This window comes from Coloeus monedula (genome assembly GCF_965178545.1).
Source record: "Coloeus monedula genome assembly, chromosome: 22".
NCBI classification, from domain to species: Eukaryota; Metazoa; Chordata; class Aves; order Passeriformes; family Corvidae; genus Coloeus; species Coloeus monedula.
Window position 1 is genome coordinate 729,780 of NC_138802.1, and position 60,909 is coordinate 790,688.

Consider the following 60,909-nt stretch of genomic DNA (forward strand, 5'->3'; position numbering starts at 1 on the left):
GTGTCACGCTCAGTGACGGGCTCGGTGCCAGGTTCGGTGCCAGGTTCGGTGCCCGCCGCCCGCCGCTCGCCAGAGTCCGTCTCGGCCATGGTCCCGAGCTCCGCTCGCCCCAGCCCCGTGGGCCCTTTTAAACCCTCTCCCCGCCGCCCGGCCCGGCCCGGTCTCGTCAGTTCGGGGTCGCAGCCGGGTCAGGACGGCGCCTTGGCTTCGCAGCCGCCAGTCCCGGCGACAGGAGCGGGGCGGAACCGGCGCGGGCTGCGGGCACGGCTCGCAGCCCCGGCAAAGCTCATCGCGGGGCAGCGCCAGGGAGAAGGTCCTGCAGCCAAACCCGGTGGAATCCCCATCGTTTCTCGCCGTTCCCGTACAGGGGCAGACCCAGCCGGCACTTGTGTCCCCACCCAACGCCCCCAGCCCCAGGGCAGGGCCGCTCGCAGGTCCCTGCAGGTACCGGGAGGATGATGGAGAAGCTGCTCCGCTGCAGCAACGTGGATTCTACCAGTGTCACATCCGTGCAAGCACCGCAAGTCACTAAATCCTTCAAAATACACCTGTAGGTACAGAATTATTAGTGGGCTGTTGCCAGTCATTTAATTAAAATACATCCTCCTTTAAGAACTGTTGATTTGATCAGCTTATGCCACCTGCCCCCTAATTTACATTACAAAATAAAAACGTAAATTAAAGACTGTACAATAATACATAAACACTCTCAGTCATGATTTCACAAAGAAAAAAACCCCTTAAGTGCCAAATGAACACAAAAGTACAGTGTGCATATAACAGGACCACTCACACTAAGGTGAAAACTTATCCGGTTTTATTTTTTAAAGAAAAATATTCCTCTTTAAACACAAAGCATGAACTAAAAACCTCAGAGGAACAGCTTCTCCTTCCTTGGAGCACGTTTGACTAAACTGTACAGTGATAGAGCTCCCCAAAGAAGTACACACACATAACATACAGTCTTTCACAGGAAATAAGGTTTAGGACTTGAAATTGTCCTCCTCACCCTCTCTAGATACCCATTCAATCCAAAAATACTCTGTACCTTACTCCCACCCCAGAACACAGTGATGATAATTTCTGGATGCAACATATATTAAAAAAAAAAAAAGTATTGGCCAAATTGGCCCATTCTAGCCTTTTAACAAATGTCTGTGAGAGAGGTTAAGACCATCGTTATTTCCAGGAATGGTGCTTGGAAGAAAAAACAGCAGCATCCACAGGCAACACAAGCCCTTCAGTCCAGCTGCCCTGTTACAAGGAACCCAGCCAGTTCAGCAGTGTTTTACAGACGTTCCCAGCACCCAGGGAGTGGGAATCAAACATTCACAGGCCAAATATGTTGCTTGAACAAATAGCCTAAAATTCAGTGAATCTGGCCTACATATGCCAGCAATGAGGTTTTTTTTCCCCCAGTGACCAATTTAATGTCTAAGATTTTATGTAAAAAGGTATGATAAACTTCAGAAACCATCAACTTGTTCTACCCATTCCCTCTATCCCATCAAATATATATGTGCATAATATTTGTCACATCTGCCAAACTCCCCAGACTGCAGAATTGGAACCAGACTCCAAAATACAAATTCTTTCTAATTCAGAACAGCAAAATCATCTAAAGTATCTGCAAGGTCTCAGAACATGCCTAACAAGCCCATATCCAAAGAAAAGTACCTGGACATTTTCAATGGAAAGTAGGAAATGGAAAAGGTCTGGAAATAAAGCTAATTTATACTCCACCTGATCATTAATTGTTGGTATCATTAAGTCATGTTCAAATCTTTATCAGGCCATTTTGCAAAGATCTTTTCCACTCCATACACTCCAACAGTTTTTACAGTAGGAAAAGTATTAGAAAAATAAAATCTCCCCCCTGAATGACACTGTATGAAGATCAACATCATCAGTCACAGAGATTTTTACAGGGGGACCAGATAAACTTCTGTTTCCTCCAAACCAGCTTTGTACAGAAAAGAGCAGCAAGATAGACACAGTATCTATGAGCTAGATTAAGGCCAACAATATAAAGACAAACATGGGCTCAGATCTTCTGAAATGAAGAAACCTTCCAAATGTTTTTATACATCTGCACACACACACACACACACATAAACACACACACACACTCGTGTATTCCTCAAGCAAAGGCTTCACAACTGTGAGAGCACCACGGGAGAGAGTTCTAGCACCAGAATGAAAAACTTCCCTCTTCAGTAATAAAATCCAAAGTCTCTCTATTGCTTTGGACAAGGTCACCAAACTCCCTTCCAGGAACAGTTTCGGTGAGCAGCCGCAGAGGTGCAGTGACAGGTTACAGCGTTCCTGCTCTGGAATGGGGGTGGGAAGAGGCATGTGGAGATGCTGCAGCTCCTGGGTTGCTGGAGAGGAGGAGAAGGGTGGTATTGCAATCTGGTCGAGACCGGGATCCAGGTGAGGGCGGTGGTAAAACTCAGCGCAGGCTGGGAGGTGAAAGTGAGAGATTTGCATACACGAAGTCACAGTGTACATCTGCTGGGTGACAAAGACAAGCAAAGCCACGGTATTTTCTGGCAGCTTGTCTCTGTATAGGAGGCCTCTAAGTAGGACAAGGATCCGTGAATGGGATGTCACACACTGCACCAGAACATCATGAAACCCAGCGAGCAGAGGTTTAAAGAGAAGCTTGGCAGTCGCTCTGCCATCATCCTGCCCGTACACGTGCTCGAGTGAGTGTGCAAAGTCTATAAAAGGGACAAAAATCTCTTTACAACAAGGTTATGGGTCCAGTTTGGCTACAAGGAACAATTCATGCAAGTTACAATAGAATTAATCATCAATCTACAGCACATCATTGTGCTGCAGGTCTCTCCTGGCTCTAGGCCTTAGTCCAGGAGGTGCTGGCTGTGCAGCCTTCAGCAGCTCTCTGAGGAGGCCGAGAGAGATGCAGAGTCAGGAGTGACCTTTCCTCAGCCCCTCGGATCAGCACGTGTGGGTGCAGCTCTGGCCTCCCCTGCGAGGCACAGCAGGGCCAGTCTCACCCACAGGGAGGGTGGGAGCAGCAGCTGGAAGTGGGAAGCTAAAACTATGCAGGGAGGCTTGGAAAACACAAAGAGACAACTGGTTTTTCAGTGCTTGAACCAGCAGCAGTAAAGCCCCATTTAAGCTATCACATCCCTGCTGATTAGAGTCTGGCTATGGCTCCCCTGATCTACCAAGTGAGGCTGTGGAAGGAACTCAATTAAAGCACGCAAGAAAATGAAGTGAAAGGAAAGGGTGATCATCACTGCGAGGTGTGACTCTCAGGTTCAGAGCAGAGAATGGTCAGCAGCAGATACACTTCCTTCTGTGCACATGCAAGAGCACAAGAGAGGGAACAGCAGCAAACTGAAAGGGAGGGAAAGACACAGTAAGCACCAATTTAGGATGCAAACACAGGACAGTGGGGTGGGGGAGTGAAATTTGAGGTAAAGGAGCCCAAAGGAAGATACAACAGAAAAACTCTTAATAGATCAGAGTCCCACTTCAGGAAATACACAGCTAATACCAGTCAACTCTCTTCTCACCAGGTATTCTTGACACACTGGTGAATCTTCTCTCTGCACTTGGGTTTTAGGAACCAAAACATCAAGATCAGGATTTCTTTTTTTTTCCCCTAAGATGCACTAAATGATTTTGAGTGTTCAGCACAATACTCTAAATGGGCCCTGAATTCTAAGCAATGCTGAAGACTCACCCAGAAGCAGAAATACCCAAATTACGAGCTGCTTCTGAAAATCTACTACTTCCCTTGGGCTAGAAAAGAAGAATCTATCCAGAAGGCTGAATTGTCCAGAAGCAGGTTTAGCATTTCTCACTGAGAGCACCTGGGCATTTTACCAAGTAAGAAGTATCTTAAACAGTTACTTAGCAAATCCCAACATCAGACTGAGGTGCCAGGTTTCTGGACAGATGTATACAATCAGACAGCTCCTCACCTACCTCTAACAGAACAGATTTGTGCGATTTACAGCAAGAACAGGCTCTGCCACTCACTGCTTCAGTGAAAACTCCAGCAGAGCTGTGAGCTGAAGCCCTTTGCCTATGGTGCAAATCACACCAACATCCTTTCTTTTTACCCACTTCAGAGTAACAGAATTAATGCCTCCTGGGCAAAGCAAAGCAAAGCATGGGCTTCCTGGTTCTGATGCAGCCAGCACAGGGTGTCTGTCTGGGAACACACAGAGCTGGCTGGACACAGGGACACACAGTGGGGCTGAGAACCAGCATGGCCAGAATGGAACTGGTGAAAGTGGCCTCAGGGCCAGGGCCAGGTGGAAGCACGAGGACATCTAAGATGCAAGAACATGACAGAGCAGCCAAGGTCACCCATGTGCTTAGGCAAGCTTAAGGCAACTAAAGAAAGTTCACTGACAATTTAGAGGAGAGTGCCAAAGAGATGAGAAGAGAACCACTGAGCAGAGGCTGGGGATGCTGTCACAGTAGCCACAGCCCAGCACCAGCTACTAAGCCATCCCCCTTCTACAGCTCATTTGTTCTAATTCTCCTCATTTTACCAGCACCATCAGCACGAGGTCAATATGTCAGAAAGACGAGCTGAGGGTAGGTTCCTAAAAACGCAGCTCACGCATTTTCAGGCTTGTGTCTCAGGTCAGCTCTTTTGAAAGAAAGAGTGTGGGCCAATGGACTGGCCTCCTGCTTTGAACTGGAGCTGGGAATTCTGCCTGCCATCTCTAGGGACAATCCTGGGATATGTTCTACCTGGAAGTGATGGCAGCAGCTGCCCAGGTTCCTTTTCATGACAGTTGAGTGTACAGTAGTTTTTTAGAAAACAGCATGCAGCGGTGGCACGGCCATTAGACATGAAACCATGGTTGAACTCTTCTTGTCTCCTCAGGACCAGGTGGAACCAGAGGAAAGGGAGTGTTGGCACAAATCAGCGCAGGCTCCTGTAGACATAGGCTGATGTGAAGACAGCATTGAGAGTCAGGCTCACGGCGAGCAGGCCCCGGAGAGCAGAGACACCAAAGCGACCTTGAAGAGGAGAACACAGAGAAAAAAAGGGAATAGTACAAAGAGATATTAAAGAACTGGTAAATAAAAATGAGCATATGTTGTACTATTTCTCTCTGCCCAGTGTTTTCAGCACAAGCAGAAATTGCTGAAGCACTTCTCCTGTCAGGACAGGCTCCTCTGCTCTCTTTTGGCTCTATCTTCATCTCGTCTCATGCTCTCGACACCTGCATCCTCACCCCTCTTCTTCTGTCTTGGTTTAGCCCTTTGTCAGTGTTCTTCAGACAGTCCAAAGAACAGGAACAGCTTTGTTAAGATCTTAGAATAGCAAGAAGGTCCATTTGGCAACTACTTATTTATTTGATTTCCAGGAAAGATCTGTTACACTTGCAGAAATGCTCACACATGCATGAAGCACTCACACGACTTGCACTCACCTCTCCAGCCTGCCAAATCTTCCCCTTTGGTAGTTGTGTCTACCACACAGGTAGACGAGTGTGATGACTGATCCTCCTTTTTGATGGAATTATCACTGCAAATACTCCCCCCTTCCACAGCAGATCTCATATCTGCAAGGAGAAAAAGATAAGAAAATTCACCACCTGGGTTTCTCCTGAAGGTTTCCCGTCTATTGTGGCTTAGATGTTGCAGGGCTGTGCTTGCAAACCAACTCCTTCCCACAAATGCCCTGCCAGGAGCGCAGCACCGGCAGCGTACCAGGCACTCCCCGCTCCACGAGGTTCTTCCTGGGAAAGCCGGGCAGCTCGGGGGCAAAGATGTTGCTGTCGGAGTGGGTGTGCTCCTCGGAGCCGCTCGGGGTGAGCAGGGCCTCGTTCTGCGACGGGAAGAGCAGCAGCTTCTGTCCCTTGAGGTTGAGGCGAGCGGGGCTGATGAGGGGCCGGCGGAAGCGCAGGGACCCCGAGCTGGAGGTGACGGAGCCGGCGACCGACGGCGCCGGGGATGGGATGCGGGAGGGGACACCGCTGCCGGACAGCGGGGAGAAGGGCTCTGCAGCGGGAACACCACCAGACAAAACCAGCCGGTTAGCATCCCTGTACAACAGGCACAGAGCTCTGTAACAGTTCCACAAGAAAAAGGAGTGGGAGTTGCAAATGTCCACCAATACATCTTGTACTAGAATTCCTTCTTTCTTTGAGTCCCTGTCAGAGACTGAAATGGTATAGTTTATGACTTAAACATTTTCTTAAAGGGCTTTTAAAACTATTACAAAAGCTGCAAAGAAGACTACCACACCCTGAATGGGGCCCTGAGTGAGGCCTGACACTGCTCGCTGATGAAGATAAGATAAAGTAACAGCTCAGGGCTGGGGACATTCACTGAGCACAGGCTTAACACCTCCAAGGTGGAGACCACAGCCTCAGGGCTATCAGCTGCCAGGCTTGCACAGACCCTCCACCAAAGGGTGAGGGGAGGAGAGGCTTTGAGTGTGTGCTGGAAATGCCTCTGGTCAGAAGCTTATCCACAGCAAAAGGGGGTGACATGGCCCATCACAGGGCCCCCCTCAAAGGGGCCCCCAGACCCTGCACCAGAGCACCAGAGATGATGCCACAGACCCTCAGTGTTGCAAGGGACAGCGTCAAGCCGGCCCCTGCAAGAGAGGCACGTGGGCGTTCCCAGCTGGCCCAAAGTGTGCATTAACCCACGGAATTCTGCACCCTTCGGCTGGGGCAGCGTGTGGCGGCGTGGCCACGGCGCCCACGGGGGACCCTCACCACCGGCAGGGCGGATGGAGGGGAGCAACGAGACGTCGTTGGCACCCTCAGATGGGTGATGGGCTTCCACCTAACCCGTATCACCGCTCCCTGTTCCCCACATACACTTCTTTTTTTCATTTTTCTCTCTTTCTTTTCTCTTCCCTTCTCTTTTACTATTAAATAAAATGCATCCATTTTTTGGGATCAACATCTAACCTCGTTTGATTTTAATCTCGTTTCTGGGAATATTTTGAACCTTCTAAGTTCTTTCCAGTTTATGCACAGAGACTTAGCTTGCTTTGCTTTTCTGGGTTTGAACCGGATCGCAACAGTCGCCTCACTGCAAAACACGGAGAAATTCCATGTGTACTTTGCACTGGGATGCAGGAGGTTTGCACCGGCCCAGGCTGTGACTGCCTTGGCAGCAGCACAGACAGCCCAGGGACCCATCTGGGCCAGAAGGGCAACAGACAGGTCACGGAGGACACGGGAGCAGAAGGGCAGAGCAGCCAGGGCAGCCAAATTACCAACTGTTGGACTCTGCTGGGAAAGCTACAAAAGAGCTGCCCTAGGAACAGCTGAAGTCTCCTATCCAAGCAGGCTCAACTCAGCTCTAATTAGCAAAGGGCTCCTTGTTTTGTCTCACTGATGGCCCCATGAGCTCTCTCAGGGAGAACATCCAACACACACAGCACCTCATTTTAATGCAAATCCACTCTTAGCTGGGACTCTCCCTGCAGCATTTCTAACAGCAAAATGGACATTTTCACTGGAATGCGAGCAGGGAGGAAAGAATTCAACCAGACCATGTGTTTCAACCCACTCAGTGCAAATCCTGCGAAGACAGTTGCTCTGGAAGGCCTAGAGCAGTACCTGATGTGGGGGAGTCCTTGGACTGGGATGACTGGGAGGCCGGTCGGCTTCCACTGAACAAGTAGCCAGAATCTAAAAGCAAAAATGAAACAATTTGAACCCAGCTGGCTCAGCTACTGCCAAACCCCAAACTCCTACTGTTAGATACTCCTCTGTGTCACAGGAGCAGCCAGCCCTGAACAGGACAGTAACGTGTGGATCCCTCCCAGCCCATTTCCTTCTGAAGCACTGCACCATTCCAGTGCCATTCCCACTGGGACAGGCCCCTGCACACTCACCTGCCCTGGCCAGGGAGGGGATGGTGCCCAGCGAGAGCGCCCTGTTGAGACGGCCGGGAAGAGAGGAGGAGGAAGTTCTGCGTGGGGACCTGAAGAGCTGCTGGTTTGTCAGGTGCAGGATACTGGGCGGTGTTGGGACAAACAGAGACGTAGCAGGTGAAGGGAAGGCTGTGCCAGGGCTGCTGGGAAAGACAGTAATCGAGTCCCCAGAGAGATACCTGCAAAGGACATGCATGACAGACACTTAGCAACGAGAAATCCCAGCAACTGCCTCGCTCATTGTGCTTGCAGGAACACTTGGTTTTGTTACCAGGTCTGGACTAACTTTTCAGTGCAGGAGTGCTGAAGAGTTTATGAGAATGTTCCTACACCTTGGGAAAAGAAGAACTGCTCAACTGTACTTAAATTATTGTGCACCAACCTGTCCCACAATACAGGGTGGACAAGAGGGTGGAACAGTTTAGGAACTCCAGTGCAAATACCTTGGATGAGAAAATTACCCAGAGAATGCTTTATGAAGTCCAGCTGTTGAAAATACAGGATCTTTGTATTATTTTTAACAACCGAATGAAAATACATGGAAGAAAATCTATAATATGAATCGGAATCTCTCAATGATCTCCTGTAAGATTTTTTAGTTAGAAACAGGTAATAGAATTGTCAAATAAAGCATGATGAAGAACTGAGTATGAAATGTTTGTTTTTAAATGGAGATACCTGACTTTGCAGATACAGTATTTGGAGGCTTAATCTCACTTCTGATGGAAACAGAGACAGATGAGAGCAGCAATATGGTTACATGGCTTTTCTCCCATCAGAGAAAAGCCAGGAGTAAATCAGAGTGTGAAGAAAATCTCAGCCTTGCACTGTGGGGTGATTTATGCACGTGTCATTCTCTCCTGGAGATTGAAGAGGTGGTGCAGCAATATTATGCCGTGCTAACTCTAGAGTTAAGATTACAATTTAAAGCATCTTATAAACTACTTATCTGCTAGTAGGAGGCAGCCATCACCAATCCTGACCAGCTTAATGAGGCTGAACACGTGAGCCAAGCAGGGTCCTGGTGCAGGAATGCCTCTAACAGCAGCCAGGGATGTGCTGGTCTTGCAGCCCCAGGGGCCCAACCTCTCCAGGTTCCAGAGGACCTGCAAAGGGCGTCCTGCTCTGCATCCATGGGGATTCCTTTAGTGACCCCACACACATCTGCCCCACCACACACACAGATGGATGTGCCAGCTCACCTTTGTAAGAGGAAATGAACGGGAAAGGGAATTAGAAGTGCAGCTCAGGACTGATATGAATCATAGGAGAAAGAGTGATACCTACCCCTCACTGTGGCAGGGCTGTGGAGGGCCAAATCAGAGCAGCACCTGTGAGCAACAAGGCTCTTTTGTCCTAACTTTGCACCTTCTGTGTCTTTGGACTAAAGGACCCAACTTTACACAGCTCCTCGCAGCAGCAGAAAACAGCTTAACGGGTTTATTGGCTTTTGGAAGTCTTTTATTTAAAGGGCTGGATGATATTACACTCATTTATCACTCATAACCACAATCCTGGGATTGTAACTGTTTTGGACAAGGCTTCCAATGGCTCTGCTGCTCATCAGCCCCACTTCTCAATCTCACCAAGTTAGTGCAGCCAGATCCTCAGGGTAGTGAAGAATCATTTGACTTGCACCATCCAGAAAAGGAATTTTTCTCATTAGCAAAGAGGAGCTGAAGAATTTTATGTATAGCTTATTAACGCCTTAGGACTGAATGCTGACCAAAGTATGTCTTAAATATTGATCTGTTCTGAACAAATTCCTCCTAAGTGTGCAAAACCCCATTCCTGTTGTCTGCACTCTTTAGTGTTTGTCACTGCCATGTCAAGAGGGCTCGATGCTGCTAAAAGCTCTCATGGGAATGTGCTTCATGCCTGAGAATGGGCAGCTGAACTAAAACTTCTTCCAGAAGCAGATGAAAAAAAGTGAGGAGATTAAGAGGATCATAAGGCAGGAAGTAACCACATCACAGCCCTGGGATGGAGCACTGCAACTGTGTCTTGGCTTCAAGCCATTTATCACATGGTAAGAGTGGCTCTGGCAACAGTAAAAAAAGTAACATAAAAAAAAAAAAAGAAGGAAAAAAAAAGGCTCTGGAGTCAGATAGCTTGTGGAAATAGTCAAGGCCTGGAAGCCGTTTATTTCAGAACTTGATATTGTGAACATCAAAAATTGGGTATCTTAATTAGTGTTTACAATGATCACAATGTTACTAGACAGTTTGGGCACAACTCTGCTACACAGATACTTTAAAAATAAATAAATAGAAGGTTAAAGTAGAGTATTACACGGTATGGGACTGTACACGGTCCTGAAGAAACACCTCCTGCCAGGAGAGCCTCCCCTCCTCTGTCCCAACAGCTCCCTGTTATCCACAGACACCACCATACGTGTGTGCCTCTGTAATGCACATTCTCCCAGAGATGCTGCATCAGCCCTGGGACAGAGGGAGACATGGGAGAGCACGGGGCAGGCCAGGCTGCAGAGGGACCCACTGCTCTATCAGATAATTCAGCCCATGAAGTAAGAAGGTAAGATGCAGTCACAGGCAGGCAGCTTGGGGGATGTGCCCAGGTTCGTCTGATCTGCCCAGGGCAGTCAGGGGCAATGTGTCAGTCAGGGGGTGAAATGTTTCCTCTGGCCTTAATGTCTCCTCAGAACTGAGCTGGGGGCTACCCACGGACAGCAGCCCCTCTCCCCAGGCAGTGGGTGCAGAACAGGTCCCTGTCACCCCAGGAACAGGGTTACTGGCTGGGGAGCAGCACACTGTGTGCCCTGACACTGCTCTGCCCTGCTGCACCTCCTCACTCAGGGCCACAGCCTGTGCCTCCAGCCAAATTCACAGAACCAGGGGTAAAGAGCATTACAGGAATAAAAAACAGGCACGAGGACAAGGGAGAATAATGCTAAAATGGGCACAGGTCTCAGACACATTAATATTTTGATATGTGACTTAAGAAACTTCAGCTGCCAAGAGTAAGAATTCTTGTCTCCTGCCTGGTGTCCTGCTTTGGACTAAAAGGAGGGTTGAATTAGAGCTGCCATGTCCTGCACTAACATCTTCTGGAGTACAGATGTTCAGCATCAATTGTGCCTTTCCCCCTAGCCGGTGGCACAAAGTGGGGAGGTGTGTGTGTGTGTATATGCACATCCTTTGTCTACACAAATCCAGACTTGCTGGCATGCCAAAAATGTTCAGGGAACCTCTTCCTGCCTGTGCACTCAAGAGCTTTGGTCCCAAACAAGGCTTTACAGGGGATGACTTCAGGACTGAGTACTGTCCCTTTCACTGGAGAGCACCTGCCATGGCTCCGAGAGCCAAGTGTACCTGCAGGTGACAGCACACCTGGAAGGAACTGGCAGGTTCTATGTGACAGCACACAATTTCAAAAGCATCTCTGAAAACCAAAGCAAAGCCATATAGCACAGCCCCCTTCAGCTTTCATGAGTGCAGTCAGTCTGGAGCAATTATCTGGCTATTAATTATATTAATTTTTATAAGAGCATAAATACTTTGTCCACATTACATCAATACATACTTCCCATAGTATCTAAGCATAATTATTAGCTTCACATAATTTCAGCGCACTTGATAAATATCCATAAAGTCAAAATAAAAAGCCACTACACCGTTTTTATAGCCCCACATGTTCTCACCCTTTGACACACCCAGGCTCACCAGAACATGCAAAGCATGGATGTAGGAAAGGAGGAGTTAAGAGAAAAGAAAGAACTGGATATAAATACAGTGTATTTAGAATGGTAAAGGGCCACAAAGGCGTCAGTTTGCACGCACTGAGGGCTTCAGGAAGAAGAGAAGCAGCAGCAGCAGCAGAGATGCTGACTTGGTTGCTACCTCTGGGTTCTCCCTCACCCCCCTGTGGAGTTGCTCAGAAATTTTAGCTCCTCTTGTGCCCTGCCACACTCAGTGGGGGCACAGGAAGGACAAAAGCACTGGCCTGGCAGACACATGGGCAGTGCTGTGCCGTGCTGCAGCCATGGTTCCACCAAAGCAAAGCAACACAGTGTTGTCCCAGATCTTGTCCAGGGAAAGGCACTTAATGAACCCACACTAGCCCCTTTATAAATCTGGTTCTGCTGGGCAGGGTACAAGATTTTGAGTTGGGAGATCAGCCACAACCACTGAGGGCCAGAGTCAGGCACTTGGGGATGGAGCAGATGTGATTTCAAGTGACACACAAACCCACTAACAATCCCTCAGCACCTCAGCTCTATTCTGCTGTACCATCCCCTGGTCCAGACACATGGTCCGTGTGAAAAAGCAGCACCTCGAATTAGGGGCTTTTGGGCTAAAACCCGCTAATATTGTTAAGATGTTTGCATGCTCTGGCCTGCATGGCTGCGAAAATCCTCAGGCAACAAAACTGCATCTGGAGACCACAGGTTACCACGTGTTCCTCTGTGGCCTGAAGTAAGAGCCCAGCTCAGGGAGAACAAGAAGCTCAAAGCACTGACCGAGTGGTTCTGGATGATTTTGTGTCAGCTGTGGTTGTTAGTTACCAAGCCTTTGTCAGCTCTTATCCCACCCAGCAGAAGGAAATGTGTCACACAAAATAGCACCTCAGCTGCACAGGACAGGAGCACTGTGCACCAAAACACACATTTTCTCCTGCTGGACTCGCTGTGGGACAAGCAATCATGCAGTTAGATGATGTACCTAAGATATCTACACCTCGATGACATAGATGGTATCTAACTGCTGAGTGAAAAAGGCAAAGCACCTTCCATACAGAACCTATGGCACGGCAGTGTCTAGAACAGCCTATTTGGCTTTGAAATCAGGTGTGGCAAGAACAGTCTCAGTAAAGGCAGCAGTGGTTTGACTATTTTTTTTTTTCCACAGTCAATGGTAGAATACTGCTAATTTATGACTCATCTGCAGGGCTTGTTGTCTGAGACACAACTGGTACAGATTGAATGCTACATTTTATAAATCAGAACACCTCTGGACAAAAACCACCCTTCTCCTCCTTTCTTCCCTTACCCCAAAAGATCCATCATCCCCCACCATCAGCAACAGCATGTGAGGCAAGCAGAAAGAGAGGAGACTGTCAGCATCAGAGTCTCTAAATACCAAAAATTCAATTGCTGCAAGTTTGGTTTTGAGGCTCTGAGGTTTTTGTTGTTTTTAGAAGCAGCAGCACAGACATGCTGAGGCATGAGAAGTGGGGGAAATAAGCTGACACCTGAGCAAAAACAAAAGCTTCTTTGGCATTAAAATTGAACCCCACTTCAATATGTATTGTGTTATTTTGTTTCACCTTTGAAATTTTCCCAATTACAAGCAGAAAAGTTCTTCAACTGTAAGTTGTGAACGAAGCACCACAGACATCAGTTGTACAGCTTGGTTGTAAAACAAAGTAGGTTTCTGATGTTCGGACATATAAATCAGTGCAACTGCTAAATACACTTCATTTATATTAATCTGCATAAAGCGAAGACAAACTGATTTCTTGCTTCTATGTCACTGGCAGTTAACATATCTCCCAGATTAAAGGACTTTAAACTCAGTACAGATTTGCCCTTGCTGTGCAAACAGAGCTAAAATATTCCTCAACAGGATTATTCAGGCTTCACAGTGTAAATCCTCTCCTTCCCACAGTTCTACCAACTGCCTGCTCCCAATATTTAGTGTGCATCCTCCCCATCCCATCCCAGCACTGCACAGGGAAAAAGAGAAGAGAATAAGAGAAAAGAACAGGCATGGTAAACAAATATAACATTTAAGAGCAAAACATCACAAAAGGCGCCTGACTCCAGGGAGCTCGAAGATGAGCCAAGTTTAAATTGAAAGAAAAAACCAAAGTGCTCCTAAAAAGAGGGGAGGAAAACAGCTACTGAGAGGAGATAGGAGGCAATATGAAACAGGACACAGTGAAGCTTAACACAGCCTTGACTTTCAGCTCCTGAAAATAAAACATCTGAAGAGGCTGCCAGCCATCTTTAGAAGCTGCCACTGAGAGTTTCCTTACTACTGGGCAAGAAACTTTGGACAGATTCATTTCATTCTTATTAATAAAAGGATATTGCTGGCAGAAATCAGGCATGACATTACCATCAGCTGCTCACACCCCTCGTTTCAGCCTTCTCAAAATATCCTTCAAACATGAGACTCCTCCCATCACTTGGACACATCTCACAGGAGAACAGCAAGAGGAACTTTCAATCCAAATTGTACAGGTAAGTGCAGAAAACAATCACAGCTAAACAGAAACATCAGTCTTTTCTTACATGTACTTTATAAGGAAAATTTGGAAGTCCTGAAGCAGGAAGAAGGAAGGAATTAAAAAAAGAGTCTGGATGCCTTATTTCACTTAATGGCCATAATAGCTCAAGGTTTCCTGTGCCTGTGGGCTGGAAGACAAATGTTTTGGGTCAGCATTGACAAGTGATGGGAACATGGAAGATGGAACCAGACTTCGCAGGTGCTGGATTCCTTTTGTGGGTAAGTAAGTAAACAACCCTCAGCATCTTTCACAAGCACCAGAATGGAGCCAGGTTCTGTAAGCTTGAAGCTGGATATTGCAGCTCTCTGAAGGCACCAGAAAAAGGTTCCAAAGGAGAGCCCAGGTGGGCAGCAGGTCTGTGTGGCCATTCCCTTGCCAAGTTACAGGCACACAGCCAGGAGCTGCACCTTCCCATGACTCAGCCTGGCTTATTGGTAATGAATTTCAGAGCTTTTGGCAGTGCTGCCTTTGTGCTTTCACAATGAACACCGGTTCGAGAAACAGTGAGTACAAACAGCTAGGAGACAGTTTTTGTTTCCTTTAAAAAAGCTCCTCTAATTTCACCAGCATCTGCAGCACCCAGTAGTGTCTGCATTTCTCAGTAGGAGTTGCAGATACTTCACAGTGAGAGCTCCATTCTGATTATTAATAGTTTATACACGGGAAGATCACGACACCCAATTATCTTGTATCAGACTATTAGGGTGGTGAGTTCCACTGTGCTATTCTGAACAGAAGAAAATAGCAGGCATTCTTTAAAAGTGCTATTTCCTCTTGAAAGACCAAAATCCATATGAGAAGCTCAGCGGAGTGCCTTTCAAACAACTGTGCAGGATAATCAGACTGCTTATCCTAAGAGGCCCCAACAAGTTAATCCTAAAAAACCCAAACAGCTGGAAGTTCCTTTCTCCCCACACAGTAATACCCAGCCACCTCAGCTTTCAGCAGAGGACTGCCAGGCACTCAACTCCAAGTCACAATTTCCAGACACCTTTTTTCAGCAGTATTAGCACAATGCCAGACTACAAAAAGAAGCCCTGCAAGGAACCCAAAAAATACATCTGTGTTGCCATGCAGTCCCCCAGCAGAGCTCCCACCCCTTCCTACAGCACACCCTTCCCATCTGTGTTCTCAGCAATAAACACTGACTGAGTAGTGATGTACAATGAAAGCTGAGCAGATATCACAGCATAAGGTTGTCAGTCCCATATTTTTTCTCTTTCTAATGCTATAGGAGTGGAGGAACAAATGCATTTTTATCCACTTGTGCTTGTACACACATGTTGCTCGGGGAGCAGGTGGGTAAAAAACCCAAAGAAAGCTGGCATTGAAAGCAACAACCACTGGTAAATCTGAAAATTTAACCTCAAACAGCTGAATACTTCCAGGTATTAAGACACCCTGAGCTACATGACTTTTTAAAGCACCTTTTTGAATAAATTAATGAAGTTCCAGTCAAAAGCACTTAAGGACACTTCTCCACTTAAAACAGGAGCCAGGAGAAGGGCAGAGCGAGACAGGATGCAGGTAAGTGATGCTACACAGTGGAAGGCAAGAAGAACCAGGTTATGGGCTCTGTGTGGTCCCCTCCTCACGTGCCTGGGCACCACAGCACGCGTTAACGAGGACTCCAAATCCAGAGGCAAGTTCCCATCAGTTCCAAATTAAAATGAACAGCACCATTAGGAAAGTGAAGGTGGCCTGGGGCCCATGGTGGATCAGGGCAGAGGGTTCCTCTGTGAGTGGCTAAGGATGGAGAGGCAGTGAGAAGAACCAGGAGGACAGGAGGAGCCAGAATCTCTCTTTGGCTGGAGGAGCAGAAGGGGGAGGAGGCTGCATTTATGGAGCAGTTTGTGAGGCAGCTGCTGGAAGAACTGACTTTGGGGAAGCTGGATATTTGTGCTGCTGATGTAGAATGCAGGAGGAAGGGAGAATGGAGGCAGCACGAGTAGCTTCCATGGCTAGCAGTGGAAATGCTCCGAGCAGCTAGCACAGTGGTAAGCAAGGATGGGGAAAAAATTATATATATATATGTATCTACACACACATATATATACATCTGTGTAGATATATATATATATATGTATATAAAAAAAGGAAGACTAGATCTTCACTGCTTATCTATTCTTAAAAAAGAGAAACAGAGGAAGGGAAAATAACAAGAGGAGAGAGAAGCACCAGTCACAAAGAGTTCACAAGGCTTTTTTCCTCCTTCCCCCAGCGTCACTGCTCTGGCTCTGACCTTCGGGGCCGGAATCTCCGCTGGCCCGTTGACTTCCGCGTGGCCACGGCTGCGGTGAAGCCCACCAGGCAGCACAGGGACGTGGTGCCAAACTTGGCTGTGTCCAGCCAGCTGGGCGTGTCCACCTTCAGGTACCTCTCAGCCAAGTGCAGACTCATCACTACGAACCACAGGACTGAGGCAAACGCATCGATTCGCCGGAGCCTGCGACGGGAAAAGAAACCAAACAAGGGTTTCAACACCACTGAACCAACTCGGTCCTGAGGAAAGAGAGGGAAGGTGGAGAGGGTAGCCAGACTGAGCAGGCTCTGTACTGCCTCCGACTACAGCACATCATGTGCAGCCCTGCCTGCTACTGGGCAAGTGTCTGAGTAGATCAGTTCCACTTTCTACCAGAGCTGCACAGGCAATTTTTCATTCACAGTAATTCAAGCTTAAATTGAATCAATCAAGGCATGCAGTACTACGCGTCCCATTCTGGAAAATGTTTACCCCTGGATCACCGAGGCAACACAGGACTAGACAGCTCCCAGTAGAGCAGTTTGAAGTGAGACAGAAGCTGAGCACACCCACCTGATGCGCCCAGCCAGGAACATGGCCAGCAGGCAGGTGAAGAGCCCCAGCACGGCCACTGCCATCTGGTGATTCTTGCCGTAGGCCCACGCCGCGCTCAGGTTCTCCACCACGCGCTCCGGGAGCAGGCGCAGCAGCTCCCGCCAGCCCCTCACCGAGCCCTCGCTGCCCCCGCCTGCACGGGGGCTCGTGCCAGTCCTGTTGTGCACAGGGCCAGAGGGGACAGCAGCAGGGACGGCTGTGCTGAGGGAGAAGGGGTCGCCCGACCCGTACAAGGCCATCAGAACCAGGAACGTACAGCTGAGGAAGGCCAGGAACCGCAGAAGTATCACCTGAGCTGGTGTGGTGATGGAAGTGGAAGAGGAGGATGAACACAAATTCTGCAGAGGGAGACAGAAACACCTTGTCAGAAGCTGAATGAACTGCAGCAAGGTTTTGAAACGGTGCTGTAGGAAACACTTCCAGACTGTATGGTTTACTGGACTGTTCTGCTCAAGTCCTTCTAAGTCTCTGTACTGGGCCGACACCACATGGGATTATTGTAGACTAGCAAGGAGAAACAGCAGAGATATGAGCAAAAACCACGGTCAGGCAGGGCAGTGAAACAACGAGAAGGTCATAATTCAATTCCCATTGTCCTTTTTTTCTTTCTTCCCCTTGTACTCTGTAATTTCCTGCACTGCACTCAAACTGGCTTCCCTACCTCCCCTTCTCTGCCTGTCCCATTATTTTCCTTCCACTCTGTTATTACATTAGACTTACCTTCTGGCAACTGCACTGAATGACACCAGCAAGGGGAAAACCTCAAACTAAGGAGCATCTGTGGCAACACTCCTGTGCTCTTCTAAACTGCCGCCACACACCCAAGCTCCCAGGGCTAGAGAGCCCCAGGGCTGCTGCCTCCCTTTCCCAGCTGCAGACCCAGGTGCAGCGGTACAAAGCTCTCTGTCCCTGCCCCTGAAGTCCCTCAGGTGTCCCCACGTACCTGGCTGTAGCTCTTGTCCGTCTCCCGGCGCCTGAAGTGGTGGCTGAGCAGCAGCGCCCGCAGCTGCCGGTTCTGGTGTTTGATGTAATACTCCACAGCAGCCTGGCACGGGCGGCACAGCTTGTAGGTCTGCTCCAGGTGGTGCTTGTACACCTCAATCTCCTCGTCGTACTTGCCCTGGTGAGAGAGCGGGAGGGGGAAAGTAGGTGAGAAGTGCAGGTCCCTCACCAGTTGTCATGTTTGCTATCGACAGGTGGACAAAGCATGACTCCAGTCTCACAGGGACAGCTCCCTGAAACCAGACCTGGGCAGCAACCAAGCTGCAGGCCAGGCATACAACCAGCTTCACACAGAGCTGACCCAGCCTCCATGTCCCAGAAGGGATGGCAAAAAAGAGCCTTGGAGGAGGCAGCTGTGGCCCAGTATCAGCATGCTGAATTTCTGTGCCCGATTTTGCTGTCTTTTTTGAGATCTTATGAACTCCACATAGGTGACACAAGTAACTAGAATTACTCTTCCTCTCCTCAAATGAAGGGACACAAAATACCTGTTGCTCCTTCACTCCAGGCTCATCCCTCCCTGGAACAGCCAGCCCTGCTGTGCAAGGCCTCTGCTGTCACACTGACACCTTTATCCAAGCACACTTGTGGATAACACAGTCCCAGGTTTCTCAGCTGGCACAGGCACTGCAGTTCACTGAATGCCAAAAAAGGGGCCAAAGGCTGGCAGTACTTGAGCAACTGGATAGGTCTGGCAAGAGGCAGGAACTAGAAATAAAGCTGAGAAAGGGCATCAGACAAAGATATTTTCATTTATCATGATCAAATTTCAATCTGTTCTCTGGGAGTCATTCTTATTAAACCCATTACAATTACACAAAGCAGACTGGATTAGGCAAACCAGAGGACGGACACATCACACTACAGCTCAGTGTAACCCCAAGGCTTGACCACAGCTGAAGGCTAAGGAGTGCAGCACAAAATTCTCTGCATGAAACTTTAGGGAGCCATAAAACTGTGAAGGAGAAACCCCACTATCCCATCCTCCATGTATATCAAGTAATGAGAAGGCCAAGAAGTTGCTCAGCAGGAAACCCTGTTGCTGTAACTGCAAAATCCCTTTGCCCTCCTAGGCACAGATGCCTAACCAGGGAAATGATGTGGCTGCAGAGGATTCCTCTCCTACTTCACTAGTAAATGCAGAGCAGAACAGCCAGGGCCTCAGGAAAACAAAATCTATTAAGGCTTCTATAGTGGGCTGTTGTGCCTCTCAGATCCCATAAACTCAGTCATGGGAAGTACCAGAGTTGTAAGATGATCTCAGAAATGTTTTGGGCTCGAGCTTCAATTTCCAGTGCTCATCTAGAACAGGGGAACATTCCAGCTTTGAAGTAGAATTAGGTAAATTTGGAACACTAATCAGTGAACTTCTCTGCACTGGAGTGCCACACAGTGCTTCTGAAGACTGTTGGAGCATCATTCCACAGCACACTGAGAAACTGCTCTCTCTCCTGCTTACTGGGCTGCAGCATGGAATGAACAGAGCAGGAGCAGCAGATACACGGATGGGAATGCCTTGGACAAACATTTTCCAGTGACTGGCAGTCCCTAACGAACACTTACCTCCTCCCTTGGTGAGAATGAAGCCAGCTGTTTGATCTTCATGGTTTGATGGTTGTTGCATTTCTTGCAGAGCAGAATTTGGCTGCTCACCCACTGCTGCGGTTTGGCAGGGTCACAGAAAGTCGGACTGCCCGACACAACGTGGTTAAGGTGTTCCATGTACTGGGCAGGGATGGGCTTGTTGTAGTCTCCATTCTGACAAAAAGCAGGGGGGAAAGCAAACATTCCATCATAAAATCAAAGCTAGGTTGACTGTAAGATTCCCTAAGCTCTGTCAGCAGCTCTACATTTCATTAGCATTCACCTATGTAACAAAATAAGTAAGTAAAAAAAGAGACAAAATGCTTCAAATCTTCGCCCCATCTCCAGTGTCCTGCACACCTATCACAAGTAGCTGGTGGTGCTGGATTTCAGCTTAAGACAGACCTTGCTATTTAACGGGATACAAAACCACAGAGGAATTGTTCCATATAGTAAAAAGAGTATTCTTAAGAGATACGTCAAGGCCACTTTTGCCCTTTAAAGCAAGAGAGGAAAATTTGCCTTGGTCTCTCTAGCCAGCACACCCCAGTGCAGTGGATTCTTTCCCCAAGTTCAGGTGCAGAGCCCACGGGTGCTCAGCGCAGAGCTGCCAGCTGTCCAACCGCTGGCCATTCAGCTGCCCTGCAGCTGTACCATCCCAGCTGAGGAGCAGGGCTCCCAGGGCATGCACATCCCCAGCTGCTGCTCCCCGTACCTCCTGGAAGCCGTTGTACTGCTCGCAGTTGGGGCAGTCCCAGCAGTTGCGGTTCCCGTACGGCACCACCGTGTCCTGATTGCAGAACCAGCAGTTCACCGACACGTGCGTGGGCTTCTTCCTGTCGGGAGAGGAAACGTCTCAGGCAGGAGCACTGAGCTCAGCTGACGGAGAGGAAAGCAATGGCTTTCCAACAGGGAAATGCAGGAAAACAATCAATCTTCCCGTTCCACGTGCGTAGTGATATGACTCGGAGTAGTCATTTTAGCAATGAAAAGACGGACTGTTAAAGTGGAAATAAATTCTGCCCGACAATCATACCTCTGTTCTAGTACCATGGACGTGCCTGAATTTTAATAATAACCTTGTGAATTACCCATTTCACTGTTTTTCAGGGGCATATTTGGGGGTGCAAGTCCTCTCCATAATCAGCAGTGTTATTCTATGAGAAGGTGCAGTAGAATTGATGCTTAATACACAGGATTCCAGGAGAAGGAAGTCAGGATCCACAAGAGCTGCCTGTGACAGTGCTCAGAAACCCAGGAAATGGGCTCATGGTTACAGTTTTATCTGCCCCGTTTGGTAGAAAATTTTTCAAGGGCAAGGGCATATCAAATTATCCTGAGGTTCCAGCACTGTGAACAGCTGTTTCTTCACAACTTTAAGTAGTAAAGGAACTGAGGAATCAACATTTCTTCCCCTGCTTTTATGCACTAGAACTGAAGGGATAAAGACTAATGACCTTGACCCGTGAGCCCCTTGTTTTCTAAAGCAATCCTGTTAAAAAACAACAGCCAGTACAGACAAACAGCTGTGACGTGGCCCTACCACAACAGGTTGTGACAGATGTTTGAGCAAAGAACTTCAGTGGCCCAAACCCCTGAGCCTGTCTGCTAGAGAAGCTCTGCATTTGTCTCCACACAGTGCAATCCCCAAGAGGAGCTCCCTGGCAGGTCAAGGCACCACAGCCCAGCTGTCTGGGTTTATCAGAACCAGTCCCAGTCCCAGTTCCAAGGGAGGGCAGCTGCTCAGGACTCGCTATGGCAGCTACGCAGACAGATGGAGCCAGCTGCCACCAGCCCAGCTCCACTAGGGAATTAATAATCTGTGTGGCTCCACTGCAGCAGCAGAGAGGGCGATGGAGAAGGGGAGCTCACCAAGGGCCTGGGGAGCAGCTAACAGTAGCCAAAGTGCTCCCAGTTGAGAGCAACTTTTCCCAGCTGTGGGAAATGTTCTCTGCTGCTGAAACATCTGAATGCTGCGGAAGTGTTGCCTGGCACCCTGCAACCAAACAGCCAGGTGGGTCTTCTCTCTCAGCCATCACCTCTCTAGATGGATCTCTACAATTGACATTTTTTCCCATTTCCATAGACCATACCTTGAAACTCGGTTCATAAAATATCAAACCCTCAAGCAATGTCCGAGCCTCCTGTTCAGGCACTAACAATGAGGATATGCTTGAAATGAAGCACTGAAAAGCCAGAATGTACAAAGGATTCCCTGCCAGATGCTGAAAGAAAATGGCTGGAGCTACTAGGATGACAGATTCTCATCTCAAAATAGATGCAAACACCCACACCCCTCTTAAAATGAATATTCCCTGCTCAACTTTCTTCACTGCCAAGGGGGCTCAACTGATCTGAGTTAAAAATACCACTGCTAAAACTAACAGGCAAAAAAAACCCCCAAACCAACCCAGAGTTTAAAGCAGACAAATCTAGGTCGACAGTCTGAGTTATCCACGAGCTACCGCTGTCCAAAAGCCAAGCACATGCGAAAGCAGCCACGTGAAGGGTGGACAACAACACCTGTTGTATTAGCTCAATCTCACTGTCACAGGTGTAAAAGCTGTGCAAATATAACATGTAGGGTTCAGCCACCAGAACACAAACCCTGCTGCTCCTAGGGCACAGCCTGAACTCTGAGGGAGGTTATTGCCCAGGCCCCAGGTACTGCAGAACCTGCCACAACCCTTCCCTCTCGCTGCTGTGCACCATCCTCTGGCACCCACGGAAATAAGACACACCACCCCTCAGCTTCTACCCACCCCCAGGCTCTAAATTCCATGACATGACAGAGGTAGAAGCACTGATTTCAAGGATAACGAGTGGAAAGCACTGGCAAAGAAATGAATAAAGCAGTCATGCTATAAAGCAAAAACCATCAATGCCAAACCCTACCTGAGAACTTGCTAATATCAAAGACCAAATCCTCAGTATACTCGAGACCTTTCCAGCTTTTTCCAAACAGGATTTCCCTTCTCGCTCTTGAGGCTCAGGAAGTACTACCAAGGATTAAGTAGCAGCACTTCATTCTGACAATGTATGCAAAAGAAATGGCTAGATCCTGGATTATTTAGGATAAAAGGCAGTAATACTTCCTTTTGTGAACCTATAATCTGTTGCCATAGAAATAGGTGCAAAAAAATCCCAAATTCCCAATCTGGTGCACGCAAAAAGAAGAACAAGGGGAGAAAAAGGTCGTTTTGGCAAGAACATGTAGGTAGGTGCTAATTTTCTAGTTACTGGGCAGGACTGAAAAAAACAGAAAACAAGTTCTGCATTTGGAAAGACTCTCAAATACAGATTTAACTACTTTGGAGCTATATTTACCTTAACTGAATTCAGGCAGCAGCTGAGGGCAGTGAGCTAAAGCACACACTGCTTTTGAAGTCAGATCCTGGTATGAGATTGACAACACAAACCCAAGCCTTTAGCGTGTGCTCAATCCCTTGCAAAATGAAAGGCAAATCACCCCTGAGGAGTTTATAATCTACCACTGTACCAATCTGAACCAGCTTCACTGGACAGAGAACCTCCCAGCAAGCTAAAACCTGAGCAACAAGAAGTAATTGAGTTACCTGCAGCACAGAGAGATTCCATTCACAGCTGACTTGCTGTGCTAACTCCATGTGTAACACACAATCAGGCTCAGAAAATATTCCCAGGCTTGGACAAATTGTTTTGCAGGTAGAAAGTATTTGCTTAAGACAAAATTGAGGAGAAAATACCTGCAGTAAACTCAGTTACGAGATCAACACCTAAATGTCTGACATTGCTCAGATAATATGACAAAATGCTCCTTTGTGAGAAGCTACTGGATTCCGTTATTTTGCTCACAAAAATCAGGCTGCAGCTCTGCAGGTCCCATTGACAAACACTGGTTAGCAACTAGTTTGTGTCTGTCATGTAACATAAGGAGGAACCTAGGCTCCTTCCAACTCCCAGCACTCCTCATTACTCCTCATTTATACACACATTTAAGGTCATGCTGAAGTCCACGCTTCTAATGGATTGCCACAACAACAGTCTCCCTGATAAGTGCTGGTAATAATAAACTGGATTTATAAATATTTTTATTTACATCTATTCCCCACCCTCTTTACTACTAAGAGAGAAGATGAAGATGTTTACTTTTCTATAGTCTTGAAAGAGACCACTGGTGGATGTGCAGTTCTTCGCTGGATTATCCTCATTCTCTGCCAAGGATTAGAAGAAAAACCCAGTTCTCCATTAAAGGTATTTAAAGCAGCAGTCTTCACTCTGGCACAACTGGATTACGAAGCAGTTATTCATATGTCTGTGCCAGCAAATCTGAACAAAAAGCACATGGGGAAGAGGAGCTGTTTTGCACAGATCAGTTTTGATCAAACCACATCCAGGGGCAGTTGGACAGACCAAGCCCCGGCCCGGCACTGTCGGCACAACTGGGTTAAGAGCTCAGCTCCCTGGCAAGGAAGCTCCTGGGTGGCAGATAACAGCTGCCAAACTCCAGGTTGTGCCCATGTCCATCGCCTGTCAGTAAAGGGGTCTGTCTGTCAGTGCAGACCCAACACTAACCCCCATTTTCCAATGCAAGAAAAACACATCACAGCTGCCTAGACTCCAGCAGGTGAACTATGATATAGATGCATTTGCTCAGAACTAGCACCTATAGACAAGATTTAGCCATGAGACCAAATTTCTAGTACAGTGTTGTAAGTTACAAAGCAGCTTGTCCTCTCCCAAGAGCCAGACTTAGTGATCTCTCAACCAGAAAAAAGGTGCCCAGTGGACCCAGGCAGGGACACAGACCCAGTGATAACCACCCCCCGGTTCTGTGCATATCTGGACATCAAATCTTTTATCGCCTTGATAAATAAAAAGCAAAGGCAGCATCATATCCATGTCTGACATCATGTCTGTGTCCCTTATTATGCTGTCCTTCTGATGGCTATGGAAGATTCATTTAACTAAGGCAGAACTAAGAAATGTGGAAGTATCAGGATAGTACTGAGAAATACAAACATGTAGCCTCAAAGAATTATCAAGGTCACCTGAAAGAATTTACCAGCAGTCTTCAAGGACTTGGGGAGAAATGCTTTCCATTCCAGAGACCTTTTAATGAACCTGAGCAAAACAAATCCAATCTCCTCCCTCAAAAGGCATGTTAGCCTCAGCTGGGTCAAAGAAATCTTGCCTGCTTCAGTGGGATTGCTTTAGGCCACCTGGATTACTTGGCTACCCTAAATCTGTCATAGAAATGCTAAGTCTTATATATGGGCTAGTGTCCCATTGATCATTGATATGGTTAAATAAACAGCAGATGCTTTAGAGCAAACCTCAGGCATCATATTGAAGATGTAGAATATGCTTCTCTTGCAAAGCATAAACTTGAAATGAACCTTAACACAGGGAGCCCTTGGGACTGGCTTGTCTCCAATAGAAGCACTTAACAGACAAGCAGACTGCAAAGTCTATTGCTATAAAGACTGAAATGCCTCATATTCCACACATCCCTACATTCCTATCATGCTATGCTAGATTAGAATCTGTCAAATTAAGCTTTTCTCCTTTTACGAGATCTGAATCATGACATCTCTCCTGATGCTTTTCAAACCCGGTTTTCAATTGGTCTGAATTTGTTCTAAGACCAGGAACGTTCTGTGCAATTAAGAAACTAGTAACCAGAGAATTCTGGTCCTTAATCAATAATTTTGACTTGTATGGCATCTCTCCAAGTTCTAGCACTGTGCCAACAGCGCTGTTATTTTACAGACCTGTTCCCCAGCAATCTTTCCTTCACCCCACATCAACCAGAGAAAGGAGCAGGATCTTCTCTCTCCCTGCCTCAAAGGCGTCAGAAAACAAGCAGGGGAGACCCCGCTCGCCCCGAGCCGCGTCCCCCGGCGGAGTGCCCGGGCCGGAGGGCGGGCAGCGATGCCCGTACTCACCGCTCCCAGCGCAGCGCGTCCTGGATGCTCAGCCCGGCACACAAAAGCCATTCCCGGGGATACGGAAGAACGCACCCAGCCATTCTCCCACACACTCCTGCCGCCGAGCACGCGGGGAGCCCTGCCCCGCACACCCGCTCTGGGGACGGGCACGGACCCTCCCGGGGCTCTCCAGGAGCGGCCCCGCTGCTCCCACCCCCGCGGGGCGGCCGGGCGGGCCCCGGGCCCCGCGTGGCGCCTTCCCGCCGCCGCGGGCCGCATCCCGCCATGGCCCTGCCTCCCTCCTTCCCTCCCTCCTTCCTTCCTTCCCAGCCTCCCTCCCCGCGCCCCTCGGGCCGTACCTCCGCGCGATGCGGTAGAGCAGCAGCCCCGCGGCCGCGGCACAAGCGGTGACGCCCAGCCCGGCTCCGTCCATGCCGGTGCCGCCGCGCTGACCCGGCGGCGGCGGTGCCGCTTTGTAGGGGCGCGGCCGCCCCCCGTCCCGCCCCTCGGCCCGCGGGGGCGGCGCGTGACTCACGGAAAGGCCGGAGTCGTGCGGCGGGGCCGCCGTGAGTCAGCGCCGCAAAGGCCGAGATCGTGGCGGCGGGGGCGGCCCGGGGCCCCGGCGCTGCCCCGGCCGTGCGGGGGCGGGCAGGGGAGGTCGTGCCTGGCCCGCCGTGCCTGGCCCGGCGCCCGGCCCGCACAGCTCAGAGCGGGGGGGACATTGCCTCTCCTAAATTTAGACGGCGGCGCTTTCTGTGTGACAACAGGGACAGGCCCCGCTGAAGGACGGCCGCCGCAGCCGGGCACTGCACGGAATATCCCGAGCTGGAAGGGATATACAGGGGACACAGTCCAACCCCTGGGCCTGCACAGACACCCCAATAATCCCACCCTGGGCATCCCTGGCAGCGCTGTCCAAACGCTCCTGGAGCTCTGGCAGCCGCGGGGCCGTGCCCATTCCCTGGGGAGCCTGGGCAGTGCCCAGCACCCTCTGGGGGAAGAACTTGATACCCCACCTAACCCTCCCCTGACATAAATTCATACCCTTCCCTTGGGTCTGTCAGTGCCCACGGCGAGCAGAGATCAGTGCCTGCCGTTTTCCCTGAGGAGGGTGGTGCGGACTGGGATGAGCGTCCCCCAGTCTGTCCAGGCTAAACGCTCCCAGTGCCCCCGGCCGCTCCTCTGCCCCACGGCCCCTCGCGGGCCCCAGCTCTGAGGGGGAAAAGGCTTCAAAGCCCTCAGCAGATCCACCCCCAGCACCACAAACAAGACTGGAAACAAGGCGTCTATAAAAAGGCAGAGAGCCGGCAATTGGTCAGCTCTCCCCTAGAAAGGAAGGTAACCCCGTTTATGCTCTCATCCCTCAGCACGCACAGGTGGCATCTGCTGTTCTCACGGAACGTGAAGCAGTTGGTCGTATGACAGTCGAAAGTTTCGACAGTCGAAAATAAGTGGTTAAGATCTTTCCAAAATATGAGACTGACCCAGCCTCAAGTTGTGTAGCTGTTTTTGTGATTAAAACAAAAGAAAAACCTCTCAGCACAATAAAATTGCTTAAAATTCAGGAGTTCCAAGTTTTGTCAGCATCATGTTTTTTAAAAGGCATAAATGGAAAAGCTCTTCATAGACAAATATTTGTACTGGGAGTAAGCTTAACTACGGTTGGGCTCTTCCCTGTTCCATTTCCATCTGTACAGATTTAATCATGGAAATTAATTCTACGGAGTAACAGTGAATATTTCATCTTAACAAATTTAAAAGGCGTATAATTTTTCCATCTCTCTTCCATTGTTTAGTGCAATTACTTAGGGATTGTATAATGAAACCAAATGATAGGGAAAGGAGGAAGAACAACCCACCCAGTCATTTGGTACACCAAGACCTTGTGAATGTCCTCCAGGACTCGTGCTGCAGAGCTGGTCTGTTTTTCCTACACAAGTCCCTCCCTTCCTATCAGCTCCATCTGCAGTATCAGTGCAACCAGAGGTGCATTGTTTACAAGTTTCCTCCGTAGAGGAGCTAATGAGGAACTTGTGCAAGGGGCACATCACAGTACAAGCATGGAACACAATTCCCAGCAAATGCGGATATTTTGAGGGTTATCAAGGCAACCACAGATATCTAAAGGGAGGCAGTTAAGTCTTACAGTGTAAGGATTTGGGAAATCCTCAAGTGGCTCAGAAATACTTCCAAAACTAAATTAACCAACATGAGTAGCTCATAATATTGCAGCAACAGTATGTGTGTAATTTCCATTCAACTGTTAATTTATGAATGGGATGCAGTCCTGGTAAAATAAATGGAATCTTTGTGGTCACTTCAGATAGCACCGTAGTTTCATCACCTTACTGATAATTAAGCTACAAAGTAATGAAGCCTTTACCCACCTTCCATGAAAATGACTTTCTGAAGAAGCTGGAGGAAAGAACAGTGAAAAATTCTTTTAGATTAACTTTCACAAGCAGAGAAAGCTTGGTTATTTTTAAATTCAGGTATCGTTTTGGAAAAAGCTACTTCAAATTCTTCCCTCTGGTAATAGGCTTATTCCATACTCAGTGACATCAATGGGATTGCTCACAGAGCGTCACCTAAAAATGGTAACTCTTTACAGGGTTTAAGGAATCAAGGGCTAGTGAATTTTAAAAATTCTATTAGAGAGAGGAAGGAAAAAGGATTTAATTATACTAATTCAGAAACTCTGTTGTCTCCAGGTATAGCTTATTAACCCCTTATCAAATTAAGACTAACTCTGTCAGGATTGGTAGCAAAGCTTAAAGGACAAAACCAAAAATCCTGCAGAATACATGATTTTGCATCAGATTTAGGCAGAACAAAAATGTGTTTACTTTCTCTTGCTGTCTCTCTTTCCGAGTCCCAGACTTCTCAAAAGGGTTGGAGTTCCCTCTCCTCATTCTCAGAAGACATCAGCAGTCTACACATTTGACTAACATTTTAGAAGTGAGCTAGTGCACTGAAGTACAGAGGAATGCTAATTTAGAAAAGCAAATCTCAGAAAATGTTTCAGAGTAGCAGCACAAGTGTCCTATTTCTCAAAAATAGCAACACTGTTTGACAGTTTTGCCTCCTATAAAGAGACTGAAGATTTTGCCTCTCATCATCTCCATAAAAAAAGCCATGTCGATTTTTACTCAACTGTTTCCTATTTTAGCTTAGGGGGAATGTGATAAGTTATTTCCAGTAAGACATAATAGAAATCAGTTATTTTTTGCAGTTTTGCCTCATAATGAGGTACGCACACATTCTACTCTCTTTGCACTAAGCTCCTACATCACACTGATGTCAAACATGACCTCAAGTACCAGTCATCAGCTGGGGTCTACTGGGAACAAATGGGAAGGTTTGAATCCAGTTACCAGCCCATCCTATTTCTGCAACAAAATCCCAGCCTGAAAACTTCACCAGATCAAAGACAGCCCTGCTCGCTACCAGGCTGTTTGCTAATGCTTCCCATGCTCCTCCCAAGCCCACACAGCATCTCTGCTGTGAGCAGTCCCTGAAGTCAAAGCTGTCCAGAAACACTTGTTTATGCTCGAGGACTCAGCACCTGCTCAGATCATGAGGAGCTCGTTGTTGTCACTAGCAGGGAAGGCCGAAGCTGGCCTCAGATGCTGCGGTGTTTGCCTCAGCTGCCAAAGCAAATGACACTAATGAACAGAAGGGCAGAGTATGGCAAAGCAAAACACCAGCCTACATGTGAGTGCTAAAATGTTATCCTGCACTGTCAGTAATAATTCATATGCCACATTTTAATCACAAGGTGCTGCTGCAATACAAGTGGGGTGAAGACTATTAAAATGAAAGCATATTCTACTGTTTTTGAAAGGTAAGAATTGTATCATAAGAACTGTTGAAAATCTCTATCTCATGGAATTTCCACAGGGCAGCCAGGCCGCAGTCACTGACTGTCTTTATGCTCTCAGGCCTGCACAAAAGCAAGGTCTAAAAGCCAAGTCAGGACAGATGTGTTTATACCCAGTACCATAACCAGGTATCCCCAGTGCACAGAGGCATGCACACAACTGTAATTACATTCTTCCTAAAAGCCTCCCACGATCCTATTGCCAGTGCAAATGGCTTTTCTAAGAGATTCTGGTGTGCATAGTTCATACCATCAAAACAGAGAAACAAGTTTGTCCTACTTGAACACTCCAGGATGTTCACACAGCAGTGAACAATGCACCTTGAAAAAACCAGAACTACTCTCAAACTTATTTGGGCACTTAGGCTATTACAGTGCTCACAAGCAATATGACCCAGTGGTAAGAAGACAGTTTCAAATGTCCAAGCCAGTTCTCCTGTTTTAATACAGTTTTAATGAACATCAGTCCAAGAGATCACTTGATAGTATGAGGTTGACCACATATGGCTGTGCTTAAGGAAAAGGACAAACATATAATTAAATTAAATAATGTAATTTAATTTAGTAGCAGTTTAATTATCATCAAGTTAAAAAAAATTATAATTAACTATTAACGTTAATGACTTGAGACTTTTAGAAAGCATGAGTCCAAAAGGAAATATCCACAGGTGGTCACAGACTTGTAGTTTTCCCACCAGCACTGCCACCTGCACCAGTCTCTTAAAGGACTATTTGTTCAATGAAGAAATTGGTCTTCAGTCTGTAAGAGGAGCCTTGGCTCTGCTACTTTGCGTGGTCTTCTAAGAGGTACACAATTAACTCGTAGGTGGACAAGACAATGGCTGTGTTTGGTATCTGCCGGATGAGCTGGGCAAAGAGTCCTCTGTAGAAGGCCAGGTACCCCTCCTCCTGTGCCACCAGCCGAGCTGTCTGGATGAAAGTCTTGTACTTGGTGCCTTCCTCTCGCAGCCGTGTCCGGATGACCTCTGCACAACAGGGAACCAGAGCCCAGAGTTACCAAGGAGAAACGTGCCAGTACCAGGAATGTTCCTGTGTTCAGACCCCAGGGACATGAAAACCTTCTGTACCAGCTGCCAGCCAGTACTTCTAGCCATGGAACCCTGGACACACTGTCCTTCAGGCAAGAGGAAGAGTTAAAGAGGAGTTCTCTTTCATGTGGAATAAATGAATGATTTGCTCATTGAAGCTACTGCAGATCTAAATGCTTTACTGATGCTCACATAATCAATGCTGCTCTTTCTACACAACCACATTATTCACATCTATCCAAAAAGACTAACACCGTTCAGTCCACAATGTGATCACAGAATCCCAAAGGCTGTGGGTACTTACCCAGCTGAGGCTACTAGTGAGAACAGAAACATTAGGCAATCCATTTTTTGGCGGTTTTTGAGTTGTTTTTAAACTAGCAAGTCCCAATCACCAATCACATGTCTAACTAGGAATAGTGGGACCAATACTGAAAATGTCAGTGCAGAAGCCAAAGCAATGTGCATTTGGCCCTTTGAACATCTAAGAGTTTTACAGCCCCAGGCCCATCATTTGTCTTGGATTCCAGGCAACAGCTGTTGCACTGCACTCATAAATGGAAGGGTTAACATACCATGAGGATAGGCAATACAAGAGGCACAGCCCTTGGAAACAGCAGCAGCAACCATCAGTCCAAAGAAGCTTGTCGAGTTCCTTTCGGTCCCGTTAGAAGAAGGGGGCAGATGGACTTCCTTTAAGTGCTTTTTTAAACTTTCATAAATAGCAAAGCAGATAATGGTCTCAGAAATCCCTGCATAGGAGGCAGTCAGGCCCCTATAGAAACCACGGATACCTTCTGTCTGGTAAACGTATCTAGCACACTGCAAAGCATTCATTGGTTTGGAGCCCCTCACTCTAAAAAACAAACAGAACAGAGCATATCATGAGCCAGGAAAAAGAATTAATGTTAAAAAAAACCCTTATGGCTTTCAATAGTTTTTGTAACTACAGAAATGGTTCTCTAAGTTTTACTCCAAAATTCTCCTGGGAAAGCTGCACAGAGCAGGACTACTACGATGCTAAGAGTGCACACTTGGCTTTGCTACTTCATTAATATATACTCATAATTCCTTCAGCTCAAATTCAATCTAGTCTGTCACAGCTCACACCAAGGCCTTAAAAGACAATAAGCACTGAAGAGACATTGGCTTTAAATGGAATCACCAGTTTGACACAAAGCATCTTTAGCAGGCCAAGAGACAGAAGTCTGCTGCATGAGAAATGATCCTTCATTTTAAAAGGCAGCACTCAGTTCAAAGGTGCCACCCTGCAAAGTGCTGGAATTAACTCTTATAAATTATTTATAAAGTTGTTGTGCCTTATAAGATCCTTTTTATCTGACCTAGCATGTCCTTGCAGGAAGGAACTTCCATTCTAAGCAGTCACATTATTAGCAGAGTCCCTTATTGCTTTGATATCCACCAGTGACTGTGAATCATTCAACTGAAAGAGACTGCTGTCAAATTCCCTCTGCCTTCAGGAGGTGTGGTTAACAGGAACACAATGGTGAAGGAGGCAAAAGAACGTTAAACCACTGCAGCAGATTCTTATGGCCTCTAGAAAGTTTTATGAAATAAACTGCTGTGTCTTCATCACAGTTTAAAGCCAGCACCCTTTCTGTTACAGCTACCTGGATAACACACCTGCCTGATCTGGGATCTGTACAGGTGATGCTGCCAAAAGGGACACAGACTCCACCCTCGTGCTCAGCCTCCCACATGAGCTCTCATGACCCTTCCATAGCTTCTATTCAGTCCTCAATACATTTATCCTCATCATCAACCCTAGAACTACAGAGGATTCTGTAAGCAGCAGAGAGAAAAATAATGCTATGCTAAACTAAAGATTTACAGTGAAACCAGAGGCTGAACCTAACCCAGCAGTCAAGGCAACTCCCACATCCTTCTCAATAGTTTCTGTGCATCAAACTGAAGCAAGACACACAGAACCTGAACCTTTAGTCTGACCAGACAGAATCAAGGTGGCTTGAAAGGTGGAACTGAGAGTCAGGGAAAAACTGGGCAAGATCTATCAAAGCACCAAGAGCCATGAGTAAAACCACAACAGTTCAGTTTTCCAGAGGCTCCTGCAGCCACTCGGTAGCACCCACTACCCCCCCTCAGTTACTTACTTCCGTTCCAGCTGCATTCTCGTCTTCACCATCCATATAGGGTTCATCAGGGAATTTGTGATAAAGGCTGAAGAAAACAAGACCAGAAGTACAGCTGAATCCAGGCCATTGTATGAACCTTACACCCTGTGCAGCGAGACAGTTCTATCACCAGCTCTAGCCAGAGGTGTCAACAGCCACGCAGGTGCACAGCTTCCAACTTCATTTTAAAATTCAGGAGGCACCAATCCATGGATTCTTCCTTTTTGCACCTATTTTAATATGTGTGTCATGTTCCTAAAGGCTGTTGCAGACAAGATGCCTTCCTTACTGACTGGTTTTGGAATTCCAGCTCAAAGGAAACCCGTGGGGACACAAACCTGCACTGGACTCGTGTTCCCCAGGGCTGTAGGTGGTGCCATTGAGCCGCTCATTAACAGAACCCACCCCTAATTAAGGGCTTACTTTGGGAACGATTATTTTTAGTGACCACTTTCGTGACGGATGATTGAATTAGGGGAGCTCTTCTGCAGTATTTTTCCGACAAGAACAAACTATTTTTCCCAGCCTGGTAGGAAAAATACAACATCCTGAAACAATTTGGCAAAAGCAGTATCAGAAGTTTAATGGTGTTTACTAATATTTTTTCCTTGCATTAAGAGACATGACCAGAGCATTGCAGTTGGAAAAAACATCCCAAATTAATAAACAACAATCTAGAAATATTTCCGTGTGAACAGAAAAACAGTTCCTCTGTAGACAAGGCCAGATAGGAGCTAGCAAACTCCTGTTTTTTGGCATATACCACTCAGATTAAGTGCACATATCCAGCACCTGCCACCACTGGCCTTTGTTCTTGTTTATAAACCACAATTAACCAGAGACATCAGCCAGGACTGGTGTGTTAGCCCAGGTCCTGCACAGACAGGCAGCCCGGTCCCTGCCGTATGAGCCATTCTAATTATTTCCCAACTACTGAGAGGGTTGGAAGAAGTCTTGTAGCAGCAACAGCTTGGCATAAATCCTTTCAGGTACAAAGTGCATCTCAGAGCCACCATCTCAGGTACCAGTGCACACATTGCCTGCTCTGGCTGCACACTGGGCCAGTGCTGCAGACCAGGGGGAGGAGGAATTACAAACACTTACCAGCAGAACCTGCCGAACAGACGTGCACAATGTTGCTGTTGGGCACAAACATGCTGTTAAACTGCTCTTTGGCTTTGGAGTAGCATGCAAAATAGACAGCTCTGTGGGGAAAAGAAGAAGAAAAGCAATGTAAGACAGACAATGCCAAATTAGACAGTTAGGGGCCTCCACATGACTACTTCCATCTACAAGGGCATAGGGCTTTTTGTTTTCTTTCTTCCCTTACATTACAGCGCCACAGTTTGACTTGACACCCACAGGGTAGGAATATTTTGCTATGGGAGGCAGCATGGTATTGCAGACAAAGCAAGTTAGATCAGACATCTACCCTTGCACTGGCATTATACACACTTTGGGAAGGTCACTTTCCCACCTGGAGCCCGTGTTTTCCATACATTTGTTCAGCACTCTAACTGCATTAGCAGCACTTCCTGCTATAAGACTGAAATTCGAGTTTTATACACCTTAAATCCCTACAAAATGCACAGGAATGGAGGCAGCTGAGCTGATCTACAGCAGTCAACCTGCTGAGTAAGGAGCTGTCTGAACCAAGTACGTTCAGCTCGCAGCTCCCTGAAGTGAACTGCTAGAAAAAGGTGGATAGTGGTGGCTACAATCTGAGAATTTCCATGAAATACCTTATGGAAGAATCTGAAGGAACACAACAACAGCATGAGTGAGTTGCATGGAAAAGCAGAGTCCTGGATTCAGAGCCCTGCTGCAAAGGTTACCTGTACAGAAACAGGATTCCCTGCTGCTGGGGGGGACATCCCACCTACTAGGCAAGAGGCCAGAGAGGGAGTTCATCACTTTTCAGGCTCCTTTCTAACTGGTTCAGTTTCAGGCAGAGAACATCTGCCAATATCTTGACTGCTAACGAGTTTTATCATTTCCTAGACAGAAATATCTTCAGCCCTGCCAAGAACAGGACAGTCACAGGGAGAGACCATTTAGGTGTTGTAAGACTTCCAAATGCAAACTTTGTTTGCTGCTAGAAGAGGGACACACACCCCTTTTGGGGTCGTGTGGCAGCAATGAGACTCCTTCTCCCTCAGCTGCAGTTTTTCATTTGAGAGGAATTTAGGCAAGCAAGGCCCAGAGAGCTACTCCTCTCCCCTGGCATGCAGCTCCCACTCACTGCTAGGCAGGCACTGGTATGTGTTCAAGGAAGCAGGACATTAAAATAATGCAATCATTAACCCTACAGACTTTTCTGCACTACCTCTTCCTTTTCAAGCACAGAAGTGGCTCTTGCAAGGACTTGGAACTTAAGTATACTTGGCATTTAAGTGCCTTATTTGCTCTGCACCTTCCAGTGTTAAAAAGCGTAAACCAGATTTTTATCAGTATCTCTTGGTGTGTACACTGAGCAGAATACAGGCACAAAGTTTACAGATGGGACAACTTCATGGCCTATTATTTTGAATCACAACTGTACTGTAACATTTGTGTTGGCACCTTAAATGTGTCTTTTAGCAAGAGTTTAACTATTTACCTTGATGGTGCAACTCCAACCAAGTTTGGGCCCAGCCCTCGGAAGAGTGATCTTGGTCCTTCTTTTTCCAGAATTGACCTTAAAATAAAAAACAAACAGGGAAGGAGAAGATAGTATTTGGGTTAAAAGTTAATGTCTTGTTCAGTGGGGCAGAGAGCCAAAAGAACTACACAAAAGCAGAGTATGACTTGTGAAGCTGCTAGATTTTAATCTACATAATATATTACAAAATAAGTAGAATTATACACTGAGTAAAAGACACTGTACCATAAAATTCAGTGCTTTACAGGCAAACGAGTGTCCAATGGCACAAGGTTATAACTTCCATTCTTTGAAAGCTGTCAGGAATTGAATTAAAGTTTTGTGGAGAATTCAGTAATAGTTCAGCCTGATGAACAAAGAGTATTTTTAGTGTTTTCTGTATCTAAGCAATTCAGAAGTTTGCTTCCTGTACAGTTCTGTACAGAGACATGAAAAAAGAAATCCTTTTTCCTTTCACAATTACCATGGGATGTGCTTTTTAGAAAGCTGAATGTGGCAATCATACTACAAATGGTGTGAGTGCAGCAGCTCTCTTAACTGAGCTCACCACGGGAAAACCATGCAAGAAATTCCGGATGGCTCCGGGCTCCGTGGGTAGATCACTGCACCCACCCACTGGAACTGCCAGGTTTTCACAGTTTGCTCTCTAGGTCATTGGCACTGTTGAGAGTGCTTCCCATAGATTTCAAACCTAGCCTCATTAAGCAGGAGGAGACACACGAGCTTCTGAAACACTTTTGTTTTCTGCAGCAGAGTTGAACTTTTTGTCTAAACTCCAGGGCTGAGTGTTTCCAAGGAGACAGATCCACCAACTACTTGTTCTTTGTCACTTAACAGTCACGACTGCAGCTTCCAGCTGGGCTAACTCATCAGAATCTTAAATGCATTAGACAAAACCAGCTTGTCCTTCTGAAGTGCTTTCTGTCAGCAGCAGACTTAACCTGCCCTCTGGGTACCTGTTTTCTATTTACAGCAGTTAAGGGGCTTTCATACTTAACACCTTTAACTCTTACACAGCAATTTTATTGGCAGAGCTCTGATGGCTCCTTCCTTAGCCATACAATTTTCCCAAACCGTGAGGTCCAAGTCATGTTCAGTTTGACAATGATGAGGACTGAGAAAGGGATGAAAGTGTGAAAGCAAGGGACCGAACTTCACTTCTTTCTTCCCACATTTGTATTTTCTCAGGTCATAATCAACAGCATTATCTGCTCTTCATAGATGCTGCCTGCAAGGGAATGACAGCAGAAATACTTTGCTCTCACTTCTCAACCCTCTAAAGTAATCAGGTTGAAAACTTGGCAATACATACAGCTAAGCAATTCCTCAAGCGAAATGAAATCAAGATCCCAGTCACCAAACTTAATGAGCTTAATAAATATATTAAAAGGCTGACCCATTTTAAACCATTTTCTCTCTCCCTAAAAAAAAAAAAAGACAACCCCAGAAAAAGATGGGCCCAGAGGACGAATTAAGATCTTTTTGCCTTAAAAGTTATCACTTTCATTAGTTACAGCTGCCTAAAGTCCCATGCTGCAAGGTGAAAAGATAGCAAAGGAAAGGAAATTAAAATCAAACTGGCACTGCCTTATGCATTCAGTCACGAATTGCTCTAGACTCACCTCTGAGTAGACAAAGAAATGTTTGGCAGGGGAAAGCAGGCTGTTTACAATACAGAAACTCAAGTCCCAGAATGACTCCAGCCAGAGAACTCTGCAGAGAATTTGAATTAGCACTCCAGTGTTATATAACTGTGCAGCTTCTCCCTAAGCAGTCTGCCAGGCGTGCTGGCCTTACATAAAATCATTCAACTTGCACTGCTGGTCGGTATTTTCCTTGGCACTCCTGCCACCTGATCTCAGCAGGACCTCTGCATCACCCTGGGGTGCCCAAGCAGCCAAACAAACTCAATCCTTCCGCAGGAGGTCTGACCGTAAGTCGATGGTGCTTTGGTATTAAAATACAGTAGCTGAGATTGTCATAGCTGCTGGTAGAACTATTGAGCAGCTGTTAGATAATTTCACATTTCCTCTTCCTTATGAACACACATCTGAAAGGGAGCAGCTAGAGCATCAAACACTGCAGTCTGAACCACTCAAGGCTTTTAACAGAGACTAAGACAGGTACAGACAGGACTGATGCATAATAATAATAATAATCAGCAAAGACAACATCTAATAGCAGAGGAGAGCTCAGTAAGTCAGCTACAGCCAAGATGATAAAAGCCCCCAGGACGCCCACTAGACACCATATTTTAGTGAAGTGAAACTCTGATCAGTGTGTCAAGGAATAGTGAATGAGAGGAGGAGCAGCACTCACTTGAGAACACTGAAGAGCCCAGGGGATACAGACGTTGGCCTGACCATTCCTTCCCCACTGATGGTCCCCAGCTGCACCTGGGGGTAGTAGACAGTCCTGAAGGCCAGTTTTGAAGATTGAAGCCTCGTCTTTATCACCTCTAAGGGACACGTAAAGATGGCTCCAATTGTTCCTCCACACCTGCAAAGTGCAATTCAAACAGTGGACAGAGTGTGACAAACATTGCTGCACAGATGTGTAGAACCACAGCACAGCATAGAAATAAAGTCTGAAGACTTGTCTCCAGTTTTCCTCACTGTGGACAAGTCATCAGGAAACAGGCAGGTTTGGCACTGGGCAAGGGAGACTGTTCCCATGCCCTGGGGGAAGGACTCAGAGTGGTCATGGGTAGTGATGAGATCGGTAAACACAAAGGTGACACCAATACTAACAAAAAATCCCTGACTGACCATGGGACTGGTCCCATGGTCTACCACGACTTGGAATTCTGCCTGTAAAAACTTCCATGGCATCCATGTTTCGAGGTTGTTGTCCTAAAACAGACATAGCCTTGGATGGATTTTTCTTATGGGAAGCAGGAAGCTGCCAGATGTGAACGAGCCACTGGGGATTGGGACACTACAGAATGAAAAAAACAATATAATTCTTCACCATTTCGGTACTTATGATTAAAGAACTGTCTTCAGAAGTAGCAAATACCAAAAGTACACTAAGCTAGGCACTCTTAAACAATGGATATCAACTTTTTTAGGGGGGAAGGAAGCAACAAGGATGAGAGGGAGGGTTGGCAAAGAGAATAACAGGGCAGAAAGGCTCCTAAAGAACAGACCTCCCATACTCTGATAACAGAAGGACAAAAATGAAATATTACACACACATGATCCTATAATAGGCATCTATTCATCTTAGTACCGTCAGACTGAGCCTCAAAAAAAAGCATATTGGGCCAAGAATATAAAATGTGTGAGTCCTAGTTTTAATTTTTATCAGTGGTCTGGAAAGTGACTGGTTAAACTATTTCTCTCTCTGCTGCTGTTCCTCTTAGGTAACTGAATGTTCCTTCTGGCAAACTTCACAATTAAACATAATGCTGAGGTTGGCTAAAAGGTACTGTATCTACATCTTATTATTCAAACACACTGGGATTTAGGAAGACTTAACTAAGTACTTTGGGTTTTTTGCAAGGGCATTTACTACAGCTAAACTGACTAGGAAATATTTTCTTTGTTTGCACAAGTGTCAAAGCACATGATTGCTTCAGAAACCTGTATTTACAATTTTCCTTAAAAAACACCAGGGGTCAAGAACTTAAATCTCTTTGATGTTCATGTGAAATTGCAATTTTAGTAGTTTTCTATGAAAGGGAGATGAATTAAAAGAAGTAACCATACCCTTTTTCTTGTGTATAAAAACCCATACTGCTTGCTAAAGAACACTGCATGCACTAATTTGGGAGCAGAGATCCACAGAAGGACATTAAAGAAGGTATTAGTGCGTATTTTCTAAAGCCCCTTCCAGACATAACTACCTTACTAGGAGAATCTTTTTTTAAACACAAGGGAAAGGGCAATAAAAGAATGACAAAAAGATCCAAGCTGTAGATGCACACCAGCTCATGAATGCTTTATCCAGTGCAGCTTATTTTGCTTGCTGCACCAGTATATTTTATATGAACAGAAGCCATTCTGTGCCAAAGCCCCAAAGTCCCCACACTTGCATTAACAGCGTGGCCACCCAGGCTGTGCAACCACAGAAATCAAGGCTTTATACAGCTCCAAAGAACACCCCAGACCTCATGGCCAGGGAACACAACTTCCTCACCACAGCTTTCATGTTCTGCAAGGTTCTGTCCAAGTATGACCCCAAACTGGGCTTTTCAAATGCAAATGCAGCCACCAGCAGAAACTGCTTTCATGGAAACTGGCAATCTGATTCAACAGCATTGTTCAGTGAGTAAATCCTTGCTCATTCCTCTTCCTTGCTGAAAGGGATAGAAAACTAAACTAGGGATGATCCACACATCCACAATGACAGACACTATAAGAAAAAACTTTGCCTTCATCCCTTTGTAAGCACTTATGCTTTTGAGTGTTGACTGAAGTCACTGAGTTGATCATGAAACTCAGTATAAAGAAGCTGAAATTGTGTCATTTGGCTCAAAAATGCTAGTGCTCAAAGACCTTATCAGGCCTCTGATTATTTTGTGTACTGAAGCTAGGCTTGGAGCTGAGCCCTCTGTGGGTCCATACGGCTTGGGAGGACATGGTTTCAGCTCCACCTTCTCTCTTTAGTCAGATACATCTCACATTGCTCACATATCTCTGAAATGACATCTCAGTGGGAAAAGGCCTGTCAGGAATGGCTTCTCCAGCAAAACCTTTCCTGTTCCCAGAGCTCAGACATTGCTTGGAACAGAAAGTGTTTTGAGAGTCCCCCCCCTGCTGCCTTTCCAACTGTGTCTATCCAGCACAGACACACATATGTGCAATTAACTCCTGACTAATCAATGCACTCCAGAGCAACTGCAAGTCTGGGGGAACTTCATGAAGGTAATTTGATTGCCTTAATTCCCAATTCATTTATATACCAATGCTCCACTACTGTGTATTCAGTCTTCAGTCCCCATTTATTTCACACTAAAACAATACTTTGACAGTAACAATTCATAAATTCAGAGCACTGAAACTCTATTTTCTATTTCTGAACTACCAGCTGCTCAGTCTAGTGACTCCTTGCCCTACAATTTTTTAGCCTCTCTGGCATATTCTCTCCCACATCAGCTGTCTTCTTGCCTTCCTAGCCCACTCCTTGCCTTTCATCCTTTTAGTCTGATAATCCAGTTGATTTATGCAGCCTTTAAGTACTTCTGCTAATGCATATGTAACCCTTTGATACCCTGCATGATGAGTTAGTATCTGCAACACCAGTTTTAACAGCTCAGAGTTTATGTTGTCAGTGCGACATCCAAGAAAAAAACATTATCTAACAGCAACTCTCAGAGTGTCATCAGGGTGCACACATTATGTCCCAAATATAAATACACTGCAGATAGCTCAAGTAAGGACTTTGATGTGTTGGGCAGTTTTTTCAGATGAGATGATTTTCCTCCGCATGGGAATTCCGCACATCATCCCCTGGGAAGATGTCTGAAAAACAACACACTGTGCACAAAAGAAACACTTTGTATTCCTAGAGTGTTCCAAATGCCTACATCTGGGAAAAAAGGAAAAACAACCTCAGCTATGTCAACAGCCATACACCCTGAAAGATTCAGGGGTATGCAGCAGGATAAATTTGATTTGGGAAAATCGTGAGCTGCAATCAAGGCAAAATCTCCAAGCCTTCATCCTGTGAGTCAGGGTTTTTTTGCTGCATCAGTGCAGAACAACAGTTCCAGAGATATTAAGCAGCGTTTACTGCACAAGCCTCTTGCAAAAATCCTGAAACAATGTCTGTATCTGTCTTTAGGGAAAAGGATAGAAACCTCCCTGGAAACAAAACACCATGGCAGAGTATTTTCAACAGATCAAACATGGTGATCCATGGAGATACATAATGTACTTTCTCTATTAACAGCTGCAGAAAAATAATTTACTTCCATAAAGAGAACATTGTTTAAAAAACATGCAGAGGACGCACATATCAAAATCCAATTTCCACTTTTCTCTTGCTGCCAAGATTTCTATCTTTACAAAGTCCACCCCCGAAGTACCAAAGACCTGCGCTTGAAATAAACTCTCAGCACTCACTAACACAATTGATATAGATGCCAAGAATCTTAATTAGGACTTACTTCATCAGTCTTAGATTTAATCACTGAGCAATATTCTTAATACAAATATCAAGCCAATGTTGAATGTTAAAGGAAGTCCTGCAGAACAAAGCTCTTGCAGTAGAGTACCACTGACTTCACCAAGATCACAAAGATGATGGAGCTGCCTGGTTAGAGCAATCACAGCTTATAACCAGCCTGACACATTTTGCTGTGTATTTGAAATTATTCTTATTTTCTAAAACATGCCACATGCTCTAGCATGACATGCACAGCAGAAAGAGCAAAGCAGGTTCTACCTTTGATATTTCATTACTGCATTGTCCAGACTGTCAACAAAACAAGCTGCTGCATTCTCAGATGCCAAAGGAAACCGAGTATCAGAACAATACAGACTGTTCCTAATGCTTTAATGTTATTAATCATTCATTCAATATCCACCTAATCATGTTGTTATCAGGTATAGGTATTCCTGTAAGCATTTCCTGTATTCCTTGAGCTGCTACACTGTTAATGAGGTAGGGAATGCACAGGAACCTAAACTAGGAGGAGGGTGAGACAGTCAATCCCAGCACCAACTCCCCGTCCTGCACCACACACACACCTCCAGGTGAACACTGCTTCTCTCCATTTTACAAATGGAAACATTATTTCCCAAATTGCTTGTCAGCATCAGCACATTGTTTAACACTACCACTTCTTAGGAAATCTCTGTAGTAACCAGCATTCCTCCAGCTGGAAAGACAACATGGAGTAACCTCTGCTGCAGCAGCTTTTCCAAACAAAAACAAGCAACAACTGCACTGACTTCAGCAGGGAAACAGGAACCCTGACTTGTAAACACGCTTGTATCTGTCGTGCAAGTCAGGCATCATTGTCTCTGCTGCTTCTGAATCCTTCCCAGCCCTCACAGCCATGTTCCCATCAAAACACCAAGAGAACTCTTTGGTTTGCTGGTGCTACTGGAAGCCTGAAAAGGAACTAACAGAAACTAAAGGGCCAATGAGTCTGTCTGCCCGAATAACCTGGTTAATAGGAAACCATCTCTTTCAACAACTGGAGAGCACTTTGCAACATTCAAATGCATTTCATCACTCCCAGCCTCTGAAGTGCAAAACATTCTATTCTGGCACTAATACTATCTAAGGCTGGCCTGCCTGCTTTGTGCAAACACAAAGATATGAATTACTTTTTAATCTGACACCACAGCCCATCCCCACCTTCCCAGAAAACCATCATAATACCAATAATGCCTCTATCAAAATTATTTCAAGTGAATGGGTTCCTTTTACTTTCTCTGGAAAAACCACTTTACAATTGAACAAAGGATGGCATCTTACATGACTTATATTCTGAGCTTCCAACATTTTCTTCTGCTGGATGGGTAATTTTATCTGAGGTCCTGGTTCTGCAAACAGCTTTATGTCACAGTACAACCCATTTATTACAACAGAGTTCTGTGAAATAAAGCGCAAAGCTAAAGGTATTTGAAGGTCTGAGGAAGAACCTCAATGGAGACTATTATTCCAGCACTAACACACCAACAATTCTTTCTAAAACTCCTCTGGGATGTAATAGATGCAGCAAAATATTGTCACAGCTGAACTCCTTTAATCAGCCTTCCTTGAGCAGGCATCCTCTACCACCACTACTACTACTAAAAACCAAAATGCTTAAAGCAGACACAGCAGAGCCTCAGATCTACCAGGATTTGGATTTCCAGCCTGCCTCCAAACACATCATCTATTTCCCACAATATTTCTTACACATAGAGAAAGGCACTTTAGAGCTTGGGCACCAGTTTGAAACTGATGCTCCATTTTTTGTTCTACCCAGTGAGCCCCAAGAAGTGCATTTCTCACTTGAAAAGCAAGCAACAGCATTAGGACATCTGTACACACACAGGACAGGGAAGGTCAGGGCCTCCAACTGGGGAAGCTCTGAAATAAACTGGATGGCAGGGGATGGACACTGCATCAAACACTTCAGCACTGGCTGGTGCAGGAGAAGACTACATCTGCTGTCTCATTTTCCTCTCTGTAGCATCACAGCAGGAGAAATGATGGCACTTTCCTGTGTCTCTTTAAATAACAAGAATACAGAACCAGACACAGGTCCAGCAATGACCCTTTAAAGGCCCATTTACCCTAAATGGGCATCTCTTTTCTCTGTGCTGTATTTTCATCACTGCTTCTGAACCAGACCAGCCTTACCCTAACAGAGAGGTCAGGGGGACATTCCCTGATGTATTTCCCTTCTTTCCCTGCAAGCTCTCTCAAAGGCAGACAGGACCTGGTGACTTCCTGCAGAAGATGTTTACTGGGATCCTTGCAGAAGGCAGAGGGTACAATAAATCACTAAGGAAGATGCTGACCACCCAGTACTAGATTAAAACACTGATGAGTTTAAAATTCTTATTTATTTATAGTCTGAGGAGTTACACGAGGACACCAAGAGCTCTGGATAGGTGCTGTTACTATCCAAACAAATTCCATGTGTACACTCCAGTCCAGCGTCTGTCCCAGGCTCCAGGTGCTGCTCTGATGCAAGTGGGGGAGGCAGGGGGGAGAGAGGACGTAGTGCAGAGTATTCAAGCCAGCAGAAGGGCAGTGTCTCTGCAAAACTTAAGCTTTGTTCGGTTTAATATTATATTAAATAAACCTATTGCTCCAGGGACACGTCAGAGGACACTTAAGTATCCTGTTAAGCAACAGAAAAACCAATGGTCTGCTATTAGTTTTAAATTAACAACAGGTTCCATGCTGGCTTCCTAACTCTTGTCAGCTGACAAGCACTATAGAATATTCTATTGCTTAGATAATTTAAGCTGTTAAAAAATTAAAATATTTCTGACAGGGCCAAAAACGCACTTAATCTACACAATGGATGATTAAAACTTAATTTATACCATAAAATGATCTTACTCGACTTCTATTAAAATAACTGCAATAAGTTAATTTTCAAAGGGTTTCTGGTTGGCGGTTTGCAGGTTAGGGCTGTTACTTTTGGCTTTTAACACAACAAACCCAATAGCTTACAAGTCCTTGAAGCAAGAGCAGGACAGGAGCGGCCTGCCATGCCACAAGTACCAGGACCTTCGCGAACCCTCTTTCCCCCCAATCCTTTTCCCTTCTTGGAGCTCCTGCGTTTCGCTGGAATCCCAGGGATGAGGCAGTCACCGCCCCGCTGTCTCCCAGCGGGTGGATTATGGAGGCGCTGAGCAAAGCTCACCTTCCTCCGCAGGACCGAGCTGCGGGCCCTCACAAAGCCCAAGCCCGCTGTGGGGACAGGGATTCGCGGTGACATCCCGCGGCTCGGCTCGGCTGGGCAGGAGGGCCGCACGGACAGCGGGTCATTCACCGGGCCTGCCGCCGAACATCGCCACATGTCGCGACAGTGCGGCCACGGCTGTGAGCGCCCCGTGCCCGGCCTGCCCGGGCTTTGGGAACGGCGGCCGGGAAAGGCCCCGCTCGCCTCCTGCCCGAGCCCGTGTCCGTGTCCGTGTCCGTGCCGCGGGCACAGCGGGGTCCCCGGCCCGGCCCCGTCCCGGTGCCCCGCACTCACCCCCCGGCGAACAGGTGCAGCAGGGTATTCTCCTGCGGGCCGCCCGCCATGGCGGCGAGGATGAGGGTGAGGAAGGTGAGGGTGAGGAAGGTGAGGGTGAGGAAGGTGAGGGTGAGGAAGGTGAGGAGGGTGCCGGTGCCACCGCCGGGCCGCGCGCCGAACCTGCCGCGCGCGCGTGACGCCGCCGGGGGGCGCGGCCGACGGCCGCGGGTGACGTCACGGAAGAGGGTCCGCCCACCGCGACGTCTCCATGGTAACCACGCCCCGTGACGTCACGGTGAGGCGAAATGGGGCCGGGGGCTTGTGGCCGTGCGGTGGGCGATGGTCATGGCTCCGTGGGACCGCCGGTCACGGCTCCGTGGGACCGCCGCCACCCGTGGGTCAGCTGCACGGCCGGGGCGTTTATGAGTGCCCAGCTTTCAACATTAAAATCTTGAAGAAAACGTTAAAATCGACAAAAAGACTCGAGGGCTGCGTGTTTTTCATGCACATGAGTTTCCCATTGCCCCTGACAGCAGGCTTGAAGAGCTTCAGATTCCCAATCCTAAACCTGCCAGGAACTGGAGTCTGACATTGGGGTGTGCACATTCCCGGCATGTAAACCTCAGCCTGTTCAGAGGAACACAGAGCTGCTCAGGCTAAACCCAAGAGATAAAGCGATGCCTGGGTCCCCACCGGGGTCAGTGGTGTTTGGGTGTGCCTGTCCTGGACCCTCAGTCTCCAAAGAACCTTTTAGAACTTCATGATTCTGTTGGAGGTGATGGTGATGAACCCTGAGGTGCTGTTAAGAACGGCCTGAACTGATCTGTGTGCTCTACACGTAATGATTTACTAAAGCAGAGTCAGCCTGGTGGACAGGAGTGATGGGATCCTTGGTTCATGGAGTTTGCTGAAACCAAGGAATTAAAAGAGCATTAAAGTGCAAACAGGATCTGAGGCAAAGTTACAGCTCTGACCGGCTGGTCCCCATTCCTCCTGGGACCCTGAGGACCCCAAATGATAACAGATCCTGTGAAGTTACTCTTTGTAAGGACATAGAACATATACCTGAGATCCAGGCAGCAATATGGATTTGCTACTGTAAATGTATTAAAGATGCTGGGCTGGCAACCATTGCAGGTTATCAGGACAGAGATGACTCCATTAACACATCTGCTTTGTTTGCTCAAGGTATTGATTCAACCACCATGTGATCTTTGGAGGCCCCCCTTGTTTATAGTGCCTCTCACCAGCCAAAAAAAACCCCCTTTGGCCTTATCACAATGACAGAAACTTCCAAGTAGGTGTAAACATTGAGAAATGCATCTCTGACACCTGATAACATCCACACACCCTGGCTGCAGGGGCCTCTTTGCTAAGCCTTCCAGCTCAACACAGCAATGGGACACCTGCAAACATATAAGGATTCACAGGAAAAACGGGGCCAAATAATCTCATTTACATCCACAAACTACAAAGGCACAAAGGCAGGACTCCAGTGCTCACACAGGGCCCTGTTACACACACACAGTCACAAGCCACAGGGCTTGGCCAGGTGTTGTCCCACATGCCCCAACAGGAAGCTCCCCGCACATCATGGTCAGTTCTGAACCTCAATCTGGTGCTCCCCGTGCCAGAGGCAGAGCAATCCTTCTCGCAGTGGGAATCTGCATGGACACCACAGATTTTGGGCAGACATGCAGAGGCAGGAGGTATTTCCAGCCCACCAGGAGATGTAGGGATACAGTCAAATGGGTTCACATAACCTGGGGAGGTGCCAGGCAGTCCTTTACAGTGTGGAAACAAGAAACTTGACCTGAGGGATTCTGCTTCGAGCAGGGAGCAGAGGAAAGAAAGGAGAAATCTGCCTTCCTGCACAACAGTGGATGAGGTCACTGTGATGTGGGAGGGAGAGGAAGAAGGTGGGATATTCGGTAGGAAAGGTATTGGTCAGATGTTTTAGGGACACAGAGATGTGGAGCAAGCTGATCCCGGCAGGATCTGCCAGGCCAGGGCTCTGTAAGCTGTATGAAAAAGGATGGAAGTAGCTATAGCAGGGGTGGCTGAGGAGAGAAGCAGCTGTACCTTCTGAGCACAAAAGAGGAAGGAAAAATCAGTTAAAGCAGCTGGAGCATATAGGATCCTTCAGAACATTGACATGGTATCCTTTCCCTCGATTTGTTTCATTCTGTTGCTGTTGCTCTGCCCCTTTCCCTGCCCTCAGGCTGTGCACAGCGAAGGATCGGGACCAGGGCAGTGGGGTTTTCTGCCAGGCTGGGGCTGGGTGGGAGCAGGAGCAGCTGCCAGGAGCAGGAGAGCTCCAGGGCCGTGTCTTGGGTGCCAGCCCAAGCAGGGGTGTGCGGGGGGCGTAGGCTCAAGGCAGCCACTCACCAGACAGTTGCCCAGAGAACCCTCCAGACAAGGGTTCCCCGGGGCTGCCGTGGTCTGGGAGACAGGGAAGGCGGTGTCCAGGGCTGTGCTGTTGCTGGGCACAGCTCCCGAGCCGGGTCAGTGCCTGCCGGGCAGGGCCTGGGCAGTGCTGCCAGTAAAGCTGCGGGGCCTCATTCCCAGCCCTCTGTGCCAGCCAGGCTGAGGCAGGACAGGTGAAGGTCAGCAAAGTTTCACCCTTTGTAGCTTCAGCGTAGTGTATGCTCTGCTCCCTGTGGCCCATGCAAAAGCAAAGATGGGCAGCAGGAGAAAAGAGCTGTAAGGGCGGCAGGGAGGAGCTGGGTGCAGTCTGCCCTGGGTGTGTGTGAGATTTGCCAGCCCCAAGGTGGCATCTTTGAACACTCGACTTTTACAGAACCATCTTTACTCCCTTTATGCCCTTTGGTACTGCCAGAGACACACAAAGCCATAGACTCATGGAGTGCTAAGGGTTGGAAGGGACCCTAAAGATCATCTAATCCCAAACCTACTGAGAATGTTTAGGGACAAGTTGCAAGTTTTGAGCGGTTATACAACACCAGCAAAGTAGCTACAGGCTTTTTATGGGGAGCACTGTTCCTAAAGAGCCTCACTCCCCAGTGGCACAAGGCCAGAGTGGCAGGAACCGAGATTTTGCCCAAAATTGTCGCTTTTCACCTGGTTTCTGCCCGCAGCGCCCTCTGGTGGGAGCAGCGGCAGGAGGCGGCCTCGTCCCCCGGCCGTGTCCGGCTGCAGCGGGCCGGTGACAGAAGCGCTCCTCCGTCACCAGCTCCCAGGGCAGGCCATCAGCAGCTTGTGGGTTGATGTGATTAGGTGAACAGCCGCCGAAAGCAGCCAGGGACACGAATCTCATTGTCCCGCTGAGCTCATTACGGGTGTCTGGGCTGGGCAGCCCGAATGTGCTCCCAGCCGCACCAGACGCTGTTTGCCTGGGGACCACTGTCCCAGAGAGAAGAGCAACGGGCTGCTGACCCCAGACACTTGTGCCACCTGCTTTGCATCGGCCAGGAACTCGTTCCTGGAGCACGGCTCCAGCCTGGTTTGCACGGCTGGGCCAGAGGATGCCGCACACATTCACTGGAGGAAGGCGTGGGATGAATCTGCACATCATTCCTCAGCCTGAGGTTGTCTGCAGTCCAGGCTGGAGGTTGCTTGGCAGTCCCTGCTTGCCTCTACCTCTCATTCCCCAGCAGAGAGCACTGCAAGAGCAGTGTTAGGAGCAGAGGCACCTGAGAGCAGTGAGGGATTAGTCCAGGAAGGTTTGATCTTGTGCAGTCTCTGACTGCACCTCCAGCTTTGCCTGTGTATGCCTATCACCCACCCTGGACACTTTGAAGATGCTCTGTCTTGTGGCTCCTGTTCCCTATCACCAAACGCATCTCCAAGGAGAGATCAATTCTAAAAAGCTCAGGCAATCAATGACTTTTTCTGAAGCCCTGGCACTGTTTGGGCACCTCACTTGTTTGAGCCAGACAGCAAAAGTACTCCCAGCTTCGTGGGCATCATCACCTTGATTTTGCTTCTCCTCGGCCAGGTGGAACAAGGAGCTGTGTTTGCTTGTACCTGCTTGCACAGCCTCAGCAGCTGTACAGCTGTGCTGTGCAGGGGAATGCCCCTCCTTCCCCATCATCATTTTCTGGTACTGATCTCAGATTGGGGTAGGTGTTGACTGTCCAATCTCCCACATGCTTCCCGTGCCAGAGGGATATTGCCAGAGAATCCGTCCCTTTCTTGCTTCAGCCATCCACTGGGTTCGAGCTCCTGGGGTACAACACACTCTGGTGTTGTCTGCTCCTCCATCCCGGGGTGCCCCTCACCTCTGAGAGCTGCAGGGTGCAGGTTTGGGTGCAAGGAGATGTGGGTACAGGCAGGGAAATCAGAGGAGGGCAGGTTTTGTGGTCATGCTGAGAACATACAAAAGCACCAGCAGAGTGGGCCAGATCTGGGAAAACTCTGTGTTCCAGACACTGTTGGTACAGCCTGTTGAGCATTTCTAGGGAATTGCATGAGGATAAATGTGCACAGAGGCATTGTGGCCTCCACAGATCAGACACCACAGGAGCCACATCAGGGGAAGTTCCTAAATTACTCCCATGCCAGTACAGCATGAACCCAACCAGGACAGGGTTGAGCTGGCTATTCCTGGGACTTGTTTTGTCTGGTGGCTTCCTACAAACTAGAGCAAGGACTCACCAGCTTGTTCCACATCATTAGCAGCTGGCAGCTTCCCAACCATTACCAGCATAGTCTGGATCTCACCCAGCATCTTTGAGATGAAAGACATTGCAGCACCATTGCACTCACTGTTTTAGGTCCCAGTCCAGCTCCCATTCAAGGCAGTTACTCTTTTTCCACTGACTGCAGCTGGAGCTGGGTCTGACATTCCTGTAACAGATCTGTCTCAAGTCCTGAGTTAGGTGAAATATTGGTAAAATAGTCCAAAACAACAGATAGGGGCCTGCAACCCTGCTATTTTCTGGCATCGAATTAAAAACAGCAACACAGTCAAGCAAGAGCATGAGGAATTCTGTTTCCTTCCTGAAAGCACTGAAGGTCTGAACTTAGAGCAGCCAAAGCACCTGGTGAAAGGAATCTGGGAGCCTGCTGTAAGTGGGTGTCTGTGGGAGGCTGACACTCTTTCCAAGGTGCATCCCTGCCAAGAGCATCATCAAAGAAGTCTCTCTGGTGGTGATGAACATCCTGATAATAGCACTCATCTGCCCTCAGAATAGCCAGGGTCACTGCTCAGATTTTGGGAGCAGCCTTGGGAGAATGTGTGTCCAAGAGAGTATCCAAAGTCATAGTGCAGACTGCGTAGTATCCAAGAGCACGGTGAAGAGACACATCACTGGGCTATTCTGTCAGAAAAATTTTGTTGAGAGTGATTTAAATCACTTGGAGTGATTTCATGGACATCCCAAAGGCTGTAAAGTAAATGCATACAGTTTGAATTCCTTCTATCTTTCATTCTGCAGCGAGTGATTACTGACTCCTCCTGTTCTCCATGAGGAAAGATGAGGCACGAGGGTACAAAATGAGCAGGCAGGGGTGAGGCTGGGGCAGACTGCCTTGCCCCAAGGTCAGCAGTTGTCTGTCACACATGCAACTCCCTCAGTGAGCTGCGCTCGGATGCTACAGATGGAGGGCCTGGGCTGTTATAAGACTTGGCCTCTGTTCCTAAACATCTTGTCATTGCTGAAATAGGTTTAGTTCCACGCTCAGGACCAGGGCACCAAGCAGCAGCTGTCAGTTCAAACACTGTCATGCAGCCACTGGAGGGCTGACCCACCCTGGGAGCAGCAGCCTGTCAGCACAGGAACAAGGTGGACATTCAGGGGAAAGGGAAACAGAGCAAAATTATAGCTGGCAAAAGACTTTCTTTCCACACTAACATGGAACTGGATTCATGAGCTTATGGTAAGAAGATGCCACTAAGGCCAGGAGTGTTTTCCCTAGAACAGGAGGTGTGATCAGTGGGAAGGAGGGACTGAGAGCCCGGAGAGCCTTTGGGAAGCTGTTCAGAGCCTGCCCACGGCCAGCCTGGCTCAGTGCTGACTCAGACAGACACCACTGACTGTGGGACAGCCAGCTCTGCTTCTGCTGCAAACATCAGGAAATCCTGTGACTTCACACTCTGGGCAAGTGCTGAGACACCTCTAAAGGAGACATGAAACTCCCAGGGGTCTGTGAGGAACACCAGGAACCCACGGGAGCCTTCCAAGAGCCAGCATTGTTGGAGTGCAGTGGGTGAGCAGAACTCCTCCATCCTTGGCAGTTCAGTGCCAACACAACCTAAAGAGCCAAATAGAGGGTATGTAGTCAAATACAGGGGATATAGCCAAATACAGGCAGAAAGAATCCTGATTTTTGGAGGATTAAAAGGGGATCAATGGAACAGAGTAGCAGTATCCCCCCACGTGAACCAGCTTCCCTCCATCCCATAGCAAGCTTCTCTGCAGGCAAGACTAGGATTAATGGGAAACATATGGGAGGAGAGTCTGTGATCCAGGGCTCCAGGACGAGCAGCTGAAGCACGAAGGAGCACCTGGACCCCATTCAGGAGTGAGCTCAGGGATAAAACATCTCATGAATGGGGAGTGGGCTGGGTGGGGAACTTAAAGGGTACGGGGTCCAGTTTGGTGCTTCCCACCCTGCCAGGGCACCACGCCAGTCTGGGAGGAGCATTCCAGTTCCAGCACAACAAAGGGTGAGAGTCACTCACCATACCCTGCATCTTCCACACAACTTCTCTTTCCCGCCCTCCCAGGTTAAATTGTCAGAACTGGACTCATGGTAGAGTCACCAGGGACCCTGGTAAAGCCAACGGGGACATTGCTGGGGACTGAAGACAATGCTATAGTGCAAGTGAACAGTGCATTGTTATGTAGCAGAATGAGAGTTGCTTCCAATTTAAACCCTGGTTTCATGGTGACAGCTGCATCACCTACGTGCTCTTGTCATCCCCCAGCTGTAATTACAGCAGAAACATGGTGGGAACATTTTCAGTGTGACAGTGTTCTGAATATCTGTTTTCCATGTTCGTGGTACTCTGCAGTTTAACTAACAAAACACCTGCAGGGGTGAAATATCCTTCATCTCAACAATACCTCGCGCTTGCTTGGATTTGCAGATAATCACTTGATGAAATCTTTCCCTTAAAAATAAGGATTGGTTATTTTTAAAGAGGAATTAAATAACTGAAGTGAGGATGGAACGCACAGAGGAGAGGAGCTCAGTTACCCCAGGCTCTGCTGTTTTATTAGCTAACATCAGCATAAAGTGCTCAGTAAAATGGCTGCCCATCCCATCAATTTTATTACCTTCCACATGTGCTTTTTTATTATCATTAGCTTAGCTTTAAACAATCCTTTCCAACCTTTCCTGTGTCTTGATCTTTGCTGTCCTCACTCCAGAATTAAGTAACAAGGTTGTAACCAAGCATTTTCCATGCCTTACTGTACAAGGCTCATTGGGTCATTCCAGGACTACTTCCTTTACCTCATCCCTGACATGAAGTCTGTGCACACTCCCTGAAATCACCAAGGCTCTCACTACAACATTAAAGCTCTGCCTGACCTTCAGATTTATCTCAGTAAATCTTCTGTCCAGCATGGCCTTAAAACAATCTGATCTAACAGCCCAAGATGAGGATTAAGTTTTATAGAAACAAAAGCAATAATTGCTACAATTTGAACATATTTTCCCCTGAATTTTTTTTTTATTCAGTAAATGAGGATTTTCATTTAAATATGTTCTGTAACATTACAAGTGGATACAGGAGCAATGAGCCAACAAGGCTCTTGCAATACAGCAATAAACCCCTCAAGGACTGTGTGTCCTATTGTTACAGCTTTATGGGCACTGCCTCTTTTTCTATAAATTTAACACTGTCAATCACCAGATCCTTCCAGAAATCTCCTCAGCCAGCTCCCCCAAGAACTCCAGAATAAGCTGCAATGCCCTGAAACATCTCAGGATTTCTTTTGGGACCAAATCTGAACACAAGGATCTTTCAAAGCTCAGTCCTCTCCCTTTTTCCTGATGCTGAAGAGCTGCCTCAGTGTCATTGCTGCAGAGCTTCCCCAGCCACATCCAGTGCCCTGAGTGCTCTCACCCCGGGGTCCTGGAGCTGTGCAAGTGGCACACAGATGCAGACAGATGCTGACTTGCTCCACACTGTGATTACTCACCAGAGGAGAATGCTGTGCTGTAGGCACAGGGACAAGGTGTGAGTAGGAAGCCTATGTGAAAGGGGGGACTTCTCCCATCAAGAATACGTGCTTTGTACCCTCCACTTCTCTGCTTTTCAGCCAGCCAGTAAAATGAAAACCATGTGAGGGGTGGAGCAGGAGGGCAGGGATTTATGGGTTGTTTTATAGGAGATGATATAAAACACTTTTATGTCAAGCTCTCTGTTGTGTTAATTTCCTTTCTCCTTCTCTTGCTCTTTCCTTAACCACATGCAGGAGAGGGAGAGCAGGAGAGATCCAGGCAGTTACAGAATAAATCTACCTGTGGAATGCCAGGGGTCAGTGCCCAGCCCACCCTTCCTGTTACCATGCCATTTATTGTGGCTTAAGGGTAATAAAACCTGGAGCCAGGGGTTGTCTTTGTGCTGTGGGCACATCAGTCTTGTTGGTTCACCAGCTCTTCCAACAGCTGTGCTGAAGTGTGCCCTAAATGCCACCTTTTAATCTGATCCTCAGGATTCCACTGCAGTTTTAATCCCATTGTAAGACCTACCTGGCACACAGTCTAAGGGGATAAGGCAGGTAAAAGAAGGAGAAATATTTCTGTTTTATGGATTTATAGAGATGGCTGTGGGAGCTGGTAACAGCTGACTGCAGGGGATGCCAGTGTGTGATCTCAGGGTATGCTGGCCACTGAGAGAAACAGGTGACTCCGTGGCCAATGCCATTATTTCATGTAGTTCACACTTCTTTGTCATTTCTGACTGAAACAATGAGGAAAGGCAAAGGATGAGAACGGGTTAAGAGGGAAGGGTAAGCAGCACAAGGAGATTTTAAAAAATAAATTACTCCATTCAAGGCAAATGGCAGCCTGTTGATATATCTCACCCAAAGGGGACTGAAAAAGTGACCTCATGCTGCTTGTCAAATACAATCCCATCCCTCCCATAACTACCTAATGCTGCAGCTCCATCTGTCTGGAAGCAAGTCCCACCACACCAGGGCCAGCTTTACCACAGAGACAGAGCAGTGCCTGTCATTTGTAATGACTGTGTGTTATACAGCCTGCCCTGGTCAAGTCATTTTCCAGTAAATCTGGGAGCAGCAAACAAACGCTGAGCCCTGCACTGTCACGTGGACATGGTGCAGAATGGTTGAGTGCTTCCATGCTAGTTTGGGTCATGCTTTACACACTATGCAAAACCCCTTGATTCATCTCAATATCACAGCCAGAAGACCTGGTCATGGGCCTGGGTCACACACACCCCCAGCCACTGGACTGGCCCCACACTGCCTGAGCTGCAGCCTGCCCCAGGGTTTTCTCTTTCTTTTGCTATGAGTTTCAAGGATGAACCCAAAAGTAAGCTATCATTGACTAAATTCTAGCAGTTTCTTTGGTGCCAGAGACCCAGATTGGTGCTCAGAGACTCTGAGGGGTGTGCCAAGAGGCTGCACCGCCTTTAGATCCTTGGGAAACAGCCTGTGCGTAACTCTTCCCGCTTGGATGTGTTTCATGGAGCCGTCCAGAGTCCCATTAAAGCCAAAGACAACACGGAGAGGTGGCAGGCAGTAGCAGGTGACTGGATGTGATGGTGCAGGAGGCCACCTGAAAGGACCAGGACACCACCGTGCCTCAGCCTGGGCACAGCTTGCTGAGAGCCCTGAGCAGGGGCTGAGCTGCAGCCAATTTGGCTTGCTCAAGTAGCTTTTCACTGAGGATTTTATGGGACTCCCTGGGACCACGGGCAGTGGCAGCCCCCCTTCCCCCCTTCGTCATCTCCCTGATGCTAAGCTATTTTACAATTATTATCTGAAGTCAGTGTTTAGCTGTTGCCCAGGTAACAGCTCAAACACGCCTCACCTCGTGGCCTCCCTGCAGCTTCACATGGCTGGGAGAGCTGGGGAGCAGAGCTGGTGCCAGGCGCTGAGGAAATGAGCTTTGCAGCCTCCCCAGGACATCCCAGAGCACTGCAGAGCTTGGAGGAGAAACATCCCCAGCCAGATTCCTGGGCAGGCACCTCATTCAGCACACAGTGCCTGCCACAAACCCTGCAGCATCCTCCCCACCCCTCACAGCCCTCGTTTCTCCAAATGCGTGCAAAGCCACGAGGCAAGGGCACCACCCCGCTCCCTCTGGCACCTCTGCCCTACCTGCAAAGGCAGGCCCTGGGATGGATCCTCTGGGAAGGACGTGCTCTGACACACACTGGGAGCGCCCACAGCCACACAGCCCTGCAGGACACGCTGTGCTCCTGAGCCACAGCCTGAGCTGGGGGACAAGAACCCAGCACATGGAGCCCTTCAGTCCCTGCACGGACTAGGGCAGCTGCTGTGAGGGCTGTGGCAGGCACCCAGCAATCCTAATTCAGGAAACTCACTGGAGTCACAAGGAGTATTGTCTGGGTAGAGAGGATACTGTCAGGGCTGGTGTCCCTCCTACAGCCTTCGTATGAAATGTGCTCATCTCCCAAGTGGAAGCACAGTTCTAGCAGTGTTGCTACCTGGCATGTCATGACCACAGGTTTACCTTTCCAAGGCTTTAAACTGCATCCGATAAATCATCAGAGACTCCTCGGGGACTGACTGGCAGCTCTGTGCTCCCTGCAGTTTGGAGCCCTGCCTGCCTGCACGCCACAACCACACTGAGATGTTCCACATTCACAGGCAAGCCACAAAACCTCTGTCGCGATGCCCTCTTCCTGCAGGGAATGCTGTGGCCCTTGTCAGGGAGGAGCAATGCTATAAAGCTCTAAGGCAGCATAAGAGGCAAGGAGGCTTCAGCATGGTACTGGCTGAGGTTATGGTCTAGTGAGGGTTCACCAGTGTTGACACAAAAAGTGTTTATAGCCAGTGCTCTGATGTGAGATGCAATCCTCTGTTCTGTCATTTATCCATCGTGGAACAGCCCCATAATATGTCAAGAGTGCTCTCAGCCTCCAGGCAAAACCCAGGAGTGGGAAGGAGTTCACAGGGTCCCCCTTACAGACAAGCTGGCCCAAAGTGGTTCACTGCCCTAAGTCAAAACACAAATTATCACCCTCATGTTGCACGGGGAAACACATCAGCTTTGCTTGTGACTCTGTATTTGCCTGCAGAGGTTCCTGCTGCAGCTGCACCAGTGTGGCTTTAACAGGCAGCTGATGCTTGTTTGTCCTACCTTTCCAGCTCAGCCTTGCAGCCATCCAGCACCCCACTGGTATCTCAGTCTCGGCCTGAGCCTAAGCCCAGCCTCAGCCTGGGTCTGTCAGGGCCAGGGAAGGTGAGTCTGTGATGTTTTGGACCCCTTGCACTCAATGGTGCATTGAAGCCCATCAGGAAGGGATAAGGTCAGGTATTTCCTCTGGGCTGGGTGCCCAGCAGCTTTGGAGCACAGGAGGAAGAGATTTTCCAAGGCCCCTTCAGAAAGTGGGGCCAGTGCTGCTCTGGCATGGCAGGAGGAGAGAAGTCTCTTGCCAAGCCCCCTCTGGACCCCTGATCAAACACTTTGGAGCACCTCCTTTGTGCTAAGAGATGAAACCACTCCTCTCATGAATCTGGGTGCCCAATGCCAAGTTTAGATACAGTCTAGACGCAGCGGGGTATTTATAACCCTGGCACATAACGTGGCAGCCAGTGGGGTATAAACAACATTCAAAAACCATGAGGTGAAAAGTTATTTATACATCAAAGTGCTGAATGCAGGTACCACAGCCCCCAGGGCAGGAGCCACAGCTCACTGGGCACAGGGAGAAGCTGCACTATCAGTGGGAGCAGGGGTTTTGAGACTGGGACACGAGCAGGTAAGATCTAATCCAATCCCTGAGCTCCACTGACCACATCTCAGTGGGAATTTTCAGTATTCAAGAAAAACTTTGATTTTACCTGTTGCCACAAGAGATGAAAATGAGCGAGGAGCAGCTTAATGGCTCAGCCATTGCCTGAGATGTAGGCAAATCTCCATTCTGTCAGAACAGCAAAAACATCCATATTCAGCAGGTAAAATTCACAATGAAACTCTACTGACAGCTCGACACGATTGAGTGGCAGCAGCTCTCTCACAAGTGCAAGAACTGACTAATTCATGACAGTAATAATGCCTTTTCCTGTCTTAAAATCAAGAGTCAAACATGGTTAGAAGGGGAAAAGGGATTTTACCTTGGTATTTGTTTTAAGGAACCTTAGGTGCACACATCCAGTTCGAATGCACCGAAATGCACCCTGCAATGCCCCCCAAAAGATTGGGTATAACATTATAGGTGTTACTAATTAGCAGATCTATCGAAAATTCCCCAATTAGAGGCTTGAATGAGCCCCCCTCCCCAAGGAACCTTCCCCTGGATGGTTCTATCTTGGTTTACAGGATGTGTTCTGGAGAGGACCTTGGGCTCTGGGGCACACTGATCCCTGGCTAGGAAGCTTCTAAAATGTTGAGTCTCTTAGCTTGACAAACAAGTCCAAGAATGTAGGCAAAAAGCACTAGGAATAGAGAAGTTGTAAAAAAGGTATAACAGGGGTATAAAAGAAAAGGCAAAAAGTCTTCATGGCATCGGTAACACAAGTCAGGATCTCTGCTGCCTCTAGAATACAAGAGAACATGAGTGCAGTGAGCCTGCAGCTGCCCAGGTGTGAGGGAGGGAGGCATTACCAGACAGAAAATCTCTGCAGCTCACAGTTAATTTGATTTTATGGAACAGAGGTGCAGTCCACTGTTAAGCAAGGTTTGGCTGACATTGTCCTGAGCTGACAATGCAGATAAAGATCTAAAGTTGAGAAAACAGAAGAATTAGAGGATGATTTGTTCCAGAATATTGGCGTGTTTGTGGGTAAAACTGATCTCCTTGATTTCTTGGGCTGAAATGGGATGGAAGCACATTTTTTTGCCTGGGAGCTGGAGCTTTCAGGCAGCTCTGGCTTCCTTGTGGAAACTGCTTCCCCAGAGTAGGCTCACAAGACGATTTTATTTCCATCTTGGCCTTGATACAGGAATCAGGTAAGGGCTTTAGGTGCTTATACTTCTCACCAGACAGTGGCTCTCTGGGGTGTTGTCAGTGTGGCTAAGTTGTGTCTGGTGGCTATTAATGTCCCGATCCTCTGAAACAAGGACACCCCGTGAGACAGCCTGGCGGGGACAGCCAGGCAGAGGGATGGGATCAAGTCACTGATAACAGGGTGAAGGAAGTTTCCATGTCAAATCTTCCTGCAGCCCTTCAGGGAAAGGAGTGTCACATCAAGAGCTGGACACGACTGCTCTTCCCTCTCCTCTCTTGTCTTGCTGCACAGGGTTTTAGGTTACTGCCTCTGGGAGGGAGAACCGGTTCTGCAGGTCATGGCGGGGGAGCAGGAGGGGAAGAGTGAGGTTGGACTCCTGTGGCAATACATACCCATCTGTGTCCTTTGTGTGACTTACATGTCATGAAACACCTCAACCTTCCACCCGGAAAGAAATTTTTACAGGCATAATTGGCTTTAATAATAGCTTGCAGAAACACGGTACTTTCTCCTGGGAATCCCACGCACTGGGCAAACATCTGACCTACAAACCTCAGCCCTGAACACAGAGGTGTCACTGTCACTCAGAGATGGATTATCCCAGCAGAAAGTTACTGCCCAAATATTAGCTCATCCTGGAAGTCAGAGAGGTCAAGGAGTCGAATCCTCCAGTGCAGTCACTAGGAAAGTGTCCCTTCTCCCTAGCAGGTCTTTAGGAGGCGTGGATGCCAGGGCTCTGCTTTCAGGTATCTGCTGCCTTTTCTGTAAAGTGAATCCAGTCCTTGGAGGGAGAGGGACAGACAGCACAGTCCAGTGACTTACAGATCTTGGAAACCTTCTGGTGGAGGCCTCATTGCCAGCAATCAGGCTATGATTTGTCAGCCTCTCCCTGTGCCCATGCCCATCTGAGCTGGGAGAAATTATATCAGCCCAGGCACTTCAACTGGATTCAGGGAGAGAAAGAAGTGGGCAGCACAGCAAGCCAAGCTGAGGAATCCTGCACAGTATGTGGGTAGCACAAGGGTCCTTTCTCTGACTTTGAGTCTCTGTATTCTGCTGGACCACGACCTCCCTCAGAGAGAAGAGGTTTCTTGGCAATTTGCTTAGTTCTGTTACAAAAACCATCACTCCTGACTTGATTTCTCCCCCTGCTTGGTGTGCAGACACTGCCCCTGGCCTCGTGATAAGGGGATCATTGTTGAGCAGTTATAAATAGCTATCAGACAGGGCCACTAGGTCTGTGTTACTCACAGCAAATGTGTCAGCCAAAGTTCTTCCACCAGGAAACTGCATTTCCCACCCTTTGTCTGTCTCACACTCTCCTCCCTTCCTAGAGGTATCTGAGGTGTTAACTCCTCTATCTCCAGACTGTTTTCCTCTCCAGTTCCCTCTCCCTGCCCTTTCTCCAGCGTGGCAAAGAGACAGTGAGAAACAGACACTCAGTTTAGTGAGGACATCATTCACTGGGATCCTCTCCTGTCCTGCCACCACGGTTTGGAAAGTGGATTCTGACAGGACAGGGACGTGCCTGACTACTGCTGCCCTTGTGACAATAATTAGTGTAATTTAAGCAATAAAGAAGCTACAGTCAGGTCATAGTAGTGAGTCAGAGTAGACAGAAGTGAATAAGGGATGGAAAGTCACAGCACTGAGTTGTTCAGGACAAACTGCCCAAGTCTGGGGAAAAGACCTACCAGGGGCAGCAGTGAATCCACTGAGGACAGGGCAGTGCTGCGTCTGCATCGAGTGGCCCTTTGTCATAGCCATGGGAATCTCAGCTTGGGACACAAAACTGAGGTTAGGCCATTTTTAGGTAGCAGTGAAGAGGCTGGAAGGGTAACCATGCTGGTCCCAAAGAGACAGTGAGATTACAGAGAAATTAATGTTACACAATTGTCTTTTACAGAGACCCAGGGGCAGGTGAAGGGGAGGGCAGGGTTGTTTTTCCCTGAAGTATCTATGCTAGCTGTTCTCAGAAGTTACTGAGCAGAAGACTCAATTACACAAGTTCCTAATATAGCAGGTTATATGATGATGGGCTGTTTTTAAAAATTTTGAGTCACCCATTTGTCCACTTCTAATGGTAAAGGTCTTTACTCTGTGGAAACTCTTCCTACTAGAGATTGAACTGACTCAAGGGAACATTTATTTTGGGAGACTGTCCTTTAAAAAGAAAACAGGGTGAAAAAAAAATCAGCTCTGAGCACTATTCACGTTTATTCACGTCTCGAGCGAACTGCTTCCTGTGCAGACAGAGTAACGCAGAAACCAGGCAACACCCAAACCCAGAAGCACCGTGTCCTAGTGAAGAGAGCTCTGGACTGGAATTCAAGAGACTGTGGCTCAGTTCCTAACTCTACACTGGCCTTTTGCTGCCATTCAATGAGTCAATTCATCGATCTGTGCCTCAGTTTCCTTGCTCTGTAACAGGCAGTGATACACACATCCTTAGGGGTCTGCTCCTGAACACTGCTAAGAAAGTGTTAAATATAATTTCTAGAGGGCTTGCCTAATTCAGCCCCAGCTGTCCCTGTTCCTAATGTGTTTACTGCACTTCATTCCCTCTACAGGATCCTCTACTTCAAATACTTTTCCTTAGAATAAAAGGGGAAAAAAAGTTTACTAATAAGTAAACAAACCACAGCTCCATCAGCCAGGAAGAAAAAACAAAAAAATGCAGACAAAGAGACTTATTTGGCTAGGTGACATCCTGCCCAGCAAATTCCTAATTGCCCAAGATGGATCTTGTGAATGGAACTGTTTTGTGTCCTCGAGTGAGGGTGTGTTAAATTTGGGGAGCAGGGGGGAGATGGAAACCGCAGAGAAATTAACTCCTGTAGCTGGGGAGAAGGAGAAGGATGATCCTAACAAGGTTGCATCAGAAGGCAACCCCCTCTTTTTCAACCATGTCCTCCTGAAGGGCAGCAGGGGTGGGGCTGGCCCTGGTGTTTGTCTCCTCTGGCACC

General features: G+C 47.6%; 2 protein-coding genes across 5 annotated transcripts; both read right to left on the bottom strand.

Annotated features, from left to right (window-relative positions):
* Positions 1-426: 426 nt before the first annotated feature.
* Positions 427-26,064, bottom strand: TMEM201 (transmembrane protein 201). Of its 4 annotated transcripts, none has more exons than XR_014227033.1 (12): positions 25,861-26,064; positions 20,308-20,428; positions 19,572-19,766; positions 17,950-18,126; positions 16,965-17,344; positions 16,392-16,595; positions 7,859-8,076; positions 7,581-7,652; positions 5,710-6,000; positions 5,430-5,561; positions 4,741-5,013; positions 427-548 (listed from the first exon to the last, which is right to left on the bottom strand). XR_014227033.1 is itself a non-coding variant. In XM_082295742.1 (11 exons), the coding sequence occupies exons 1-11, from the start codon at positions 25,932-25,934 to the stop codon at positions 4,916-4,918; spliced, it is 1,962 nt and encodes a 653-aa protein (XP_082151868.1). In that variant the 5' UTR covers positions 25,935-26,064; the 3' UTR covers positions 801-4,915. The 4 variants fall into 4 exon arrangements, 1 of the variants encoding a protein (XP_082151868.1); XR_014227034.1 differs by lacking the exon at positions 427-548 and adding an exon at positions 801-2,462; XR_014227035.1 differs by lacking the exon at positions 427-548 and adding an exon at positions 801-2,723.
* A 3,756-nt stretch (positions 26,065-29,820) lies between these two features.
* On the bottom strand, positions 29,821-45,045 carry SLC25A33 (solute carrier family 25 member 33). Its single transcript, XM_082295528.1, has 7 exons — positions 44,880-45,045; positions 37,544-37,723; positions 35,183-35,260; positions 33,688-33,788; positions 32,563-32,629; positions 31,006-31,286; positions 29,821-30,367 (listed from the first exon to the last, which is right to left on the bottom strand). The coding sequence occupies exons 1-7, from the start codon at positions 44,927-44,929 to the stop codon at positions 30,165-30,167; spliced, it is 960 nt and encodes a 319-aa protein (XP_082151654.1). The 5' UTR covers positions 44,930-45,045; the 3' UTR covers positions 29,821-30,164.
* Positions 45,046-60,909: the final 15,864 nt, after the last annotated feature.

What these genes read in the sequence shown, in the direction of transcription:
- TMEM201 (XM_082295742.1), bottom strand. Translation starts at nt 25,934, where the DNA reads ATGGACGGAGCCGGGCTGGGCGTCACCGCTTGTGCCGCGGCCGCGGGG. An exon ending in TTCCTGGCTGGGCGCATCAG is followed by an intron (nt 16,596 to 16,964) that starts GTGGGTGTGCTC and finishes TTCCCGTCGCAG; the next exon opens with GCTCCGGCGAATCGATGCGT. An exon ending in AGATTTGGCAGGCTGGAGAG is followed by an intron (nt 5,014 to 5,429) that starts GTGAGTGCAAGT and finishes CTCCTCTTCAAG; the next exon opens with GTCGCTTTGGTGTCTCTGCT.
- SLC25A33 (XM_082295528.1), bottom strand. Translation starts at nt 44,929, where the DNA reads ATGGCGGGCGGCCCGCAGGAGAATACCCTGCTGCACCTGTTCGCCGGG. An exon ending in CTGCACCTGTTCGCCGGGGG is followed by an intron (nt 37,724 to 44,879) that starts GTGAGTGCGGGG and finishes TGCACTTTGCAG; the next exon opens with GTGTGGAGGAACAATTGGAG. An exon ending in CTGTTCGGCAGGTTCTGCTG is followed by an intron (nt 32,630 to 33,687) that starts GTAAGTGTTTGT and finishes TGTTTTCTTCAG; the next exon opens with CCTTTATCACAAATTCCCTG.